The sequence below is a fragment of the Gossypium raimondii genome, chromosome 2, assembly GCF_025698545.1.
Source record: "Gossypium raimondii isolate GPD5lz chromosome 2, ASM2569854v1, whole genome shotgun sequence".
In the NCBI taxonomy this organism is placed as follows: domain Eukaryota; kingdom Viridiplantae; phylum Streptophyta; class Magnoliopsida; order Malvales; family Malvaceae; genus Gossypium; species Gossypium raimondii.
In genome coordinates, this window is record NC_068566.1 from 43,542,408 (window position 1) to 43,604,470 (window position 62,063).

The following is a 62,063-nucleotide window of genomic DNA, read 5'->3' on the forward strand; positions in this document are numbered from 1 at the left end:
AAATTCTACAATTGGTCCCCATATTTTTTCATTTTGAGCAATTTATTTTTTTATGTTCTTTTAAATTTTTTTTTCATTCTCTCCTGAGTCTCTCTCTATTTTCCTCCTTTCTTCATTTTTTAACGTAGTTTTTCTATGTTTTCTATTTGTTAAAACTAGTCCACAAGCTCGCCTCACTCGAAAAAATTAAATTGCTCAAAAAAACAAAAAGTATAGGGCCTAGTTTTAACAAATGGAAAACATAGAAAAACTAAGTCAAAAGAAATGGTGAAGGGAGGAAAACTTAAGGAGAATCAGAAGAAAATGGGAAAAAAATGAAAGTTAAAAAAACATAAAAATAAATAAATTAAATTGCTCAAAACGAAAAGATATGGGGACCGATTGTATAAATTAAACTAAATTTTTTGTTTTAAATGATGATTTAACTTGCCACATGAGCTTACCGTTATAGCCCGAAATAGGGCCTAATCGGAATAGTAGTTTCATAACCACAAATTCGAAGTAAAATAGTTTAATTTTATAATTTTTTATTAATTACCGATTGATTGAAATATTGTGTGAAAATATGGATAGGAAATTTTAATGATTTAGTGCCTAATTGAATTTTTAAGACTAAATTGAGAAAAATGCAAAGTGTGTCTAATTAGTGATTAAATGACTTAATTGAATTATTGCATGAAATTGGAAGTGTTTATGTGGAAAATAGACCATAAATTAGTTTTATGGACACATAAGGGTAACTCTAGAAAAAAATATTTAAGTAAATGGGTCAAAGGCATTTTTGTCAATATTGAATAAAAGACAAAATAAGATGAAAATAAGTGTTCATCTTCTTCAAAATTGGAGCTTGCTGCCAAAAATTCCATGTTACCATAGCTAGGATTCTTGATTTTTCTAAGCTCAATTGTAAGTGATTTCTTGCCCCATTTTTAATTATTTTCGTATTTTTATGCTTATTGAGGCTTGAATTTCATGTTTCTACCATTTATTTTAAATGGAATTAAAGTTTAAAAATTCACTCATTCATGATATAGTTGTAATTTGATGAGTGATGTTAGATAATGAATGTTTGAAGTGTTAATTACGAGTTTTACTAGATAAATTTCGATAAAAATGTTGAAAAAGGACTAAATTGTGAAAGATAGTAAAGTGTGCATAAGTTGTGATTTTGTGAAATTGAGGGCTGATATGAGCATGAAATATGATTTAGTGAGGTTTGAAATTTAAGAAATTTAGTGAATTTTATTTTTACGAGCTTAGGGACGAAAGTGTAATTTTTGAAAAGTTATGAGAAAAATGTAAATTTGCCAAAATGTTGTGTATGAATTGTATTTGAATGGAATGTTGATAAAATATATTAAATTGTGTTAATATAGATCAAGAAAGAAGAAATAGTGGAAGTGATCGGGGAAAAGAGAAGGTTATCGACTAATTTACGAAAATAGTCGTTTTGCATCCGAGGTAAGTTACGTGTAAATAATAGCAATATATTTTTATAAATTGTGAATTATATTTGATATGTGAATTAACATTGAATGTGGAAGGAAAATTGTTCATGAATTGTTCAAGTGATAAAGTGTTTAAAATAAAGTATTAAGTGTAAATTCCCGGTTGAACTTAGGAATAGAAGTGGATGTAAGTGGCATGTCACTAGAGACCAGTGTTACAGTGTTACAGTGAGTCTCGAGGAATTTCTAGTGTTATTGATCAGTGGTAGCTTCGGCTACAATTCAGTGGTAGCTACGGCTACAATTCAGTGGTAGCTTCGGCTACATTTCAGTGGTAGCTACGGCTACATATCAGTGGTAGCTTCGACTACATATCAGTGTGGCACTTATGTGCTAATTCTCTACGTATCCGTGTATATTCCGAGTATTCAACGGGATTAATAATGAGTTAAAGTGAACATGAAATAAAGTGTGTATGCAGGTACATTTGAAAGAATGAGCATATGTGATAAATGTTAAGTGTATAAATGTATGTGCAAGTAAATTGGTAAGATTGTGCATGTGTAAGTGATTGAAATTGCTAACAAATGTATTGATTAGTTATATGTTAAAAATGTTAATTATTAAATGAGTACTTATTGTTTACATGTAACTTACTAAGCTATTAGTAGCTTACACCTTTCTTCCTTTCCTTTGTTTTATAGTGTTTTGAGCTTGCTTGAATTGGGGATCGTTGGAGCCTCGTATCACACTATCAATAGACATTTCGGTATTATGTGATTTCAAAACGTTTAAAGTTATGGCATGTATAGAGACTTATTCATTTTGAGTATGTTCATATGATATGGCTAAAGATTAGCTATTGAAATGGTTAGTAAAGAATATGTTTTGGTGTTATGTATGCTTAAATGGTAATGAAAACAAATAAACTATAAAAAGTAAAAAATTGCAAAGAAGTAGTTTTTGGGACAGCAGCAGTGACATGAATATGAAATATCACCAAAATAGTAGAAATAGAATTAGAGAGTGAATGATATATAGGATTAAATCTTATCAAGTCTATTTTACATGAAAAAAAACAGTGTAGGCAAAGGAATTTTATATTTTGAGATGTTTGAATTTTAGTGAAACAGGGTTAGAATGGTTTTAAAGTCCTCTATTCTGACTTTAGAAATTCATTAAAAATTTTACAGAAATAATTATGAGTCATAATTTATATGTATAGATTCCTTAGTGAGTCTATTTTCTATAGAAACAAGCGGAAACACTATATGAAATCTGTACATTGTGATAATTGATTTTTAGTGAGTGGTGGTCAGAATCATCGGACAGTGAAACAGGGGAGTTTTCAATGAATAAACTGTACTAATTGGCTAAACCAAAAATTCTAAAAATTTTATGGTAAGAAGATATATGAGTCTAGTTTCAGGGAAAATTTACGGATTTAAATTTTGAGTTTCGTAACTCGAGTTATAATTAAATTAGTGACAGTCGCGCAGGTGGACAGTTTTGTTGTGAATAGTGAAATTAATTCTAAAAGTAAATTTTTATGCTCCGAACTAGTAAGTTAAGTTAGATAACGCGTCATGCTTGACTCCGGCAACGGTCTTGGGTAAGGGGTAGACCTGTCCATGGGCCGGGCGGCCCGGCCCGGACCGACGGCCCGCCCGAAATATGGGAGTGTTCGGGTAAAAATATAGGCCCGAAATATGGGCTTGGGCAAAAATACGAGGTCCGTTTAAAAAATGGGTCGGGCTCGGGCTCAACTTTTTTGGACCGGGCCCGGCCCGGCCGAATATAATAAATATATATTTTTTATTTTTATTTTTAAATTTTAAAATACTTTTAAAATATTTTTTTTATTTTTTTATTTTTAAAATATTTTTTTGTGTTTATTAAAAATCGGGCCCGGCCGGGCCGGGCCCGGGCCTAAGAGTCGGGCCAAAAATTTTTTCCGAGCCCGGCCCGGCCCGGCCCATGGACAACTCTAGTAAGGGGTGTTACAATTAACGGCTCAGTGACTAAAATGTTACAACGCAATAACGTAAGTTACTAAAACGTAACATTTCAAACATAAGTGACTAAAATATAACATGAGATAAACAAAAGTGACTATTTTAATGGTTTACCCTTTTAAAATTATTAAGAAATTATTATATTGTAATATTTAGATAATTTCAAGTTTAGAGTTTGACATTCAGTTTGTTTTTATTATTATTATAGGTTTAAGTTCCATTATACGTAGGTCATACATAAATTTATTTTAGTCTAAGTTCAAATGCATTCAGATGATGAATTTGTTATACTTTTGTTGAGTTGATATTTGATTTTAGTTGATTGCATAGATATTATTTATGAATTGCATTATACTTATTGTTGTAATTTCCTTAAAAGAAAACTATTCTTTGTAGATTTTTTTATGCAATTTCTAAATTATTTATAAATTTTTCAAACTTTTAATTTAAAATATATTATATGCTCAAGCACACTCAAATATGGGTGAGTAAAATTCAATTCAACTCAAAAAATCGAAAAAATTGAATTTCAAGTTAATTGAATTGAGTTATTCGATCCTTTCAAGTCAACTCGAATAAGTAATTCAGTTTTTCGAGTTCGATTCGAGTTAAATTTTACAATTTGAATAATTTGAATAACTCAAATGACATATTGATGTAAATAATCTTTTGGTCCTTATCAATTTGAAAATGAATAAATTAGTTTCTTTCAACAAAAAAACAATTCCAAATAATTTTAAAATTCAAAAATTCATAAATTTTAATAATTTTAAAGTTATAAAAATTAAAAATCTAATGAGTATATAAAAAATTTAAAACTTTAAAAAATTCCAATTCAAGTTTAGCATATTTCTCCTTTTATATATATATATTACTTTGAAAAGGTTTTCAAAATATATAATTTTAAATTTATGTATTCTAACATAAAATTAATTAAATTGTAACAAAATTTTATTTCAAGTATTTAATTTTTTAATTTAACTGAATAATTTTACTTATTTCGAGAAAAATTTAAATTGAATTAAAATTATAAAATAAGTGACTAAATATTTGTTTTAGTGGATTCAATTTACACTCATCTCTAGACTCGAACCAATAACCTATATATTATGGAAACGACAACGGTATTAATTGTATTCAATCCACACCGTTGGTAGTGAACTTTAATTTAGAGGGGTCACAACAACCATGGGCGGTTAATAATTAATAAATTATATGTATTACTTTAAGATAAGATTAGTTAAAGTCGTTAACGTAAAAGCCAAAAACAACGGGCATTGAGATTCTCCCAAAGTCACAATCACAAAATGAATACTTTATTAATCCAAGTGCGTCCCCCAAAGTACTGTTCAAACTGTAAGAAAAAGATGTCTATTTCTCCTCCATAAAATTTAATATTTCAGTAGGATTCAAATTAAAAATATTTTTTAAGGGTGAAATAGGGATTTAATTATATATTTTTATTATTCTTTAAAAAGATTAAATATAATTTTTATTTTTGAGGAGTTAAAAGCAAATTTATAATTTAATCATTTTATAAAGGATTAAAATGATATTTTTTTAATTTTGGGAGAATTAGGGCCCTATCTGTCCTGGGGTGAGCATTCGGTCGAATCGAATCGAAAATTTTCGAGTTAATCGATTTTTTGAATCTCATTTTATCATCCTAACTTTATTTGAAGTTTTCTCGAATCGAGTCGAGTGAGATGGAATTCGAATCGAATCGAATCGAATATATTTGTTCGAGTTAAATTTTAAAAAATAATTTTGGGTCCTTGTAACCGTTGTCACCCATCGTAATAAAATTTGTCCACCTTAATCAAAATTTTTTTTAACTTTCATCACCTTATAATTTATTTATTAATTTTTTATATACTGGTTAGCTTATTTGTTTGCTTAGTTGTTTCAATTATCTTCAGATTCTTGTCACTATGTATTTTGAAATTAAAAATATATTCAATATAAAAATATGATTTTTAATAAAATTTATTTTAAAAATAAAATGTGAAATTGATACCAATATAAAATTTTAACACGAATATTTTATGGTATAATTAAGAATTCAATTTTAATATAAATATTCAATATGACTAAACAATTCAATAATATAAATAATATAAAATGTTTAATTTAATAATATAAATAGTATATATAAATAAAATTATTACTATTTATGTTTAGTGATTTTTTGGATAATTTTGATTTTTTATTTGAGAGTAAAGGGTGAGAAGTAAAAGTTTAGGGGAAAATAAAAGTTTTGGGGAATAAAAGTTTGAGGAAAGTAAATAGAGGAGTAAAATTTTGGAGGAAAATATTTAAAAAAATTGGAGGGGAGGGTTTGGGGTAGATGGGAGATGGGATGGGAAGAGAATAAAAGTTTTAGGGGAAAAGTGGGAGGAAGTAAAAATTTTGGGGGAAAATAAAAGGTTTTGAGGGTTTTGAGAGTAAAATTTTGAGAAAAGTAAATGGAAGAGTAAAATTTTGGTGGAAATGGATTTTGGGTAGATTGGGGGTTGGGAGGAGGAGTAAAAGTTTTGGGGAAAGTGGGAAGGAGTAAAAGTTTTGAGGGAAAAGTAAAAAAGTTTAGGAGTTTAGGGTAAAAATGTAAAATATTATAGTTTGATATTCGAATTATTCGAATTATTCGAGTTATTCAAATTCGAAAACTCAACTCGATTCGAACTCGAAATTCGAAAAAAAAATTCGAGTTGATTCGAATAACTCGATTCGTTTAACTCGAAATTCGAATTTTTTTTCGATTTTTTCGAGTCAAATCGAGTTTTGCTCACCCCTAAATTCCCCTTGTATCCACCCCTGATTTGAGCTAAAAGCTTTATCATTGTAATTAATTTATTCTAGTTTAGTTTTATGTTATAATTTTTTTTAAAAATTGTTCTCATGATGTTAATACGAGTTGCAACTTGTCACTAGTTAAATTAAATTTCTTAAAAATTGCTTTTGGATAAATAATTTTATAAAATTTTAAAATATTAATATTTTATAGAACTTATAATTGCTTTGTTTGGATAAATAGTTGGTTTAGAAAAAATTAAGTTATTCAAATTTTACAAATTTAAAAATAAGAATTATTATATATAAATATTTTTGAAATTTTATAAATAGTTTTAGTAAAATAAAATTTAAAATATATATTATAATTAAAAATAATTTTTAAAGTCGAGTTTTTTTACCTTATAGTGGAATAATATGTAGTAAATCAAATAAAATTATGAGAAATTTTGAAAGACCACGGAGAATAAAAGGAAACTAAGCTATTAAAATCTCTAGGAATTACTTACAAATTTTAACTTCTCTAATATATTTACTTAAATAAGTAAATTCATTTTAGAATTTTGAAAACTTTGATATAAATGAAATCTCTTCTATGAATTTATCACCCAAACACACATTTACTGTTAAAATAAGTAATTTTAAGTAACCCTTAAAATAATTAATTTTTAATAAGTTATTGATAACTTAATTTCTTAAAATTGTTAATGTTTTAAGTAAGTCTTAAGAAATTAAGTAATTTACCCAATATTTAGGAATTACTTAAGTAATTTTTCATGATTTAAGAGCTACTTAATTTCTTAAAAGCACATTAATTTTTTTAAGTGACCTTTAATAAACCAAGTTATTTACCGAAGATTTAGTAATTACTTAGTTTAAAAAAAACTCTTAAATGTTTTAAATAACTTCTTAAAAGCTTTTTAATGTTTTAAGTAACATTTAAGAAATTAAGTAAGTAATTCACGCAAGATTTAAGAATTACATAATTTCCTTAAAGTAGTTTCTTGTTTTAAGTAAAACTTAAGTAATTTCTTTAAATTCTTTTAATAAATATAGTCGATTCCGCACTAATTCCAGTCGCATTGGTCAGTGCGCACTATTCTAATAACAAACTAGAATGATTATTTCTCGTTTTCGCACTAGTGTAAAATTCGATCTGTACTGGTTGCACCGGCTCGTTCCGCCTAATTCGACTACACAAATTAGAGCATGAATAATGTTAAAAAATAGATAAATTTACTATTTTTAAACTAACTTTAATATTTTATTAATCAAATTTAAATTTTAAACTTTAACCAGGTTAAAGAGGCAACTTTAAATTTTTAAGTAGAAAATTAATGAATAATAAAAAAAAAAATAACTTATATAATAAACAAACTAAAGAGGAAAAAAAACAAATTCTAAAAGCTTCATGAACACAATATTTTATGTATGTTTTTGAAACTTTCATTTTATATATTTAGTATGAGATGATCTTATTGTAGATTTTTAAAATAATTTTGTTGTTTAATGTATGAGATATTTTTTCTTTCTTTACTTTAGATTTGTTAAATGATTAATTTTTTGTGAAGTTTATTGATGAGTATTTATATAATCAATTAATAATTTTATATTTGAAATTATTTTTTGGTAAAAAATAAAATAAAATTACATCATATCAATTGTTCAAAAGCACCACAAGCTTTATCTTGTTGAAGGGCCCCCATCACCTCACAATGAGGCACATCAAAAATTTATAAACTCGAATTCCATGTAAGGAAGACCTTAGCCAAACAGTCTGCAATTAAGTTTGTTTCCCTATGTACAACTCTGAATCTTCTAACCCCTTATCGGGCAATGCCTTAGCCACACCTAAATTGTCTGTTTGAATTGTGGCCCATTTGTATCCTTTGTTTAAGAGAATTAGTATCCCATCTAGAATACCCCAAAGTTCTGCCTCAAAAGGAGTACAACTTCCCAAGTATCGATTATATCCCAAGATCCAATTACTGGCTTGATCGCATATCACTCCTCCGATAGAAGCATTCCCAGTGACTTGCTCTATTGCACCATCAGAGAAAAGATGGACCCACATTCCTTTCGAATGCTTTTGGAATCCCAATTTTGAGGTACTGGTCTTATAAATGTTCTAACATGATTCGAACCGTTGTGCCCAACTAAGAGAAGTTTTAACAATTTAAACAGTTGACCAAGTAACATTCTAAAGGATGGATAGATTTTTATTCTTCCAAATTTGCCAAGTGATAAGACCAAAAAGATACGACCAGATAACTCCACGTTCCTGCAATCTCATGTGGCAACAAAGATTAGAAGCTAACCAAATATGAAAATGATCAGAAAAGAACTTGTTTTGTTGATAAATTGGGACCACATGCTTCCACACTTCCTTTGTAGTCAAACAATCTCGAAGTACATGAAGAATGTTTTCTATTTCGTGACCGCATAAAGAGTAAGAGTTGTTATGACCCAGTCCTTTCCTGGTACATTCCGAATTAGTTAGCAATCTTTGTTTCTGAACTAACCAAAGGAAAATCCGAACTCGCTGATGTCATTGATACTTATAGATATTATTCGAAAAGATATTTGTGATATTTCAGGAATCTTGTTTGAAAGACCAAAATGCACTATGAATAGAAAAGCAACCAGATGTCGATAATTCCCAAATCACCCTATCCAAACCCAATAAAGGTTGTGGAGGAGGAATACTTACAATTCATTGGATCACCTCTTAAAGCAGCCACGTACGAAATAGATCAAGATCCAAATTCCATCGGAAGTAACCAAATCACTAAAGATGCAGTCCAAGTCTAAATTAACATGTTCAGGAATATGCAAAAGTAAAGGGCCAACTCTCGGAATCCACGAATCCTTCCAGCATCGAATACTTGTATCATTCCTCACTAACCAAGCTAAGTTTTTACATGAAATGGGGCATATTTGTAACACCCCCAACCCGTATCCCTCGCCGGAACCGGGTTACAAAGCATTACTGGAGTTTACAGATCAAACAAACAGAAATTTCAAACATTTCATATCATCAAAACAATTCATCAAAGCGTCATTGTAATCTAAATTATAAACATACCAAATCCAAATCAATTTGCCTAGTTCATGAGCACTTAAACATAGAATTAAATTCACATGCACCTATCTAGATTTAGTTTAATTTATCATGCCATAATATGGCTTAAAAAAAACACATATTTATATGTATAAAACCAACCAAAATTAAACTTATAACCTCATTTACAATCAAACCACAAAATAACTATTATTTAGACACCCTAGGTACATGCCGACACAAAGGATAAACATCACCACATTTGAGTTCGGGATCGTTGTTGGATGCTGAATCGGTGATCAAAAGTTAAGTACCTAACCTGCGCACGGGAAACAAAACCATACGCTGAGTATAAACTCAGTGGTATTTCTATAATCTGAATATTTAAAGATAAGAAATCACAAATATACAATTGAAATATAAACGCATATTAATAATTAATTATTACAACAACCATATCATATTTCATTTGTTTTACAAATATCTCAATTCTCATACTTGCTATATAAATAGCTTTTCACAATTTATTTCATATTTCATTATACAATTGCAATATCCATTCCATAGTCATTTCATGAGTATATAACTCATATATTCCATATATTTGCAACATATTGCACATTCTATTTTCAATTCACTATTTCACTTTCATTTCTCATACCATACCATTTCAATATCAATTATAAAACTTTATTATTCATTTAACCCTATTAACACGACTCGGACTCGGATAGATACACAGATCTAACCAAAACACACCAGTTTGGCACCCAATGCCTCATCGGATAATTCGAAGTAATAATTTGACACCCAGTATCTCATCGGTTAAACCGAAGTAAATTGGCACCCAGTGCCTCATCGAATTAATATGAAGTAGTAAATTGACACCCAGTGTCTCATCGACTCGAAGTCGAAGAAAACCCTGAACTCTTTCAATCCTATGGCATGTCATTTATATCTGACTCAGCCCGATACAGTTAATAGGATTTCAATTCACTTTTCAAATACAACCAATATTCATTTCAATTAAAATAATCAATATATTCAATATATATCAATTAAATCAATATAAATTCAATAAATTCATTACACACTAAATCAATCCATTTCAATTGCAAAACACAATAATTCTCACCTCTACACTTACCATATACATTAAATTGAATTATAACAATTAACAACTAAATTCAGATTATAGAAATACAAACAAAAAATTTCAAGCTATTCCTCGTCGACTTTATCTTTCCCGTTTTTAGTCGAGGATTCCGGTACGACATTAGCTACAGAATTAAAACAATTAAAATTCATCAATACAATTCAATTCAATTTCATATTGCATATTTCAAATTTTACTCAACATTTGTCTAAATTCTAATTTAGTCCCTAAACCGATACTAATTTTATATCTTCACAATCAATTCTATATTTCCATTCAATTTCTACTTTAAACTAGATTTAGCTATCTAATTTCATTAAAATCCTAAATTTCAAATTTTTAGAATTTACTCCTATTACTCAAAATTTACAATTTGTTCTACAATTTAATCTTTTTTATTTATAGCTTAAAATCTATCAATTTAATCCCCAATACTAAAATTATTCAACATTAACAACATTTAAAAACTCAATAATTTCTAAAATTTTGACATTGGTCGGGTAGTATTTAACACCGGAATTCTAAAAACATAAATATTACAAGAAAAAGGGACTAATTTGACTAACCAATTGAACTTGAACAATTTAAGCCCCTAAGGCCATGGATTTCTCCTTCATTTCTTTCCTTTTTCTTTTTTTTTCTTTTTTTTTTTCTGTTTCGTTTCTATCTTTCTTTCTTTTATTTGTTTTATTATACATTATTATATTATTATTTTGTTTTATTATAATATAATATAATATACATACTTAATACTTAAAGTATTAAGTAAATATTATAATATATACTAAATTAAAGTTTTATAATGATTTCACAAAAAATCTACCTTATGCCTCATAAAGAAACAATGGCATAATTGCTTTTTAGTCCTTTTAGTTTTTATTTAATCTATAATTCAACTTTCACCCTATATGCAATTTAGTCCTTATACATAATTTACTTTTAATTCAAGTAAATTCACTTAATGAAACCTAATTAACTACATAACTAGCTTTGTAAATAAAGTATTAAGTAAATATTATGAATACTTACGAGTTTGATTTATGGGAATAGAATCTCGGAATGCACTTTTTTAATTTGGTCATTTTAATTAATTAACCATCAAAACATTAAAATTTCTTAACGAAACTTTAATACCACCTTAATGACACTCGTAAATATTTATAAAAATATTTACAACTTAGTTTATAAAAATAAGGTCCCAATACCTTATTTTCTAAAACCACTTGAACTTAATAAATCACCTATATAACATAAATTATCAAATCAAAAAACCTTTTTAAAAAATCACATTTGACTTGTAAATATTAAATAATAACATTTACGAACTTACTCATCAGATTTGGTGGCCTCGAAACCACTGTTTCCGACACCGCTGAAAAACAGGCTGTCACAATATCTTAGAAAGGGACCGCTACAGGTGTGAACATTGGCTTCTGGAAATGGATTCCTGAAGCTGATCCTTCAGTACGTATTTTTTTACGAAGGACTCGTACCCATAAGGTATTATCATTAGTGACTAAGTTAAAACCAATCTTCATAAGAAAAGAATTGTTATGGTCATGTAAATTTAGAAGTCCCATCCCACCTCGAGATCTAGGTTGACAAATGGAATCCTACCCAACCAAAGTAAGTTTTGGATGACCATTGACACACCCCCAAATAAATTGTCTTACGAGTCTCTCGATCTCTTCACAAACTACTTTCAGAATCATCATGGTCTGTATAAAGTAATTTGGAATGGTAAGGATAACAAATTGGGCCAGAGTGACTTTTCCGGCAATGGATAATTTCTTAGCTTCTCAACTTTGCAATTTACGCCTTACATTTTCCACAACAAAACTCAAGGTACTCTTTGTAACACCTCTAACCCGTATCCATTGCTAAAACAGAGTTACGGAGTATTACCAAACAAATAGAACAATAATTCATTCAATTCATAAATCTATGTGAACATAGCCTAATTCCATTCAAATACATTCATAGCATCCCTTAATCGAGCCTTCGAGGTCTTAAAAAGTCATAAAATCAATCTGGGACCAAATCGAAAACATTTGGAATGTTTAAGAAAAAGTTAAAAATTTTGGATTGCAGGGGTCACATGGCCGTGTGACTCATACGGTTGAGGTACACACCTGTGTCTCAGATCATGTGGACATTTGAAATAGGGACACATGGTTGTGTCCCCACCCTTGTAACTCACTGACTTGGGTCACACGGTCAAGCCACACACCCGTGTGCCAGACCGTGTGCTAGGCCGTGTAACTGTTTGACTTGTATGACTTTTGACCTACAAGGGACACACGACTGAGACACATGCCCGTGTCTTAGGCTGTGTGGACCCAAAATGAACCTTAAAACCCAAGTTTACCATTTCAAGTTTGCTTGAACCTTAAGAAACTCAAATACCAATTCAAAATGATATTAATTGAGCCAAAAACACATCAAAACCAACCTAATAAGTGCCTAACCAATGTACCCTCATTGGTACCGCAAATATATAAAATTATACATCAAAATAAACATAAATTCAATTAATCAATTCATTCAAGCAATACCTAACCAAAATGCTTATCAATTGTACCACAATTACAACATTTCCTTAATATATACCATTCATACTAGCATAAAAACTATACTTCATTCTCATGTGATATATAAGTTGGTTATTTACACAAAAGATCATCCAAAATATTTACATAAACCAAATATTAACAATAGCCACACAAGAGCCTATACATGCCACATAATCTGAATTAAACGTTCCAAAAACTACCGAGATGAGCTAGATAGTGTGACTTGAGTGCTGATCCAATTGTCAAACCTTCCAAAAATCTGCAATGACATTAAACAACACAAGTAAGCTTAGTGAAGCTTAGTAAGTTCGACATATTAAATGATAAATCTTACCGAAATAAGTATAATACTTCAATACGTAATAACAACCAAGAAAGTATCATGTCATCCACAATTCCAATTGGTAAATCATAAACGATCATTTCAGTGCTCAAATGAATATAGAAATTTCATTAAAATTACTCAACAAGTTACCTTACCGAGAAATTCGATCCACCGAAAGTCTTATGGATAAGAGTACATCGCCAGTCCAACCATAACACGCCGATGCTCATAAAAGCTAATCCACCCGAAACACGCTATGTAATGACTCAAAATTCACGGGCATCGAAAAAGTACATTATAGGGCCTCCATCTTAGCAAAGTGGGTTCGTAAATAATTATTAGTTATTTTTTTAGTCTAATAGTATGTTTAATTAGGCTTTAATTAAGTGAAACCAGCTCAACTTAGAGAAAATAGTAAAAAGGACTAAATTGAAATAGGGTAAAAGTTAAATTATAGATTAATAGAAAATAAAATGATTAAAATGGCAATTAAGCCATTAACAAGAAATGAGGCGGCATATATGTAATAAAAATCTAAGATTTTAAATTGGAAAATAGATATTTATTAATTAAATAATTAAATTATAAGATTTTGTTTAATGAACAAATTAAATAATGATAATTGTAATAAAATTATTAGTACAAATGTATAATAAATATATAATTACTTGTGATTTAAGCTAAAAGATATTTGTTATTAAAATAAACAAATAATTAAAATAAATAAATATTATATATTATATTATTATAATATAAAGTAAATAAACAAATAAAAACAAATAAAAGGCAAAAGCAAAACAAAGAAGAAAGAAACAAAGGCATTTGAAACAGAGCAGGAAAAAGAAAGAAAGAAAAGAAAAAAATAAAAACTAAGGGTTTAAGGTTTAAAACTTTGATTGGTAAGTCAATTAAGCCATTTTTATTTAGTTTTGATGATTTAGAAGCTTTAAAACAAAGTTTTGTTGAAAATAAGTTGAGGTTTTGAAAGTTTATAAGTTTTAATCATGGTTTATGTTGGACAAATTGTTGAATTAGAGATTTAATTGAATGAATTTCAAGTTAGAATTGATAAAATAATTAAATTGTGAAGTAAGTTATAAGTTATATGTTTTAGGGACTAAATTGAGGGAAATTGAAATTTTAATAGTTAAATTTGAGTTTGGATGAAATTTGAATAGAAATAGAGTGTGAATTGAATTAGAAAAGTAAGAAAACTTAGTTAGGATTAAATTGAGAACAAGGTAGGAATCAATTAGAAATTCAATTATTTATCATAATTAGTGATGTAATTAATAGTGTAAATTATTATTATTTTCGTAGCTAGCAAAGAACCAGAAGCATTGGCACGGAAGGGAAAAGAGAAGATTATCGATGAGTAAACTCGAGAAAAACACGGTTTGTATTACTATAATTCAAATTATTTATTATTTTAATGTTAAATTTAAATTATGTGTATGGTAAGCAAATAATAAGGTAAGTGAAATATAAGTTAAGTGTTATTATTAAGTTGAAAGAAATTCAATTGAATAATGGATATATGTGTGGAATTGGAATGAATATTGACTTGAAAATGGAAAAGTAAATTTGAATTGAATTGTGATTGAAAGTGAAAAAGTGAAATTGAATTGAAATGTGAATTTGAGAAGTATGTGTTGGTATTGAATTGTGTTTTGATTAGTGAATGGAAAACTATAATTGATATTGAAAATTAATTCTTGAAATAAAGGTGAAAATTGAATTGTGAAATTGAAATACCCTATTAATTAGTCGGAATGAGTCGGATATAGTTAGCATGCCATAGGATTTAGAAGAGTACGATATTTATCGGCTTTGCCAATCAGGCACTTTATGTGTCGTACATCAGGCACTTTATGTGTCGTATCTCAGGCACTGTATGTGTCGTATCAGGCACCTCGTGTGTCGTTTCAGGCACTTATGTGTCGTATATTGATTAGGTACTATGTACCGTTTTAGGCACGATGTGTCGTACTAGTGTGTTTGGGTTGGAATCCGTGTATCTGTCAAAGTCCAGATTGTTAATAGGTTGAATAATTGAAATAAGAAAATCAAATGAATTTGATCGATTGTAGTATTGAATATGAGAAAATTTAAAATTTGTAGATTGAAATTGAAATTGAAAATGAAAGGCATGAACTTAATGTTCATGTAGTGATTGAAATTGTTACATGTGATATGTGAAGAATAACTAAAAATTGTATTGTTATTGTTAATTAATGAATGTTTATGAATTAATTAATATTTAAGAAATTGGATAGTTACATGCTTGGTAATTATAATTCTTTATTGCTATTATAATTTAAATTCTGGTAATACCACTAAGTATAAAATACTCAGCGTACGGTTGTTTTCGTGCGTAGGTTGAAAGGAGTTCAGAGTCTCGGTTCAACATCTAGAACAATCCCAACTTTGGCATAAAGATTTTGGTGATATTTTCTTCCTTTAAGTGAAAGTGGCATGTACATGGGATTATAATGGTTATTTTGGTATGTTATATAATTTTGTTGTAAAGAAAGGTATTTGGTGTTTTGATGATTAAATTAGTAAAATGGTAGAAATTGTTTATGGCATTGGTATTGAATTGAAATGGCTTGATTAGTTTTACAAACTAATTAGAAATGATAACAGGGTTTTCATTAATCAAGTTGTTAAGTCAATATGTCAAGTATGATTTAAGTATATTTGAGTATATAAATGCATTAGTTGAATTAATGGAATTGGTTTGGTTACGATTTGAAATTTGCATGGAAGGTTCAATATTTATAAATGGGTTATATTGATTTTTTATTATTAAATGAATGAAGTCAATTAGTAAGAATTTATATGAATTTATGATTATATTATTTATGCTTGTTATTTATTTAAGAATTATTTGTAAATTGTCTGAGATGTCCTGTAATGCCTCGTAACCCTGTTCTGGAGACAGTTTGGGGTTAGGGGGTGTTACACGCTAGTGCTCATAAGAGCTAATCCCCCGAAATACGTTAATAGAGAGTACAACTCGAGAATTTGCAACGAATGCTGAACCTCGATTTACTCAAGAAATAACATATATAACCCTCCAAATAATCTCCACTCTGATCCAATTACAACATACCATGTCACGACTGTACTCTATACTACGTTCTTTCCAATCAAAGCTATCAAATTCATTTACGTATCTCAATTAACAATTTATTTTCAAAAATGGAATTTATATATATTTTATATCATGTATTACCATTCATCAAATCAAATAAATGTTAAATTTAAACCGTACGAACTTACCTGGACTGAATTGTAGTAATTGAAGAAGTTTAGAGACTATTATGCTATTTTTCCTTTTTCACGAGTATCTACGTGGTCTAGATCTAGAATGTAAAATTACTTATTTACTAGCACATATTTAATTTTCAATCCATTTTTCAATTAATACCCTTTTATTTTTAAATTTACACAATTACCCTAAAATATTTTAATTTTTGCAATTTAGTCACTTAACTCAAATTCATCAAATTAACCATTTTTCTCATGTCAATATTTTATCCAAATATACTAGACCCTTAAATAGTCCCTAATAATCATTAAATTCACTATTAAACCCTAAAATTTTGACATTTTCACAATTTAATCCTAAAATTAAAATATAACAAAAATCACTTTACAAATCTATCAAATAGCATAATCAAAGCTCCAAATATATGGTATCCATAAAAAAAATCCATATTCATCAATATATTAAAACTTCCAAAATTTTTAACAGAATAAAAAACGAAGGTACGGGCTAGCTGAACCTAATTGCAACGATCTCAAAATCATAAAAATTACAAGAAACAGAATTAAAACGGACTTACATGCAAGCTTCCTATGCTAGCCGAATGTAAAGCTTCCAAATTGGTGAAAAATGCCTAAGGTTTTTGGCAAGAAGATGAAAAATATGATGATTTTGGCTTTTGTTTTATTAAACTTTAATTTATTTACTAAATTACCTAATTACCCTTAATTAAAACCTTTTACAACCACAATTTAAAAACCCATTATAGTCCATTAATAATCAAATGGGCTAATTATTATTTTAGCCCCTTTTTATTCTATAATTAAGTTATTAAAATTACGGAATTCAAGATTTACTAAATTTTGCACCTGTTTCAATTTAGTCATTTTCTCTTAATTAACTATCTAAAATTTAATATTTCTAAACCAAATTTTAATACGACTCTAATGACTCTATATATATTCTAAAAATAATATTTATGAATCGAAACGAAGGAAATTTATGGTCCCGAAACTACTGTTCCGTCACCACTAAAAATCGGGCTGTTACACTCTTAGTGACCCTATAATGAAGAAGAGGCATACCTAGATAAATTCCAAGGTTTTGAACAACCTGAAAGCCAAATAATTGACTGATCCGATAGCAAATACCACCTTCAACTCATTTGGAGAAATAATTATTGCTCTTCTGAGTACTGACCTTGTGCTTAGAGAAAGCACAAAAGTGATTCAATATGTCCGTTAATAATTGAGCTTGATCCAACTCTGCTTTACAAAAAATGATCAAATCATTCGTGAAAAAAATATGAGATAAAGTAGGGCCCGATCTTGAAAGACGAATTGGGCACCACTTACCTTCATCAATTTTCATGTGAGTAATGTGCCCTAACCATTCCATACATAGCACAAAAAGGTAAGGTGATAATGGACAACCTTGTCTGATCCCTCTAGATGGTTTGAATTTGCATAATCGAAGAAGAGGTGGTCGTCATGATTACCGAAATAAGAAAAATTGGGATCTCTGTAGCCTGTAACTAAGCATCGATAAATTTCCAACTCACTCTGTCATAACCCTTCTTTAAATCTAACTTGATCGCCATCCATTTTTTACCATATCGTTTTTTCCTCATAGAATGTATGACTTCTTGTGCTATAATAGCATTACATTATCCGAAATATTACTCCCTGCAATGAAACCGACTTGTTTCTGCGAGATAAAGTTAGGAAAAAAACAATTTAAATCTATTAGCAATAACTTTCATCACCAATTTATACATTACTGAGCACAAACTAATAGGGTGAAATTGGCTGAAGTATTTGTGGTTGTTATTATTTGAGATAAGCACTATCGGTGAGTTATTCAGCTCTGGGTCAATACTGTTACCAGCGAAGACTCCTCGAACCTGTTTACAAACTGTATTACTTACAATATCCCACTGACTCTAGAAAAAATGTGTATGAAAACCATCATTTCTCAAATCTTTTAATAAGGATCCATATCAAATAAAGCTTTCTTAATTTCTTCATCAGACACCGACTTTTCCAAAAACTCAATGTCCTGGGTCTTGAGGTGAGGGAAAATGTTGGAAGGGAGATCCTTCATGGGCATTGGCATTTCCCCCATAAAGCTTCTCGAAAAAACCAACTGCCCCAGTTTTAAGGATGTTCTGATTGAAACACCACTCACCATTATCAATGCATAAGGCCGTGATATGGTTAAATTTCCTTCTTTGAACCGTTTGACTATGAATGAATTTGGTGTTATGGTCCCCAAGCTGGAGCCAGTCACATCTAGATTTTTACTTCCACAGAAGCTCCTCACGATTCATCAAGTTTTCCAAATCATCACGCACATTAACCTCTAATTGAAGTAACCGGCTAGAGGCAGAATGATCCAGGGCCTTTTGGATATTAGAAAGCAACCTCGTAAGACATCTTTTTCAAGAACTTATAAAGTCATAAACGTACCTGTTCCATTTTTTGACCTGTGACGTAAATTCATAAAGAGAACTAACCATATTACACGAAAACTTCCACTTATCTTTCACAAATAAGGGAAAGTTAGCATGCTTCATCCACCTTGCTAAGAACTTAAAAAGTCTCTTTGTAGCCACGCTAATATCTAGTTTGGTCCTCAAGACAATGGGCCTATGATCAGACTTAGTCTTCAGCAAGTTATGTACTGTATTATTGTACGGATAAGAGTAATAGGTAGACTTGTGTCTTGCAATGTGTCTTCTAAAAAATCCCATCGAACTCTATCATACGCTTTCTCTAAATCCACCTTAACCGCCAACTATCCCTTCTTACTCTTAGTGGTTTTCATAGTATGAATTACTTCCTGTGTGATAATAATATTATTGGAAATATTATGTAAATGTATAAAGCTTGATTAATTTTGCTTTACTAGAGTTTGCATCACTTGTCAAAGACTGATGATGATTGTTTTTGTAATCACCTTGTACAAGACACCGCGTAAGTTGATTGGTCTGAATTGTTGGATGGACTGACTCTACATCAAATTTCTTTGGAATAAGTACCAAGAGAGTAAGATTAATATTGAACTCTACATTTAACAATTTCTACTTATAGTAATTATACTAAATCATATAATATATACTCTATAGCAAAATTTTAACATAACTTATGGTAATTATAAAAATTATATAATATATATTCTAGATTAAAATTTTAACATAAACAAAGAACTACATAAATGAAGTTGTTTAATTTTGACAATTGACATACTAGATTTTTTAAATTTCCTTATTAGCTGGAAAACAGTGAAGCCCAATTAAATTTAAATTAAAAAAATTAGTGTTTCATTGTGAAAGTTCATTTATATTAAATCACAATAAGTAAATATTAATTAAGTTGTTTTAAAATTTTATTTTCATAATCACTTAAACAAAATATTTTAATTGAAGTTGAAAAAATCTTTATTCCATCTACTCACATTATTATTTTTATACTTTTAAACATTTTGGGTTTAAAATTTATATTAATTCCTTTATATTTTCTTTTTCACTAATTAAATAATTCATTTACTTTTTAATCAAGAATTTTAAAATGAAGTGAAGTTAAAATATTTTAAATCATTATTTTAATATCAAAATATAAATACAGTTTATTTATTTGAATTTTATAATATTTCAAAAAATTCTAATATATTATTAATTAAATAATATATACAATTATACTGTGCATGGCATTAAAAAATTATAGTAAAATCAGTTATACTCGATAGCAGTGCGAGTTTGCTGGCAAAAACATGTGGTAGCCACAAACCGAGACATGTGTCCGATAGTAAAGAGTGTTCTCTAGTTTTATGTCTCCAGCTATATTTTACTCTTATCTTTACTTTCGTTGCAGTCCAAGGCTGTTCCATTGTAAATTAGATCCGTCGGTGAGGGGAAATTATAAAAAATAAAGTAAATGAGATTTTACTTGGAATAATATGTATGTTTTATTTTAAATTATTTTGGATTTAAATATCAAATGGATATGTATTATTTGTGTAAATTTTTATTAAAAACAAAAAATTATCAATTTTACAAGAAAAGTAAGAATATCCAATTTATAATATCTTTAAGATTGAAACTTTGATTTAAATCATGTTTTAATTTATTGATTAAAAGTGTTGATCATATCCCAAAATCGTGAACTCGATTTGTAGATCAGTATAAAGAAAATATTTTGGTTATTAATTAATTTTCATTTAATTGCGAATTAAAAGTCAACTATGTAATTAAAGAGACTAATTATCGTGTTTTACTTTTTTTAAATCGCGAGTTAAAAAGTCAATTATTTACGTAATTAAAGAGATTAATTATTAATAATAATGTTTTTCTTATATATCTTAACTTTAAATTTTACGAGTCGGTGCGTAATACTTTTCTTTAATGGCTGTAGTTAGGTGTTAATTTGGTTAACACCAAATTGAACAATGAACTAAAATTCCGTTTATTTTAACCATTAACTTAATAATAGAATTACTGAATATTAATACACTGCTAAAAAGTTACCCAAAAGTTTTTCTTATTTAAAATTTAAAATAAACTAACTAAATAATAACTTACTTAAAACAAATTATTTAAAAATATTTTCTCACCTGTATAGTCGTTGATAAATTAAAGGAATTGAAACATAAATAAACCAATAAAAAGGGTATTCTGCGTCAAGTCCTTTTCTCTAAGCCTCCTTTCCCTTCTTTTCCTTAATTACACATCAAGGACAAAACGGGATTTTTCACTGCTTTCATTCTTTTACCCTCTTCTTTTTCCTAAAATTGCCTCAATTGCCATACCTTGATGATCGTGCCAGTAGAACGGGCCCCACACACTAATTCATCTAAATACCCTTCCCCTTTCCCTTAAACCAAAACAGAGACGTACTGTACTTACGCACTGATATCGAGGGTATTTCGGTCTTTTACAAAACCCGCGCAATTCAGAAAAGGGGGGAAAAAAAAGGAGAAAAAGTAAAAACACAAAAAAGGACTCGTGTAAGCTCTGCTTGCGTGATGCGTGGTATAGTGTAAGTGATGACACGGCCAAAGAGCTTAAAAAACCCTTTCACTCGCTTCGAAAATGGCGGTTTCTTGGATTTCATTCATGATTTATGGAGAAAATCCAACATTCAAACCCTAGCGATCTTTGTTTTTGGTTGATTTAGCTGTAAATTTATTCAGGTAAGATTCTTTTTGTCTTCTTCGTTGATTCTTCTACATTGCGTTATTTCAGAAGGTTGACGTTTTGATTCTTCTTTTTTTGATGATCACAGATAGCGCGCGCGAGTGAGAGAGAGAGAAGAGATGGGAGAGATTCCGAAGGTATTGTACATAATGGTAGTGGACGAAGGCGAGAAGAAGGAGAAGGAGAAGGAGATGTCGTCGTTTCGGTACACGCGTCCCGTTCTTCAGAGTACTCTTCAGCTCATGGGATGCAAAGCTCGTCATGCTTTCAAGGTTTTCTCTCTTTCTTTCTTTTTTGAAATTTGATTTTCTTTTAAAGAAAACTTCAAGCAATCAGGCTGATTTCGCTTATTTATGGATTTTCATTTTATCCTCGATTTCTTTCTATTCGCAAAATATTATTACGAATTTACGATATAATAGAGTAAACTCTGGATGATTAGTTGATAGATCTGGATTGCTTATCACGTGTTCTATGAAATTTCTTTCCGAATTTACATGTTTTTTTTTTAAAATTCGGATCTAATGCTGAGCCTAAACAGTTTCATAGTCGCGCTTTTTTTTTGTTTTTGTTTTGGCTTCTCTATTTATCCAGAAAAAGAAAAACCAGCATCCTGCCGTTGTCATGGAATGGTAACGGAATATTTATCTCCTTGATAGATTTTTAACTTCCTATTTGTGTCTGCGCCTTTCAGATCTTTGCAAATGATCGAAATCCATATAGATGAAATCAGTTTGGATCAGTTTTATCTTTTCTGTTGGCACCTCTCTGTTGTGGATCTTGTACCACCGTGTGGTCCCATCATCGTTTTCTGTATTCATTGTATTAGTGCATGTTATAGGTTTGGTTTTCAGTTTGTATTTAATATCTGCTTCCTAGTGGGTGATAGAAATCTTCGCTTTCGTGTCCAGTGAGAGGTTGAGGCGAGAATTAACTTGGAGGCTTTTGCTAAATTAGATATATTTATAAAATTCTTGTATAATGTGGACTGCCCAGATTCTCTGTCGTGCTGTCACTTTTGGCATTATTATTCGTTTAGCGTCAATAATTTTATCGTTTGGAGTTGTTGCATGTCATTCCATATTTAATTCTCTAATCTGACATGATTGGTTTTTCTCTCATGTTTCTTTGATTGTTATGGCAAGTGGATTCTTTTGCTAAATGTATTCTTTGTATTTCTTACCAGATTAGCCAGAGTGTTTTTGAATTGATAAGAAGTGATCCATTTTACAAGTCTCTACATTATGAGGGAAACGAGATCTTAAATTCTGATAGTTTCAAAGGGAACTCTGAAAGGGAAGACGTTCGTCCCACCAATGGTAACTTTGGCGGAGCAGAGGCAGGCAGCTGCTTAGTCTCAGATAAAGATGATGGAAATAAGACCATACCATTTGAGCTGTACAAAAGACGTACCACGGTTGTTGTTAGAAGGGAAACTTTCTTGGATGTTGTCTGTGAAGCTCTGGCTGAATATAAGTATGTGGGTCCAAACCAGAGAGCTGACTTGATTTTGGCAAGCAGGTATTGTGCAACTGTGACATCTTATACCTACCAGAAACTTCTGCAATTATAATGGCCTGTAATTAATTGTTTGCATGTTGAATCTGCAAATATTCCTTCATTTTTTTTCTGGTAATTTCATGGGGAGTTGTGGTAGCTTGTAGATTGGTAATTCACATTTCTCTTGGATTCTCTTTGTTTAACGTGACAAACTTTTCATAGAATTTATTTCAAGAGACTATCGAGACTTGAGTTTCTCCATCAAATTTTCAATTGTCTGTCAACTTTCTTCTTTTCCCTCCTTTTGGTGGTTTTGCCAACAAGATAGAGTTCATAATCCCAAGTATTCCATAAATTTCTAATGTAAGGTGTATGCATATTTTTATCTTTAATGCCTAGTGCAGGAAATTTGCATGTATGGTTTGGCATGGGTTTGTGATGGTTTTAGAACGGTCTTGTTCTATGTCCTTTGCTTGGGGGCTTCAAATTAGATGCAAAAACCTTCTTGTCTCCCCTTGTAACTGTATTTGGTCTTCACTGCAGAATACGAGAGAGGAAGGAATCTGTAACTGTGCTGTTGTGTGGCACTAGTGGTTGTGGCAAATCTACTTTGTCTGCTTTGCTGGTAGGTTGTGCTTTTCATTTTAATGTTGTGGCACTAGTGGTTGTAACTGCAATTACAAAATAGCTAATCTTTGGTCATGTCGTGCAGGGTGGTAGGTTGGGAATTACAACTGTGATTTCTACGGACTCTATTCGCCACATGATGAGGAGTTTTGCGGATGAGAAGGAAAATCCTCTACTGTGGGCTTCAACCTATCATGCTGGGGAGTGTTTGGATCCTGTGGCAGTTGCAGAAGCGAAGGCTAGAAAACAGGCAAAAAAGTTGGCAGGCATTGCTCAATCACTTCCCAAGGGTGAGGTAGCTGATGGTTCTTCAGCCAAGGGGTCCCATCCAATGGAGGGTAGTTCTGCTAGTACTGAATTGATCAGTTCCAAACAGATGGCAGTTGAAGGATTCAAGGCACAAAGTGAGATGGTAATAGACAGTCTAGACAGGTTGATTACTGCGTGGGAAGAGAGGAAAGAGTCTGTAGTTGTCGAGGGTGTTCACTTGAGCCTTAATTTTGTTGTAAGTATACTTTTTTTGGGGGGTTTCCTACAGCAAAATGTTTTTGTCCCAAACTTACTTTATTCTCGTCTTAAATTGTGATCGTGTCCAGATGGGGCTTATGAAGAAACATCCCTCAATTATACCATTCATGATATATATTACAAATGAAGACAAACACTTGGAAAGATTTGCAGTTCGTGCGAAGTACATGACATTGGACCCTGCAAAAAATAAGTATGTAAAGTATATAAGGAATATTAGGACGATACAAGATTATCTATGTAAACGAGCTGACAAGCACTTGGTCCCCAAAATAAACAACACAAATGTCGACAGAAGTGTGGCAGCCATACATGCAACAGTTTTCAGTTGCCTCCGCAGGCGTGAAGCTGGGGAGTCACTTTATGATCCTATAACAAACACAGTTGCTGTGGTTGATGAGGAATACCGGAACCAGTGTGCTGCCAATTCACTGAGCTCCAAGGGTATGTTTCAGTTGATCCAGAGGAAGGGTTCTTGTAGGCAACTGATGGCCCTTCTTAACACTGATGGATCTGTAGCTAAAGCTTGGCCAGTAGAATCAATTGATAGCAATGGAAGGCCCATCTCTGGCTATGGAACTGAGGGTGGAATAGGCATTCCTTTATATGGACCTTTAAAAATTGGCAAAGCCGAACCTGTTAATCTTCAATTTGGTCACTTTGGAATTAGTGCCTGGCCTAGTGATGGTGGCACAAGTCGTGCTGGAAGTGTGGATGAGTCGAGATATGATGGGACTGAAAATAGCAGTAGATACCAATCTTCTTGCTGTAGCTCACCGAGGATGTCCGATGGTCCAGCAAAAGAGGTAGCCTGTTGCAATGTGATTTTCTTTTTCCAAGCACTCTTTATCTATGCTTTGGGTTATATTTTTAACAACTATACTTCAAAGTAGATGAAATGATTAGAAAAATGTAAGTCACCGTTAGTTTAGTACTAATAGTGTGGATTTTTTTTTAATGTATATAGTTGTTCTGTGCTTGTTTTGCTTTTGGTTTATCTATTTTTCATCTTACAGCTTAAGGAGGAAAACTCAGTCTATGGCAGCGATGAAGAAGTTGATGATCAACCTGAGGTGGACACTGATGAGGATTTTAGTGATGATGGTGATAAAGAGGTCCATGAAGAGGTATGAACTTGTGTTAGACCCTACAATAGGTGTGTGTATATATATATAATTATCGCATTAGTTTAGAGATTGAGTTGCAAACTACCATGCAATTATACCAAGAGTCCATATGTGTTATGTGGAAGAAGTTTATGACATTGCTTTTTGTTCGATTATCGTATCATAAGCTTCGTTCATTAATTTTTTTATGAACGCTAGATGATCGAAATGGCATGAGATTCTGCTTTACAATTTGAATAGATTTTTGTTCCAAACCCGACTCTTTCATGCTTTATTTTGTGTAGATTTTGCTCTAAATCTTCTTCATTTTCTGTTCCAACAGGTAGGTTCAGTTGATGAAGGCTCAACAAAGTCGGACGAAGAGTACGATGATTTGGCATTGCAAGATGGAATGAAGAATGGCTACAGCCCTGATGACGACGACGACTACAATCGCGATAACGTGGTGATGTTTTCCGGGGACCAACAAGCAACTTCCTCAGAAGGGGATAAATATAACAAGAACTTGGACCTCTTCCTTAGAAGTATAAGAAAGCAGTTTTCTGAGCCGCTATGCTCCTACTCTTCACTTCTCACGGAGAAGATTGAGAAGGGCAACGTTAAAATGCGAAAACGGTCTCTGAGTATTTCAGCCTTGGGGAATCGTGGATCAATAATAGGGGATCCCATACTTTCACGGGCACCTGAGAGATGGCAAAATAGTCTAGTTCATGGCATTTAGTTAGTTTTTTTTTTTTGGTTTTATAAAGATGTGGCTTTGTCGTTAATTACCGGGTAATCTATGCCAAGTTCCTCCCCTGCTCACTTTCTTCTCTCGTGCATGGTGGGCAAATGGCAATGAGCTTTGATGTTTTGGTTTTCTGATCAAATTTTGGGTCTAAATTTCAAAGCTTGAGTTGGCCTGAGTAAATTAGTGTCAATAATTTGAATTATTCAATAATTTATAACCTGAATTACCAATAATTTGAATTAGAAAAGTACTCGAATCAGACATGATTTGAATTTAATTTAATTTGAGCAAGTAAATCGAAGTGAGATAATACCAAATACTCGTTGAATAAACTTGACTAGGAAAATGACTGAATTTAAAATTTGAATTTGTCTTCAAACTTTTCAGAACTATCACTTTTATTTTAAATTTTGGTTAAAAAGGTATTGGCTGGTATTTTATAAAAAAAATTGTTTTAATTTTTTAATTTTTGAATTCGTGTTATATGTAAAAATTAATTTTGTGTTATATGTAAAAAAAATATTTTTATTGAGATGGAAAAGTTAATATCTATTAATTTTGTTGACTGCATGTTACCTCAATGATTTAAAAATTTTAAAAATATAAAATTTCAAAAATGTTCAAAATAAAATTATCAGAAAGATAAATAAATTCAAATTATTAAAAAGCATAAGTTATTAGGAATTCTAGAATTTATTTAATAGTAAAAATCATTCTATAATATTTAAATTTTTTCATAAAGTTGTAATTAATTGTTGATGTGGTATACATGTGAACTGTTATGTTAGTAAAGTTAATTTTTTTATTTCAAGATGTTTTGACAAAATATTAGTTTAAGAGTTAAAAAGACAAAAAATTAAATGGAAAATTAAAATAAATTTTTTCAGAAGTTTAAGAGTTAAATAAATTAGTATGCCAAAATACTAATGGCGTTAAAAAAGTGGCACCCATCAATGAAAACGTATCTTGTGGTATTCATTTGCACAAAGTAATTAATAACGTATCAGTAATTAATGACATGATATTTATTAAAGAATTTTAAAATTTAAATAAAATATAAATGTTTAAAAGATCTATTAAATTAAAAAGAATAAAAGAAATTTACAGTATATAAATTATGTAAAAGGCACAAAACATTATATAAAATATAAAATTCAGAACTCTAAAATATAAAAATATATTAAATTCATAAAATTAAGAAAAAATTGTAATATATAAATTATATATTAAAAATCATAAAATATATAAAATGTAAATAATTCAAAATGAAGAAAAAAATTCTAAAAGTTAAAAAGCCATATATTAAAACTTCAAAAATTAGTCAAACTTTTAAAAAATACAAAAAGTGTAAAAAATTAAAATACATATTTAAAAAAACTCAAAAATATTATTATATTTAATTTTTAAAAATCTTTAAAATAAAAAAAAATATATAATCCTTTCAAACTCAAATAAGTCTCCTTCCAACTCAAAATTAACCCTAAACTCAATACAATGCAGAAAAAATAATTGTAATTTAAACTAAGCCCACCCAAAAATCAATCCAATTCCATGTGCAAGGGTGTTTAATTAGTTGGTCACCATTTTTGCTCTCGCGTCATCTGAAATCATGAAATGGCATCACTGTTTTGCGAATTGAGTGGATTCTAAATATAATTAACATAAAAAAAATGTATGGAATAGAGATATTATACCTTTTTAATAATGTAATGTTATATCAGTATTTTTATTTTGAATTTTAAAATTTTATTTGAATTTGATTTTTTTCAGGATGAAAATGTGATGAAAATATTGATACAGCAGTAAACTATTGAAAAATAAATACAAATAACATGACGTTCTTGTTTCATATAATTCTTTTTCAGCTACGATAACTCGCCCCAAAATTAATGGATCCGATGATTTGTTAAAAAGCTAAATATATTTTTTGGTACTTATAATTATTTTTAAAAAAATTAGTATCTATATGTTTCGCTTTCATTACACAAAATGATATATATCAATGTTAACTTTTCATATTGGTGAGTCCCATATTTGACGTGTGATGATGAAGACATTACAATGATATCACATTAAAAATTCAAAAAAAAATGGAAATTAAAAATATTTTTATAATGTTTCCTTAAAAATAAAAATAAATATAAAACATTATAATTTTCACAAGATTTTATTAGAAAAGTATAATTTTTTAAATAAAACAAATTTATAGAAATAAAATGTTTTTATAAAAATAAGAATTTTATAATTTTATAAAAGATTAAATGAAAATCATGAAAATATTCATGGGGTGAGTTACTTTTATACAATTTATTATGCAAATAAAATTATAATTTTTATATAAAATATTTTTAATTATTATACTTTTTAATTTTCGGATGATCATTATATGTCAAATATTCATTGCACCATATAAAAAAGTTAACACTGCTCTAGGTACCATTTTATGTAAAAGAATTCAAACATAGGGATGAATTTGAATAAAAAACATAGGTATACCTAGAAATGAACATAGAAATCAAACATAGGTACCAAAAAGTACATTTACCCTTCTTTAAAAATACAATAATAAATTTAGCTCTTAACCATTATCTAGTTTATTGTTTTTGGTATTAGTTTTTTTTTATCATTTTGGTACTCAAACCTGCAATTTTGTCAAATTGCCTCTTTTTTTTAATGTAAAAGTTGATTGAACTGTAAAAAAAAAATAGTACTAATATGAAAACTTTTCCATCTAAAAAGCAATTTAACTAAAATTTAAAAGTTAAAAGACCAAATAACAAAAGTAACAAAAATTAAGGGTTAAATTTATTATTATACCAAAGTTTCATATTTGATCTCCTGTGATTGTAAAGTGACCAGTTAAATATCAGTACTAAACGACCATAACTGCACCCTTCAAATGCGTTCTTATTGATTTACTGACCAATTACATGATGAAACATATCATGTCGGAGACCAATTGCAGGTCCTTCACTTTGCATGTCTGCCACGTGAACACCCATAGGTTATATCAGATGAAACTACAATTACAACATTAGGGGACCATTATTTATCTTTTTGTCTTTTGGGTCCACTCAAACCAAAGCCTTGGTTTGTATCGCATTCATTTCACCAAAAAGAAAAATATTTGCAGGGGGAATCCATTTTTTGCTTTAATTGTATAATTTTGGTTTTTCGTATGCTTGACATTTATACCATAGCAGCTTCTTCGCCCTTACAAATACAATAATTTTGGTGATAACTCAATTTTGGGGTGCCTTTTGATATTTAAAACAAAAAAATAGAGAAACAGGAGCGGATGAGGATCTTTCTAGAATATTTATACCTATTGTTTGAGTTGTCCGGTGTATGACCATTGGTTGCTTGATTGATCATGCAAGTGAGCTTGTTTAAGCATGTTTCAACGATGTTACAATGGCATCATATCAACTGAACTAATGCATATGTTAGCAGTGGTTAACACATCAAATTCCATTACCATGTGATAACTATATAGGTTTTTGTCTTTGACAGCCCAAACATAATACTCATGTAGGACAGTACACAAATAAATATATATATATATATGTGTGTGTGTTGATACCAGGGAGTAGTTGAAGACGGTTGACACAGTTGTGCTGGAAGTTGTAGAAAGTTGAAATCTGAGGGAAATTCGGTAGAGTAACAACAACTGAAGTCTCTTGTCAGTGGTTCTTAGCTAAGGGGAAGTTATAGGTTTGATGTGGTGGTGGAGGAGCCAGATGTCAAGGTTCTTGCAGTAAGCTGCTAAGTCATGACGGATCTTCAGCACGTGTGCTTAGAGTTTATGGAAGGTCTTGTCTTCATAGACTATATTGTGAAATTAAATTGGAAAAAACTAATAGTTCTAGTTCACGTTCTAGTAATTGGTAAGTTGGCGAGGTTCCTTCATGATGGGTGAACCTAACTGCAAAAACGTAATGTCCAGCAATTCATTATTAAGACTAAAGGATCAAAGCAGTGTATATCAGTATATATGTATAGGTGCATAAGTTTAGGAGAAACAAGTGGATACGTGTACAACTGCACAAGTGTGTACTAGGTGGAACCAGTACATATTCATGCATCCATGGCTAGCTATCTTTTGAAGTAACGGAGAAAATCTTGAATGGGAACCGTCAATCTCAATGATGCAGAGACTTCAATTTTCTAATATCCATTCATCTATTTATACTTCACTTTTTTAACACTAAAGGATCAAGCAATTACTAAATACATCAATCAACCCCCTTTGCAGATATTTTGTAAACTAGTCTGCTAGTGCATGAAATATTCAACAATATATAAGAAGGCCTATAAGCAAACTGAAGAGAAGAACCCCATACATACATACGTACATACATACATACATACATACATACCTTCTCTTCCACATTGAAGTTTCCAATATTCAACGATATCTACTAATTTCCAGAACCAAAGAACTTGCAGTAACCTAGTCATCTGAATATCATCAAAATCCCATAAGCAAATCTAAAAAAACCCCATTTCTCTCACCTCCAACTCCAAAGCACTCTCATGGGATGGAAACATCAGCAAACCATCTTGTTGGCTTTAGTAAAAGCTCATTACATCTGCAATGTAGCAACAAAGGGATCTAATTTATTTTTAATAGCATCTACAAATATAACACAACAAAGCACTTTTTTTAAGACACAGTTACCTTACCCTGCAATGTAAAAAAAAACAAATAAAACATTACTTATGGAGATATTCAGATACCCTTTTTTATCATTATGAAAGAATAATACCCCCAAACATTAACATTGAAGTATGAATATATGCATCAAATATATTTATATATATACACATACCACCTGACAACAACAAAGAGTCTTCTCTCATCTTGTCCTTGCTGATGCTGTGAAGTGCAAAGTGGGTAACTTTAAACTGAGAAAAAAAGGGGAAAAGATTAAAGGGTCTTTTTTTTCCCTCTCTTTTCTGTAGTCGTTTATTGCCGGTGCAGCATCACCAAGATTCTCAATTTCAAAGTACTTTTGCAACAAAAATGATCAAATTTCAACTTTTTTACCTAAGTTATTTGAGTTCGGGTGCGAGTATTGAATATGTATATTGAGTTTTGGTGTGAGTATTGAAAATGTATACGTGTTTAATATAGATATGATTAGTTTTTCTATATTTTTTTCTATACATTTGAAGGACTTTTGGAGGTCTTATTCTCATATCGGTGTATCGTACACCAGCATCAAACACGAAAAAACGAAGAGGCTGAGCAAGATAATTATTCATCACCTCCATGCATTTGCATGTTAAGCTTGATGATGCTACACCCGGAAAAGAATACCTATTATTTTCTTTTCCTTTTATGAACTAAGAGAAAAACCCTTAATGCATGTAGCAGAGAATATAAGTATAAAAGCTTAGAAAGCGATTGAGGGCTCATATATATATATCCATAAATTTCTAGAGTGGATTATCATTTTCATGACTGAAGGAAGCAAATTTTAGGAACTATGAACTGAATAGAGACAGATAAAATGTTTTAAGGGTCCACTAACAATATTAAAAGAAAAAAATGGCCAATGGCAGTGTCCCATAATTCCTAGTTCCTACATCATTTATGATCTTGAAAGCTTCCAATATTCAACAATATCTACTAATTCTTTAATACAAAAATCCACTTGGAAGAATCCCCTTAAAATTTCTATTTGAAGACAAAGATATGGAGGAAAGAACCAATTTGCAGTAACCTATTTATTTGATATCATCAAATTCCATAAAGAAACAAAACCTAAAACTACTCATTTCTCTGTAAGAGTGCTTCTTTGCCTATCTGCAATGCAAAAACCATTAATGAAATAATAGGAATAAAATAATCAAAGATCTACAAAATACCAACAAATGGATCTAATTTCCTTCAATATAGCATCAACATACATAAACACAACAAAGTCTCTCAATATAGCTTCATATGTTAAAGTACCCAATATTTCCACTACAGCAATATATTTGGCTCTGAAGAATAATTACAGATCTGGATCTGCAACTAGTCCTTTAAAAACAGCTAACTAGATACCCTTTATTTGTTAAAGATTAATACCCCATAAACTAACATTGAAGTATGTCCACTTGTCTACATGTATCATATATATGTAACGTATATGTATATACTCACCTGACAACAACAGAAAAAAAGTGCCTTTTTTCTCATCTTGTTCTTGTTGATGTTGTGAAGTGGCGAAAACTGTATCCTTTGAAACTGAGGAGAAATAAAACAGGAATTAAAGGGTTCTTTTCTTTTAATCTCTTTTGTGTAGTCGTTTATTGCCGATGCAGCATCATCAAGATTCTCAGTTTCAAAGAACTTTTAGCAATGTAATTTGCATGTGAATCTTGATGATGCTACTCCTGCAAACAACGACTGTCAATCTATCTACTTATCCAAATATCCCCATGCACACACACATATTATATACAAATTTGGGATTTATATAAAAGGGGAGGAAATAAAAGAAAAAGAAGATTAAAAGTTTGAGTATGACCCCAAAGAGCCTAAAATCATGGAAAAGCTTCAGCAAGAAAAAAAAAAGAAAATTAAACAGGAAAAAGATTTTTTGTATATAATTTCTTGGAAGAAAATATGTTCGTACTCTTAGCATCAAAGAGGGGGCAGCTGGCTAGGACCAGCTGATCTGGCTTATTACCAGTGGCTGAAACATAAAGTTGATTACGTGAGATCTACCCAACAAGAATCTAACCAGTTGAGACTATTCATCTTTATAACAAAAACAACCACAAAAACCCTACTAATTTCCTTCCTTTTATGAACTTAAAAAAAAAAAAAAAAAAGAGTTCCTATGAATTAAACTGGCAAAAATATGATGAGAAGCTAAGCTGATTGTATAAAAGATCTTATGAAACTCTGATTTCTCTTTCATAATGGAAAAAACCCCATGTTGAAAAGTAGATTTATTGACATAGAGCTTGAACAAAAAGAACCAAATCCCTAGGGTGAAAAAAGAACATTAAAACTAGCAAGAAAGATATGAAAAAAAAGCTAACTAGAGAAGAAAGGAAACGATATGAATATTATATGTATATTTATGTGTATATATATACATATATATATAGCAACGATGAGATCTAAATCCAACCGTAGGAAAGGGTTTGGAGATTTATAAAGTGAAGAAAAAGAAATAAGATAAAGGACAAAGAGAGAGGGTTTGGATTTCATTTTCAAAGGAGGGATTGTAAGTAGTGACACAGAGATAGGTTAATTTATATTGCAGGTCTCCAATTTTAATTAGGGCTTGGAGTGTCACTTCATGTGTGATTTTGAAAAATTTATTTTAGCAATCATTACTTAATTTACTTGAGATTAATTGTTGATGAGTTAATTTATTAGAATGATTGCTTTTAATTAGATTTTTTATATAATAAAAAAATAATTAGGGATTTAAATGAATTTTATTTGGGTTTCTTTCACAAATTTGTGGGTTTTTTATTGGTTGATGCTTAGCTGTATAGTACGCAGCACTCATGTTTGCTGCAGTTACACATCGCCATCTTCCTCAAGAGTCTGTCTAGCCCTAGTTTTTATCTGCTGCACAAATAATAGCAATTTTTTTAAATAAAAATAAAAATATGCTAACTTAAAAAAAAAAAGAAAAGGTAAATGGTTATAAAAATTAAATTTATTATTTTTTATCGAGAAAAAGTTTAAGTGAGTGAAGGCTACTCATTTCAAGATTTGGATATATCATCCATCAAATGAGATTATTGATAAAACTCGAACCCTACTACTTACCAAAGCGCTAAATGAGACTAGTAGTAAAACTTGAACTTTGATGTTCGTCAAAGTATCAATGAGTACCTGATCAACTACATTAACATGAACCCTTCTCGATCACCTACTAACTCGATACTTAATAAAGTAGTAAATATTACTCAATAAATTAAATTAACAAATCTATTAAAAATATTTAAAAATAAAGAAACAATAATAATAATAAAAACAAAATGAAGTATGATAGTCTTTTAGAACTGTAATGGATGAAAAAAAAAACCCAAAACAGGGTGGCCATTGACTTGGAAATAGAAGATGATCAGAATGATCATTGCCTCCTCCATTCATTTTCTTGAAAACCAAACTCAAGAATTTGATTCCAAAATGGCTCACCAATGGAAACAAAAAAACAATGAATACAGACCCATTGATGAATCAAAAGACTTTATCAATCAAGCTATTTTTGAGAGTTTAATTTATGAGCCCTTCAAATTTATGGGTATGATTTGCATGTTGAATTATTTGTTCGTATTAAATTATAGAATAAAGTTTCTATATATTTTATACGCTTGAAATTTAACCTTCCAACTTTTATATTTAAGAATTTAGTCTCTTTAGATATTTGTACCTTGTCGAAGTAAGGAACCATGGCATATATGTTTGGAATAGATTCCGTTTTGAGAGAGTTGAAAAAGCACTATCTCGTTGAAAGGTTCTATACATCCACCCTTTCTCAACGCATTTCTTTAGACAAAGACTCTGTTTTTCTGCTTTTCGGATGGTAAATATTTCTCAGAACATGGAGTGTGAATCAAACCCATGTTTGAATTGAAATTGAGATACTGATGCAAGTTCTTCTCTTCTGAATCAGATGGATTCATATCTGAAAGAGGTTGACAATAAGTTCTTTCAAAATTGACTATTTGTCCCTTTTTACTTTTTAAATTTAAAAATTCAGGTTCAGATACCACCACTATTAAATTTTTTTGTTAAGTTCATTATCATAACATTTAAAAAAACCAAAAAAAAAAACATTTTACTTGGTAGTGATGTAGCATAAAATAACGTTGAAAATATTGATATGGCCTTTTTGAAAGAAAAAATACTCATTTTAAACCATCATCATAAAAGAAGTTTTTCTGTTGGAATAGTCTTCTTAAAGAAAAAATGATGTCATTATTGTAATCAAATTAGTTAACAGTATTGATTATTTAAACTAACTAATGATATTATAAAAGTAGAGGACTAAATTATCTAAACAATTAAAATGTATGGTTTAAATCTAAGTTTTAGCATAGTATAAAGACAAAATTAAAATTTAACCATTGTCTTACAAGGTAAAAGAAAAACTAAGGCAAACTCAAAAGATGCGTGAATTTATAAGACTTAAGGTATTTAAATTATATATAGCCACTTTAAATATAATAGAATAAACAAAACAAAAAATGAATATTTTCTAATAATGTAAAGAAAGGAAAAGAAGCATTCATGTAGCAACAAAAGGAAATCCTAATAGTAAAGCGGTTAACGTAACTCGAACCCAAATTACATTTGAGGTGTTAAAAATTTTGATCATCAGGCCAACACGAGTTTCTCTTAAATTAAGCTTTTAACCTTTTACTTATACTAATTATTCCATAAAAACACTTTTTACTTATACTTAAATAAATCAATATTTGGCTTAATATAAGACCATAAATGGTGTTGTATAAATCCAAGAAATTCAACATAATAATAAAACTTTTGGCTGAGAAAATTTGGAAGCAAAAATTACAAAAATGATGTCACCTGACAGGTTTGCAGCCAACAAATTACATGGTACCTAACGCATCCACATAACATGCACGATATGTAAGAAAATTATAGACTTTATTTACTAGTTGGTCCGTAAATTATATTTATTTTCCATTTTAGTATTTAAATTTTTTTGTTCTAGATATTTGAAATATTAATTTTATTTTATTTAACTTCAAAAATTATCCGTGTCTAATAAGAATTGAAAAACTTCTTGTTTTGAGTAAATTGAAATGAAAATGATTATTGTTTATCAAAGTGGAAAAAATGCCGAAATGAAAATTTTGGTACAGTTGAAGGCGAAAACATGAATTAAAAGGGATTAATTTATAGAAGCTTGATGCAGATAAAGGAGTAGTACAAGTTGAACCGACGAGGATGACAACAACAATATCATTCAATTGCTTGCTAGCTAGAGTACCACAACAGAGACTTAGCAACACATTCCACCTACTAGACAAGCACATCAGAAATTAAAGACACAGCCATAAAGGACCCATAGAAGCAGCACTACAAGAAAAATGATTTTTGACAACTAAATTTTGTGTGGTTGTGTAATAGGTTGTACAAATTGGAGTATTATTTGCAATGATTTTGAAATGTTGCTGTTGAATTTCACTTTTAAGATGCTAATTTGATTAGTTTGTGGATTCTTAATAAATTATGTAATGAGAAAACAAGTTGTTGTCAAATGTTAATATATTAAAAACAACCTTAAAACCTCCTTACATAATTTAACTCTTTACTTATTAATTACAATAATACGATTTGTTAATAAAATGCATAGCACCAAAATAAGTTGCTGGTAAATAGTTTTTTTCTTTATTAGCAACAAATTTAAAATGCGTTTTGGAACCTATAATTGCTTAAAAACAATTGTTTGAATGAACACACAATGCCTGTAGTGTCTAGCTTAGAGAGTAATTCCATTACCTTTAATCCACATTAAAACAAGTAAATTAAACTCTATCACTCTTCGAGTATAGAGACCCCACTTTTGTACCTGAATACTAGAACACTCACTTCTAAATTCTCATGCTGTAAAAATAGTCGATTTATTCTTCAAATGCGCTCACAAAATAAGTTCCTCAATGAACACTAAAGTACTCTCATATGCTCTCATACAAAACCTTTAAAAGTCTCTCAATATATAAGTTTTCAAGACTTTCTAACATACTAGTAATTAATCACAATACTACCCTTTAATAATAGCAAAAATAATATACTAAAAAATCCAATATAAAGTGAACTAATGAAGATTCATTCTTCAAAAAGTTCTCAATGTGATCCTAATTGGTTCTCCACAATTCAAGGGGTTCAATTGTTTGATCCAAACCAACCCAATCTTCAAGGATAATTAATTTAAATGGTTATCCACATTCATTCAAGACAATTTTCTAAATTATAAAAGTTAAAAAATATTAAAATATTTTAATTCTATTGGTACCTTTTAGGCTATATAAAAGTAAACAATATTTTAGAAATTAAATATATATAAATAAATTTTAATTTTATTAATCGTATATGTAAAGTTTTTTTAGAGTGTGAATATATCCTACTATTTGAACCTGAGGTTACACACGTGAGAAAATAATTGATACACCTTTTAGATTATACATGTAAGAAAATAATTGATGCACATATTTTATTGGTTACATTCACATTTTAAAACAACTTTACACGTATGATTAATAAAATTATATTTTATTTATATATTTATTTTATATATTCTGAAAGGTATCAATAGAATTAAAACATTGATACATATCTCATATTTTTAAAGAAAAATATTTTTAAATTTTATATAAATTAGAAAAATTATCTTGAATGATAAATTTGATAACCATATGTCCGATTTTGTCGGACTTTAACTTTAAATGATTTTTATAGTTTTTGAATTTTTAAGTTTTATTTAATATTTCTTTGAAGTTTAATATTGTTTTAAAATTTATAAAATTTGAGTGACTAGAATTAAAAAAATTGAAGAACATGTGAGAAAATGGGGAGAATTTTTGTTCATGAGAATAGCAAAGCTATGGTAAAAATGAGACTATTTTTAATCGTTCCTTCCTATGAGTTTTTGCTTATCGATCTATTTGCTATCATGCCTTTAGGCTATTATCCTTTTATAGATGTCCTCTTAGTTCCAATTCTAATCCCTACCTCTTAAACATTCACCCCACTAGTTTTCTTTTCCTTACAAAATAGTGCATACTTCAAAATTCTAATTTCCTAGTTCTATTCAATTTAATAAATACAATTCAATTATATCGGGTCATAAAAAAACTCGACACCCATTCTTAAAAACCTCTTAGTTTAACTTCTTGAAACGATTCTGATTTCTGATTATGGCACACTTATGAATTTTTCCAACCCCAAAAAGTTTTAATTCGTTACACCATTTCCAATACTGAGCGCTTGCAAGGTATGGTGTAGTTTACCCCTCGCAAAAAGGGAAGCAACAAATAATAAGTATCACGGTGAGCAATTTCGACCTTGACAAGCACATGTACACCTTTATTAAGAAAAGTTCAAAAGAGAGGTTAATTTCCCAATTAGATGGTATACCCCAAGTAGCAAGTGTTTAGGCAAGATTCCGAACCTAGAGAACATGTTCAAGAAAGCCTAGTATACTCGTTATAAATGGGGTCACCCATTGAAAATAGAAGGATTGATGATTGCGGAGAAGGTTTGGAAATATTATTTAGAAGAAAAGAGCCCTAATGGCCTTAAGACAAATAACCTCAGGTGAGGTATTGATATCAGTGAGCTGGTGACATGAGAGGGCGCATGATTGTGAGGTGCTGGGTATGAGTTGGGAATTTTGTTTGGAAAAATAGAAAGGCCTAAGAATTTTCTTTACACATATTGTAAGTGTCATAAGTGAATGGCGCCATAGAAATTTTTCCAATGAATATGCTTCATTGTTGACATTGATGGTATTGCTCATGCAGGCCTTGCCGGAGCTCATGGTGTTGTGATAGAAGTAGTTGAACACGAGGTCCCTTTTTTTAAAAAAATTATAGAACATCCTTGGGATATACTTAATTGTCTTGAATGGTGAAGAGGTTTTGGACATTCATGATTTTAATAACACTTTGGATTTCTATGAACTTAGAAGAAACTAAGGTCTTGACACAAATAGTTCTAGTGTGTGTCAAAATTTAATGGTTTACAAGTTCTTCATTCTTTGGCTAACCAAGTTTATACTTTGTTGTTGGAGGAAGTTCATCAGTAGAGGCCCTTTAGAAGACCTTGAATCAAAAGGCAACTTGGATATTCTTACTCTAGCAAAAAGAATTTTAAGAGAGAAATGATCTAAGAATGCTACCCCAAGTGCTGGAGAAGACCCTCCAAAGAAACAAAAGGTCATTGTAAGTATAGGGAGCCATGCATGCTCTAGGAAAGACCCTACTTGCAAGAGTAGAGGGTTTTCTCAAGAACCCAATGAGTCTCTTCAGTAAGACAAGAGGGATTCTCACCAAAAAAGGATGAGGCTCACAAATCAAACGAGGAGCCTCACTAGAGAAAGGAGGAGGCTTGCCAAAAACAAGATGACCTTTGTGGAAGTCATTGTTGAGGGATTTTTGACTCCTTCAGGAGAAGTCTTTAAAGTCTCGTCTGTTTGGAGCCAGTGGATCCTTTAACATGTTTGCTATTGTCCTCGGTAGGGGTTTTGCCTCCTAAATTTGTCAAGAGCCCTAGTGCCTTAAGAGACTGCTCAAAGAGGCAACGAGTTCAATAGAGTGAGAACACCTAATCGGGTGCTTAAGAAGGTAGAACGTATGTGTGCGTACAACCACCTACCAAGGAATTCTCAACATTTTCACTTGGTATAATTTGATCCCATGCCTTACTACATATAGGGCACTTATGGTTAACTGTGTTACAACTTGAGCGAGCTCTCACTAAAATGGGCTTTGCCAGTCTCACCTCACCTACTGGCAACACCTCTCCAACTTTGGTCCTCACTAACACATGCATAATCGACACATGAATTGCTTCCAACCTATCTTGCCAAAGCTTCGTGTTGAGCCTCCTCATCACATGAAGCACATACAAAGCTTCATTAAGTCCACATTAGTCTAATCACAATGAGATGTCAAATCCACCAGTCCTATTGCCACTTAACTAGGAAGGCTATCATGTTCCTTAGGAGGCCGACCACGACATGACAAACATGAACACATGTCAAGACCTAGTACTAAGGTGAGTAATCAACCTTGCCTATAAATACCTTTCATTGGCCTTAAAAAAGGGCTTTTTTTGAAACCTCTTCTCTTACTCTCCTATCTTGCTCAACCTCCGTCTCGCGGCTCTCAACACACCATAACTATATGAACCATCATCTTCTTCCTTCTTTCTCTCTTCATCCCCATCAAACTTATCTTTGAAATCATTCCCATGAATTCTTTGTATCATTAGTTTTTTTTTTGTCCAATTAGTTTCAAATTTTAATTTTTTTTAATCTAATATCAGACTTTGATAAGGTGGGACAATAAATTTATGAAGAGATCCATAAAGAAAACCAAAAGTAAAAACAATAGCTAATAGGTTTTTTTTTTATGCTAAACTGAATTAAGGAAAATAATACATATAGATTAATGTATTTTAAAATATTGATCATTGAAAAATTGTCATTGCATTTTATGAGTCTTATTCCACCTGTTTTGCACAATGATTTTTAAATGGAAAAATAAAATTGAACTGGTAGATTCCTTACATCAAGCTTCCACCTGAAGCATGACCCATGTCCGTACAATTTGATGCGGCTAATTTCAGATATTGGTGTTCATTTTGTTGGCCACTTCGCCGCCCCCCCTCTCTTTTCTTTTCAATCATCATCACTCACAACATATAATACTCCAATACAAAATTAATATTCAAAGTTTCAAATGATCACATAAATAAATAATGACATCCATCCAATTTTTTTCCCATGTTTAAAAAATGTTAAAATATGATATTAGCACGATACTTTTACAAAATTTAAAATTTAGTTCATATACTTCAAATGTTAAAATTAAGTTTTTCTAATTCTTTTATTAAAATTTTGTCCAATTATTAAAATTGTAAGTATTTTTGTCAAAATTTGATAACTTAAAATTTTGATTAGGTTGTCATCATATGATGTGACATATGATTGGTAGAAAATAAACATGTTAACATGACAAAATTGGACAAGAACTAACAACGACGATAATGATTGGACTAGAAATTGCAAATTAAAAAAGTAGGATGATTGAATTTTTAACTTTTAAAATATAGAAATCAAATCTCAAACTCTATACAAGTTCATGGACTAACAACACATTTTAACAAAAAAAAATTTAAAAGATTTATTTTCTTAATGATTTTCCAGTTTCATGAGCGAATCTAAAAAATTGTGTTCTATAGAGGCAGGGGATGTGGTCATACGGATTGAACACATGTCAAATGAGTATCTGATATTGTACGTAATTTTATGTATTTATTTTTTAATTCATTAAATAATATATTTTACAATATTTAACGATATATTTTTGTTAATTAAATGATCATTTAATTTAGAAAAATAATTGAGAGAGAGAACAACATTTGAAAAGGTAGAAAATAATTTATAGTAAAATATAAAGTAATTTGATAAAATAACTTGTCATTTGAATATTAGTTAAAATTTCATCTACAAATAACCATACTTTAAAACCCGTTACTTTTGAGATAATATTTCAAAACATCGTAAAAAATTCATAATTGTGTAAGTATTATTAGAATCATATAATATTAAATATATCAAATAATAATAACTAAACATATTAAATAATAATGAAAATCATATATTTTTTATGAAAACAAAACCTATTAAATAATACTAAAATATATTAATTTTTGTATTTTTAAAATGCTAGTTGATTAAAAATGTCTTGTAGTGCTAAATATTAATTTTAAATGAGATATAATTGCAACATTGATTAAGTGATACTTAATTTAAAATAATAAGTGTAATTTGATATGGATCCAAGGTCTAATTAAGTAATAATAGTTGCAATACTAATAATTTAAGCCAGGTTTTGTATCCATCAATTTGGCTTTGATTAGATGAAATTAGTATTTATCAAAAGTTAAATTTTAATTTAATTATTAAATACATTTATTTTCTTTTATGTTTTGACATATAGATTAAGAATAAATAAATTTATACAGTTTAGATTACCAATATATTGATATTATCTTTTAAATATATATAATATTAATCTCATGCATTTAATTTCTATTAATTTAAAAAATGATTTTAACATAATTTAATTATTATAATATTTAAAATAAAATCATAGTTATAGAAAAATATTTATTTAACTAAAATATTTAATTATAAAAGAACTTAAATTTTATTATTTTTAATCTATGATTTTATAAATTAAAATTTTATCAATTAATAATATAATATATTATTTTTAAGTAAAACTTTTAAAAGGCATGATAAAATTATTTAATTTAACATTAATATATTATTACATTAGTTAATATTATTTTTGTTATTATCACATAATTATTAATATACTAATAATTTAATTTTAATGTCAACTTAATAGTATAATGAACAATAAAAGATATTCTCATTAGTTCAACCATTCCTCTAAATTTGTACTTATATATATATCTTATATTATAGATATAGCAATCCTTTGTAATTATTTCAAATATTTTTTAATTTTATGTATAGGTCAAATATTTATGGATTTATAACTCTAATTAATTCTTGAAACATTTAAAACGTTTTATTTTAAATTGGGCTATACCACAAAATCCCTATATTATATCATGGATTGTATTTTAGTCCTTTTATTAAAAAAAGTGGGCAAATTAATCATTGTGCTTTAGGTTAGTGAACAAAACAACCCTTAATGTTTACATATTTATTTAACATCTACTCTTTTATTAGAAGTAAATTAGAAAATTTTATACTAATAAGGCTAAATGATCAAAAAGACCTTGTGACAAATTAAAAATAAAATAAAATAAGCCCTTTTAAAATTTTAAAATTATAAGCAAAATTTATAACAATAGTTAATAAAATTTTAAAATTTTATTAAAAAAGAACAATACCAACCCATCAAAATCTAACGGTTTTAAGATTTTTAAAAAATTGACCTTTGCTCTTTTATTAGGTCAAGATTGTTATTTTTAATAAATTTTATTACTTTTATCAATTTTGTTTATAATTTTATGATTTTAAAATAACTTTTCATTTTAAAAGGGCTTAAATGATTTTTTTTTAAAAATTGTTACTAAGGCCTTTTGACCCTTTAGCCTTATTAGTTTTAAAATTTCTAATTTACTTCCAATAAAAGAGTATGGGTCAAATTGAACAAATATGTAAAAGTTGAGGGCTAAATTTGTTATTATACATTATATATAAACACCAAAACAAACATTTAGGGGTGTAATTTTAACGAATGGGCGTTTACTCACTCATCTAACGTACATAGACTAATTTATCCATTTTTCAATAAAATGGATAAAATGCAATCTAAAGTATAGTATAGGGGATTTTGTGGTACTTTTACCTACTTTTAGTATATATTAGTTTGTTATCCTTGGTTCACTACTTCGCTTCCAGTAAACATACAATCATTTATACCAATTAAATTAAATTAAAACAATCTTTTAATAACAATAAAAATAAAATAAAAATAATTTTTATTAAATCAAATGAGCAATGGTTATGTTGGGAATATGATTATGATTCATCTATTATGTTTAAATTTTGGAGTTAGTATCTATACTTAATTTGATATAATTTAGTTTCTCTACATAATATCAATAGTTAGTTGAAATAGTTTATATAATTATTTTAGTGAAAATGTTAAGGTAAATTTTTCTTAAAATACGTCTTCCAACTTCATGAAGAAATATATATTGTGTTAGAAAGGTATTTTAAGAGAAATTCACGTAATTATTTTAATCGAATAGTTAAGGATGCTAATTATTTAGACTAACTAATGTCATTACAAAAAGTAAAAAATCAACTTATGTCAAATTAAAATATAAAACTAAACCTCAAATGCAAGCATAGTAGTAAGATCGAACTGCAAGTTTACCATTATCTTATAATGACTTAAAAAGAGCTATGTCGTTAGTTAGTCCAAATAATTAATATTATTAATAATTTCACTAGTGTGAAATTTTAAAAATTAATATACCTTCAAATAATATAATTTATTTTAATTTTTGTAATCGAATTATTGTTGAATTGAGTCGTGAACTCAATTCAATTAAAATTTTAATTTATAATATAGATTGTATAGTATTTTCGCCAAAAGCGTTGACTGATGAACAGACAAACATGAAATATTCATTGAATCAAACTATAGCGTAGCTTAGTAACGTCCATAGTATATGTCGCATCATTTAATTTAAAGAAAAACTGTCGGTTGAAGTTTAATGAATGAACACGAAGCTCCGACTGTTTCATAATGCTCTCTATTTGATTTTTCGGCTTTTTTAGTCATTAAATTTGAAATTTTGTTAAACCATTCTCAAAATTGATAAAAAAAAGTTAAAGTTTATTAATTTAACTGATATGAGATATACGTGGATGGTACATCAGCATTTAATTATTTTTAAATTTAAAAATATTAAAAAATATACTTTTATATGTTTTAATATGATTTTAAAGATTTTTTAATTCTTATAATATTTTAAAATTTTAAATTTTAAAAATTAATTAAAAATTAATTAAATGATGATGCATCACCCACATCAACTAAATTAAAAACATTACCATTTCCATTTGTTTTGAGATGATTTAATAAAAACATAAATTTAAGGGTTAAAAAGATGAAAATTTTTACGATACTACTTCCAATTTTATTATCTATCTAAATTCATATTACTCATAATTATTTATGATTTGAATGTTTCGAGTTTATGTATTTTTGGATTCGAATCATTCGAATTTTCAAGGTCGAGTCATTTCAAATTTTGTTATTTGAATTTTGAGTCATTTCAGATTGCTTATTTAGATATTTTTAATCTAAATTATTTTCACATTTGAATTATCAAATCAAACAAAATTATATGGGGATTCAGATTAAATCAAGTCAAAATTTACAGATTGTGAGAAACTATTAGAGATGCTTGGCCTCGTTGCAGTTGAGGCAGGCAAGCAGCCTTCATGGCTTGTGGGGGTGCATGCAGTTCATTTAGACGAATAAATCAGTGGTTTCAAGTGAGAAAAACAGGGACTTGGGAATAGGAATCGATGAGGACTAATAAAAGGCAGTTCCAGGGTGGTTTTTCAAGGGCACCAACTTTATATATAATTCTTGCTTGCTATTTCTATAATAGCCACTTGCACAGTGAAAATTTATTTATTTCAATAATGTCTTATGGACAATAATGTGCTGGGTGATAGGGAAAGGATTGTATGAAACTGTGACTCACGTCATCCTTATCCCTTTCCAATAGTAGCATGAGAAATCAGATTTTTCCTCCTGATTTTCAGCTTTTTCTTCTTGAAAAAATTTAAATCCAACTAAAAATGCTAAAAATTGGGAGGAAAAATATAATTTGTCATGCTCATATTGAAAAGAAATAGAGATGACATGGAATCACAATTTCATACAATCCCTTCTCGAGGTGATAATAGTGAAGTGTTTGTTTCTTTACAATACAACCAATCAATTTCAAGGCCTTAGAAGGTAACCAATCGTTCTTCATGATAGAAATGAATTCCACCATTCAAAATGAATGGTGCGAGACTGAAACAATGGATCCGAATGGGAATGGTGATTGTATTATTCACTTCTGCTTTCCTTTCACATCTACTCGTATTCTAGATTTATTCATTTTAACTTCAACTCTAATTGATTAATTCAAATTTAAACTCGATTTAATTAAATTTGACTTTAAAAAGCTAAGGATTGGACATATGTTCAATAGTATCAAAATACAAGTTCATTACCATTACACTATATTCATTATTGAATAAATTTTAAAAGAAAATATTTTATATTTTCCTTCACTCATATCGTGGGTGTGAAAAATTTAGTATTGATAATGTCGTTGATTGAGCTAGTGTTGCAAGTAAACTCAATACCATGATAAACAATTTGAATGCATTTAATATTCTTATTTACCTATTTAAATTTCCTTATGTTATTTTTAAACATACACTTGTGTTCTAAATACATAATTTCCACATGCATAAACGTGTGATAGAATTTTAATAGTTTACTTATGAATATAATTTTGAAATGTATAATTTCTTAGTATATATATGCATTATATAAATATATATGATTTTAGTATATTCATCCATTAGGTAATAAATTTTCACATGTATAAGGACCAGGGGATATTAATCCCTAAAGATACCATAATTCACATTCCCCACGAGACACTATTCTACCTCTCTTAGGGATAATATCTTAAGTCCCTTAAGAGATTATTAGTGCATTCGTCACCCATGAGATAATACCCAAAAACTCTCAGAAAATTATTTATTCATCAAATCCAAACTTTGGAACGAGAGGCCAATTCCAAAATTCTCTAGTAGACATAGTTTCATCCATTACTACCTTAAAACACAAAGTGAAGACATTTCCAAAGTTGTTCCATGATTAATAATCATGACAATGTATGTCTCTAATCCAAGAGCCACTAATCACATTTCCTGCACAACAACAAGTCATCACCCCAAAGGAAAAGTCATTGCCTAATCTCTTCTTCAGCTATAAGAATTAGTTCTTATAGACAAAATCATCTTCTCACAAGTTACATCCATATATAGAGGAAATACAACCAACAACTTCGCTCTAGTTTCATGGCTTCATCCTACACATATCAAAGAATACCAACAAGGTAAATGACTTCACCATAATCTTTTTATAATTTCTTGCATAACACAGTATAATATCGCTCTAAAATTTGCTCAGTGCCAAATAAATATGACTGTCTCTCGCAAATTGTTATTCCAAATAATATCCATTTAGTCCTAGACAAACTTTATGCAATCATCGATACAAACAAGGCATGAGAATTCACTCTTTTTGGTCATCGCTAAGTCACTTTTTAAAACTTGAGGGGCATTATTATACAGTAGATTATAAACACAAAGAATGAGTACAAGGCCCAAAATACTTGTATATTGTTTTAATAAAATATTCATTGATCACATTAATATTCTTTGTATATTATCCTCAACGGTTTTTGCATGCAAAGTAAAATAGAAGTAAAAATTGGCTCACTGGTTATTTAACGTTTAACTAATACTAAACAGTATTAAGTGGTCGGATCTTAATACGGAAAGACAACTTGTATTAGTACATGAACCTAAACATATCTTTAGACAACTTGTATTACTAATATGTCACCTATCAAGTCCAATTGGGGAGATGCTTTGTCTTGAGTATCGGAGCGGATGATTCCCACAAGATAGAGACATAGATGTGACTGACTAGAATGACAATACATCGTACAAGACCCAACTAGAATAGATCCTAGATCAGTTTATGAATTTGTTCACTTGTGACGTTCATAGTGTGGCATACCTTAACCCTGAGTGAATGATGAACTATGTATGCATGACTCAAATACTTTTATATAAATAAAAGTCTGAGTTCAAATAGATAAAGAACCAAAAGCTAGTGTGTTGGGTATACAACTTCTGCAGTATGTAGCGTTATTCATAATAGTGAAATTCATAGCTCAACTAATGGATAAATGATATCCTCTCATCAACATTACATGATAGATGAAAAGTAAACATGGTCAAGGGTCGTTTATTTTTGTGATAAATGATTTGATTACTATTTGATAGTAATTGACTATTCATAAAGGAAGATGTAATGGTTACCATGAGATAAAATAATATCATATTTGGAGAAAAACTTATCCCAAATAGATTAAGGATATTCTATGAGGGTAACACACTTATGACAAGGTTATTGGATGAGCACTTATCAAGAAGCTTTCGTAATGATATATAATTAGGAAGAGCTCAATTACGATACTATAGTGGAATGACTTTATGACTAAATAGATTTATAATTAATAGCTGAAAAGTTGGAACTTAATTATAAATTATTTGAGCTCTAATTATATATGACCAATTGATCCTCCGTTAGCTCATTGAAACTAGAAATAAATTGCATATAAAACCAAATGAACATGAATGAATGAAAATGATGGAGTTAAAGAAATGGAGCGTATTCACAAATGAATGTGTTTTTCACTTAGTATAGAAATGGCTTGAGAATTAATTTAAGGTTTTAAATTATTATTTAATTAATTATATTTAAGTAACTTAAGTTCGAAAATGAAATTAAATTAATCAATCATTATGGATTCGTTGAATATGAAAATTGAATATATTTCCTCATAGATTCTTTTACAAGAAAGTTTCCATGACTTTAACAAATTAGAATTGGGTTGAGAAAATTATTCAATTAGGAAATAATTTAATTAATTTAAATAAATAATTCAATTAGGTCAAAATGTAACAGCCTATTTTTCAATGGTGACGGAAAAGTGGTTTCGAGACCACAAATTTTCATCGTGTCAACTTGTAAATATTATTTTTAGAATATTTATGGATTCGTTAGAGTCGTATTAAAATTTGGTTTTAACGTTTAGATAGTTAATTAAAGAAAAGAGACCAAATTGTAAAAGGTGAAAATTTTAATAATTATTACATTTAGATGATTTAATAGCTTAAATATCATAAGAGGGAGGACCTATGTAGCAATTAAACCCTAGTTAATAATGTTGGACATCAATGGATGTAAAAATAGTAGAATAAGACATGTTTTAATGGCAAAATGATAATTAACCTAAAAATTAAAACAAATTAATTAGAAAAAGACATCATCTTCTTCTTCATTTGTTTTGATGGTTGGTTGAATGTACCATAGGAGAAAAGCTTAAAATGCAACTGGTTTGAGCCTTGCATGAGTAAGTTTTGAGTCCCGTTTTTAATAAATTTTTATGTTTTTGAGATCATTGCAACTAGGTCTAGCTAGCCCGTACCTTCATTTTTTAATTTGTTAAAAATTTTGGAAATTATCATTGATGAATTTTAGTTTTTTGTGATGATAATTATATGTTTGAAGCTTTGGTTATGATTTTGATGGTTTTATAAAGTAATTTTAGTTAATTTTGGTTTAAGGATTTAATTGTTAAAATGCCAAAGTTTCAACAATTAAAGGTGAATATGAGGTCTTTATGGACTATTTAGAAGCATTAGATATTCATTTGTAAGGTTTATTTGAGAAAAAATGGTTAATTTGATAATTTTCGGCTAAAGGACTAAATTGCAAAAGTTATAAAAGTTAGGGGTAATTGTATAATTTCAAAAATAAAATGGTATAAATGTAAAATGAATTGGAATATGAAATGTAAGTTGATAATTGCAAAAGTTATAAAAGACCCGGTTGATTACTTGTGGAAAAGGAAAAATTGTGGAATAGTCCCTGAACTGTTTAAAATTCGATCCAAGTAAGTTCATATGGTTTAAAATTTAACATCTATATGAATTGTTAGATGATTAAAAAGGATATATTAGATATATTGAATTATTGTTGATGAAAAGTTACTTGGAAGATGTTATTGAATTTGATTTTTGGATTGGGTCGAACGCGGGGTAGAGTACAATCGAGATTTGGTGTGTTATGGGGGATTGAGTGGAGATTTTTGTGGAGACTATTTCCCGAGTGGATCGAGGTTCAGAATTTTTTGTGAACTTTCGTGTTTTACTATCTATTTTGGTGTATTTCGGATGGATTAGCTCTTATGAGCGTTTCAGATGGTTTAGCTCGTATGAGCATTAGTGTGTTTCAGAGGGATAAGCTCTTATGAGTATTTGGTGTGTTTTGGTTGGATTGTCAATGTACTCTTATCCATAAGTCGTTCATCGAAATGAAAATCTTGGTAAGATAACTTGTTTAGTGATTTTGATGGATTTGCTATATATTTGAATTTTGAATTGAACTTTTATGATTTACCAGTTGAGATTGTGGATGACAGGGAACATTCATGGTTGTAATGTTATTGTTTGATTTATTGTACTTACTTTGGTAAGGTTTATCGTTTTAATACGTTGAACTTACTAAGCTTCTTTAAGCTTACTTGTGTTATTATTTATTATTGTAGATACTCGAAAGGTTGGACGATCGGATCGGCACTCGAGTCACACTATCCATATATTTTGGTAGTTTTTGGAATGTTCATTTCAGATTATATGGCATGTAATAGGCTTGTATGTCATTATTAATGTTTCGGATGTGTAAAATGATAAGTAAAATCTTATGTATTTATTACTAACTTACATTATATATGTGAATGAGGTAAGATATTCTATTGCAAATATGAATGATATGTGTTAATTATTTGTTGTATTTGAGGTACCTATGATGGGTACATTGGTTAGGTGTTAGATTTGATGAATTAATAAGTTGTGTTTGATGTTTTTATTTGGATGTACAGTTGTATATACTTGTGGTATCAATGAGGATGCATTGGTTAAGCACTTAGGATGTTGATTTGGTATGCTTTTAGCTTGATTAATGTCACTTTGAATAGATGTTTTAATTGGTAAATGGTCTACTTAGGGTCCAAGTAATCTTGAAATGGTAAACTTGTTGTATAAGGTTCATTTTGGGTGCACACAACTTGAGACATGGACGTGTGATTCAGCTGTGTGTGATACACGGCCTGGCACAAAGGAGTGTGGGGCTATTTCGAGAGTTACACGGCTTGGCACACAGGCGTGTGATACGACCGTATGACCCTACTTAGTAAGTTACAATGGTGAGGACACTGGTTGGGACACGATCGTGTGTCCCTAGTTCGAAAGTTACACGGCCTGAGACACGGGCACGTGTCTCAGCCGTGTGAGGCACACGCCGTGTGATCCCTGTTTCTATAATTTTGTAACTTTTTCATAAACTTTCCAAATGATTTCAAATTAGTCTTGAATTGTTTCTAAGGTAATTTTTAGGCCTCGAATGATCGATTTAGGGACGATATGTATATGAATTATTGATTTATAATTTGTATTGGATAATGTATGAAATGTATGTTTAAATGTTTTGTTTGTACGGTAGTACTCCGTAACCCTAATCTGACGACGGATACGGGTTAGGGATGTTACACAAAAGTTTAGGAAGCACATATAATTGGACCCAATACATGAGAGATCTAATTTGCCTCACATAAATATGTAATGGGAGATAACCCTAAGAGAATTGAGAGGGTGTAGACTAGAAGATTATTTTTCTATTAAATAAACATTATTTGTGTTATTCTTATTCAATCAAGATTCTCCTATCTCTCCCTATAAATAGATGATATTGGTAGAGCTATTAATAGACAAGTTTCATATATTGTTATTCAATCAAGATTCTCTTATCTCTCCCTATAAATAGATGATATTGGTAGAGCTAGTAATAGACAAGTTTCATATATTGTTTTCTGCCAGAAAGTAGTGAGAATTTATTTTCTAAGAATAAATTCTATTTTCTGAGAATTACAATTTCTACCGGTTTTTACTTGAGAGAATTACTTTCCTACTGAAAGTGATTAAATCATTTCTAGTTCTCTGTTTGGTTCGTGTTGCTCAAGCCCACACTCGAAACAATTCAGGGTATGAGGATAGCGAAGAAGATCATTTGATTGAAATTTGAGAAAGATACAAATTTGTCTCGCACAAAACTTTTTAGGAAAAGTTTATGCTAAAAATATCACAAACTGGTTTGATTTTCAATATTTTAAATTTCCGTTATGATTGAAAATTGTTTGCTCAACCGAATTTTTCTAACATCGACTCCCTCAGGAATGGTTGTCATATGCCAAATTGGTGCAGCATCCAATCGCTATGTTTCCATTGAAAAATATGGACACATATAACAACCATGTAGGCCCTCCCCAATCTGTTCGCCTCCTCGACCACATCCCTTGGGAGCACAACCTAAATTTCCTAGGCCCAATACAATTTCCATGAAAAGTACAAATAATTGTTTACGGTTAACAAAATAAAAATTGATGATAATATTCAATTTATTAAATACTAAAACAAAATAACAACTAATCTCTTGAGTTGCATATTTATCAATGTCATTTCGGATGTGTAAGCTCTCGATAATAAGTGGTGTGATTCAAATTTATTCGAAATCTACAAATATATTAAAGATTTCCAAGACAAGTTATAAAAACTTTTAACCTAAAATATGTTTTAAATGTTAAATACAAATATCTTTTTTACCTTTTTATCGATGGAAATGATAATAGATGAGAAATGATCGACACTTTAAATGACATCCACATCAAGGTCCATACTTGAAAGAAGGTGTAACAAACATTTAATTCTTTAGGTTTTCAATCAGACACAATATTAAAGGCCCGGTATCGGAATGTCAATATCTCAATTTTATATGCAGGCACAAGTAAAGTCCTCCAGCAATGACAAATAAATTAAGTGGCCAAGATTCTCAAACTTATCTTACATAAGCAATCCATCGATGGCATAAAATATATATGCTCTAACATACTAATTGAACTCTTCATTGCTCACATCACCAGCTAGTGGATGCTTGACCAATGTATCCAATCAAGTGAACTTCACTTGGTCGCCCTTAAAATCTCCTTGTTGACCGGATCATGACCAATTAACCTTTTTGTTTTTGGCTTAATTTCAAATTTATCCACATCAGTAACAAGAACTCCTTCAATTTGAAGGCCCATGATTAGGGCTACATCTTCGAACGTGATTGTCACTTCTCCATAAGGGAAGTGGAAGGTAAGAGTCTCCAATCTTCACATTTCCATCTAGATTGTAAGCGGCGACGACCGCATTGAAGTACTAGGTACTTTAGCCACAACTAAGGCATTTATTCTAATTAGATTTATGGTAAATGGTGTAAGTTTAAATAAATATAAACTTGACGGCCGCTCAATAGAATGCATTCATTGGGACTAGGTTTAAGAGATAGATAAAATATTTATTAAATAGGACTTCAACAAGCACCGATGTTAAGACCCTTTTGTATTTATTAGAGTTTAATTTCCAACGGTAAAAATTAATTTCATAAATTAACACGAACATGTGCTAATATCATTGTATATTGATTATAATTAAAAAATCTAAAGGTAATTTATAATCAACTCAAGGGTGTTAAGATTAGTTAATCATTATATAATAATTACTTTAATTCTATTTTACGATGTAAATTTAACAACGGAACTCGATATCTATAAACGTCGAGATATTTCTTAAAATTAACTTGTTTTAAGAATAATTCTACATTAATATATATATTGAAGTAAAAAAAGCTGTAGAAAACGTGGAAAATATGAAAATGATTTTCCTTATTATTTACAGAATAGGAAAAATGCTTATATACATGAACCAAACAGCTAACTAAGCTAACAGAAAATTACAGCTAGATAACAACTATATAACAGCTACATGATGGTTAAGTTTGTTATAAACTAACTAACAAACTTATAACTTAATTAGCTAATACACCCCCTCAAGCTGGAGAGTGGATATTCTTCATTCCCAGCTTGACCAAATTTGCCTCAAAAGGAACTGCTGCAAGGGCCTTGGTAAAGATATCTGCAAGTTGATCTTTGGATGAACAAGGAAGCAATTTGATAACACCTTGAGTAGTCTTTTCTCTAATGAGATGACAATCTATCTCTATATGTTTTGTCCTCTCATGAAAAACAGGATTCGCAGCCAATTGTAAAGTAGAAGCATTATCACAATACAATAAAGTTGGACGAGAAACAGGCTGATGAAGATCAGTCATTAAAAAATGTAGCCACTGGATTTCACATGTTGTGGATGCAAGTGCTATATACTCCGCTTCTGTGGAAGAACGAGAAACAATAGTTTGTTTCTTTGCCTTCCAGCTAATCAATGATTCACCATAGAACATACAATATCCAGTGATTGATCGTCGCGTATCCGGACAACCCGCCCAATCTGAATCACTAAAGGCTTTGAGAACTGGTTGAATTTTTGAAATAGAAAAGAACAAACCAGATCCAGGAGATCCTTTCAAATATCGAAGCACTCTATGAGCTGCCTGCAAGTGTGAGAGTGTAGGCTTATCCAAATGCTGACTCAGTTGTTGTACTGCAAATGATATATCAGGGCGAGAAGACTGCAAATAAATCAATCGTCCAACAAGTCGTCTATATGCAGCAACATCAAAAAGATACTCATGAGAAGTATCCTTTGACAGTTTGGTTGCAATAGGTGTCTTAGCAGGTTTGCACTCCAAGAAACCAAAATTAGAAAGAATGTCCAAGACATATTTTCTTTGGGACAAATGAATACCAGATGAACTTCGAGCTACCTCTAACCCCAAAAAATACTTTAAATCTGTAAGATCTTTGATCCGAAAAGAGGTATCCAAGAAGGCTTTGACTTTGTTAATCTCATCCATGTTGTCACCAGTTAGAATCACATCATCAACATAGATTAACAAAGCAGTAAATGAAGTAGCTTCCTTTTTCACAAACAAGGAATAATCAGCCATGGATTGCACATATCCAATAGATAACAAAGCTGATGTAAGCTTTGAAAACCATTGCCTACTGGCCTGTTTAAGTCCATAAAGTGACTTTTGAAGTTTGCAAACCTTATTCATACCCAAATCAAATCCAGGATGAGGCAACATATAAACTTCCTCATCAAGGTCTCCATGTAAAAAGGTATTATTAACATCTAACTGCTGGAGAAACCATTTCTTTGAAGCAGCCATAGCAAGTAACAATCTGACAGTTGTAATCTTTGCTACAGGAGAGAAAGTATCAAAGTAGTCAATACCTTCAGTTTGCGTGTAACCCTTAGCAACCAAACGAGCCTTATAACGCTCAATAGAACCGTCTGCTTTGTGTTTAATACGGTACACCCATTTGTAACCAATGGCTAGTTTCCCAGGTGGTAAATCAACAAGAACCCAATTGTTATTTTGTTCAAGAACTAAAAGTTCAGCCTGCATTGCTTCTCTCCATTGGGACTGTTTGTTGGCTTGATTAAAAGTTTGAGGGTCAATGGCAGCAGTGATGGCTGAGGTAAAATGTAAATGATAAGTGGAGAGGTTGGCATAGGTAAGATAATTAGCTAATGGATAAAGAGTGGAGTGAGGTTGGCTTGGCGGACATAAATGGCATTGATAGTCCTGGAGGTAAGAAGGTGGTTTTCGAGTGCGAGATGGCCGAGAGGATTGAGTTGATAAGTCAGATTGAGGTGAGGGAATAGGTTCAGGAGGTGGTATATCAGTATCATAAGACATTGAAGGATCAAAAGTAATATGTGGGATAGTGTCAAAGGAAGGTGTGACAGTTGGAAAGGTGGTTTCATGAAACATGACATTTCGAGAGATGAAAATGTCATGAGAAGCAAGATCAAACAAAATATAGCCTTTGACATTAGGTGGGTAACCAAGGAAAATACATTCTCTGGCACGAGGATCAAATTTATGTCTATTGGATTGTAAGGTGGTGGCAAAGCTTAGGCAACCAAAAACTTTTAAGGCTTGATAATCTGGTGGAGTAGAGTTTAGTTTTTCAAAAGGGGTAAGGTTGTTTAATAAGGGTGTTGGTGTACGGTTAATAAGAAATACAGAGTGTAAAATGGCATGACCCCAGAAAAGCTCAGGTAATTTGGAATGAAACAACAAGGCACGAGACACATTAAGGATATGTTGATGTTTACGCTCCAGTAAACCATTTTGCTGTGGAGTTTCAACACAAGAGTTTTGATGAATGATACCACGAGAAGCATAAAAAGGTGGGATATTAAACTCAGGACCATTATCACTTCGAATAGTCTTAATTTTACAACCAAATTGTGTGTCAATCAAGAGACAAAAATTTTGAAGATGAACACGAGCTTCAGATTTTGTTTTCATAAGGATAACCCAAGTAAAACGACTAAAATCATCCACAATTGTTAAAAAATAACGATGACCAGTAATGGAAACAACACCATTAGGCCCCCAAATATCAACATGAATCAAATTAAAAAATTTATTTGATAGTGAATGGCTTACAGGAAAAGAAAGTTTCTTTTACTTTGCCAAATGGCAGGTTTTACAAGGAGAATCACTCGAAAAAGACAAGTTGGGAATAGACGATGATAGCAACTTGAGCCTTGAATTTGAAAGATGGCCAAGTCGATGATGCCACAATGTGGATGATGAAGAAACTTGTAATGCAGTAGGGGTTGACACTGAAAAAGAAGCAACAGGGCAGTCCAACAAATAAAGACCAGACAACACTCTAGCTGTACCAATCATCTTCATAGAGGAAAGCTCAGATTTCACAAGAAGATTTGTGAAACACAAAAGAACAAGATAAGGTGGATGTAAGTTTAGTGACGATAATGATTAAAGGCAAATTCAGAATGTATAGAACATTGGTAAGGTAAAGATGTGCAGAAAATATAACAGTGCCAGAGAAACGAGCAGTGACTTTAGTACCATTAGGTAATGTAATATAGATAGGTTTTATTTCAGTGTAGGATGCAAAAGAGGTTAATGTGTGTGTGATATGGTCAGTAGCACTAGTATCAACTATCCAATAGGGTGAATAAAAAGATATAGGTGTAGAAGATATACCTTCAGTAGAAGCAAGGGTGAGAGATGGAGTAGCCAGGACTTGGTTGGTGAGGTGTGGTGTAGGTTGTGATTGAGTGTGATTGGTTGATTGGTTCGAGGAAGAAGGAAGCAATGCCAACAGCTGAGTTATCTGCTCCTGAGTCAGAGTAACACCAGAACCTTGTGATGTAACAGGCAGAGAATATCTAGTAACAAAATCAACCGTGTTTGTATCAATTTCCTCAAACACATTATGAACACGAGAGGTTGAATTACGAGACGTCTAGCCAGGTGGAAATCCATTCTTATGATAACAAGTATCCACTGTGTGCCGTAAACCACCACAAAAGGTACATTTCTGAGTATCAGTCTTGGAATTAGAAGATCGAGAAGAAACCTGAGAAGAAGCCTGAGATGGCCTCTTGGAAGGTTGACGAACAACATTGCTCACAAAAACAGTAGAAGAGGGAGCAAGAAGTTGTCGCTCTTGTTGAATCACCATAGAAAAAGCTTTATTGATAGTCGGAAGAGGATCCAGAAGCATGATTTGAGATCGAACAGAAGCATATTGCTCATTCAATCCTTTGAGAAAACGAATGACATAGTCATTATTGTGATACTTTCGAATGGTGGTAAAAGCACCACACGAGCACTGAACACGTCACGAACACGATGGAAGTGGACGAAAATTTAACAACTCGTCCCAAAGAACCTTCAACTCAGTGAAGTAATCAGTCACAGAGCGTTCTTCCTGTTTGAAAACATAAATTTCATCGTGAAGATCAGATATACGGAAGACATCACCTTGCGAAAACCTCTCATGAAGATCGCGCCAAATCTCATGCGCAATATCAATCCAAAGAATACTGTTAACAATGGATTGTGAAATAGAATGATGCAGCCATGAAATCACCATGTTGTTGCACCGTTCCCACGCCGGATAGATCGAATCTGTGGTCGCCGAAGGAAGAATAGAACCATCAACAAACTTCAATTTGTTTTTAGAAAGAAGAGCCATTCGCATCGCTCTCGACCAAGAATTGTAATTAAGGCTGGTTAATGTTGGAGTAACAAGAACAAGCGATGGATTTTCATTTGGATGAAGAAAATACGGACTGGAAGGAAGCGATGGATCGGAAGTTGCCATTGAAAGAGCAAATCAAGAAAAACAGAGTGTTTGGCAGAAAAGAAAAATGAAAGAAAAAGAGAATTTTACATCTGATACCATGTAGAAAACGTGGAAAATATGAAAATGATTTTCCTTATTATTTACAGAATAGGAAAAATGCTTATTTACATGAAGCAAACAGCTAACTAAGCTAACAGAAAAATACAGCTAGATAACAACTATATAATAGCTAGATGATGGTTAAGTTTGTTATAAACTAACTAACAAACTTATAACTTAATTAGCTAATAAAAACCCCGCCACCTTCCTTGGAAAAAACATTCTAAATAAATTGATGTGGAATCTATGAAGATGATTGGGCTGTTGTTTAAGCCATTTCTGGATATTAGATAATCAGAATTAAGTTCTTCGTCCGTCGATCATCCTACATAATAACACACATCTGCTTGCAGTATTCATTAAAATTTTACTTTATATACTATTATTTGAAGAAATTATTTTATGGATTTTTTTCACCACATCATTTATAGTTTTGCCTATTAAAATATGACACGTCATTTTTTTTCATGTCATATGTATATTTAGACTAAACTTTCAAATAAAAATGATATATTTTTTTTAATTGAATGAGATCGTAAATAATATAGTGAAAATGTTCTATAAAATAATTTCTCATCTATGCCTACACGTCAGCACGTGTTACGTCAACTTGCAGGCGGCTAGCTTTGCCATTGCAATTTGCCATTTCAGCTTCGTGAAACAAAAACTTAAAGATTAACGGTGTAATTTTGATCTCACGGGGTTAGGAGCGAATTCAAAATTTTTTTAAAAGGGTAAGAATTGAATATAATTTTTTAAAGGAATTAAATATAATATAATATATTTATTTATTATTTATTATTTTTAAAGGATTAATTTTTTTTTTAATTTTAGAGGTTAAAATAAAGTTTTATCATAAAATAATTTTTAATTTTATTATTTTATAAGAGATTTAAATCTTATTTTTAGAGTGCCAAGACTCTCGTCTTCCTCTCATATTAGCCCACATGCGTGGGACATATTTCGTATCTTTAAAATAGATCGAATCTTTTAAGGGTGAAGTAAAAATTGTCTATAAAAATTTGGGGCTAAATTATAAATTTTAGAAAAAAATACAATTTTATGGTGTTTGAAAGAATTAGGAGGATACCAATATTTATTGTTTTGAGTTTTAAGGCGTTTGATTATAATAAAATTGTAAAATTTTAGGAGTTAAAAGTAAAATTTCTATCTAAGAATATATATTATCTATTAACATTGTAAATGCCCAAATTTGCTTGGGCTCATAAAAAAATAATCTAAGAAATAGAATAAAAAATAATAAGTCCAAAAAATTTACAAGCCCAAAAGAAAAACAAAATACAAAATCCTAGCGCAAAAGTTATAAGCTCACAACCTAAACTAATTCAGAAACCCTAAGTTCCCCATGTGCGCCGCACCCCTCCCCTCGATCACGCCTCTCGCGCCTCGTCCCGAGGCCTGACCCCTCCTCTACTGCCTTGCACCAAAACGGCAAAGGCGCCTCTTCATCGCCTCCGTCAACACCTGCAAACAAAGCAAAAAAGGGACAGAAGCAGCGCAAGAAATGGAAAAAAACAGTAGAGAAACAGTAGCAAACAGTGTAATATGGCTATAAAAGCCACAACCAATTTGTAATATGGGACACAAAAAAAATATACAAAAAAGCAGAGAGTTTGAAATAGACTCAAATATCAAAAGGTGTTGTTTTTTATTTTTATTTTTTGAAATAGATAAATAAAAAATAATAATAACTTACCTATCGGTTCGTCTCCCCTCACCGTTGAACATTGTCGGCATCTGATGAGGGTTTAAAAGGCGACGTGGGCCCTTTTTTATTCTCGCATATTATTTTCTTTTATTGATTTCTAAACCAAAAATTTGATTTAAAAGTTTTAAAAAGGGAGGGTGAAAAGCCTGTTTTGTGCAAATCCGACCATTTGGTCATAGCGAGTCATGATGGGAATAATTTTCCATCTAATCCTTATACTTTGCGTGCATTTTATTTGGCCCTTCCTTCTGCCTTTTTTTTTATTATTTTTACAATCTATCCCTAAAATTTGTTTAAATGGCGACTTAATCCTTGGTTATTTAATTTCAACCCTTGATATATTCTTTTATATGTTTTGTTTATTTATTTATCTATTTATTATTTTATATTATTTATATATATTAAAAATTATAATGTTTATATTTTCTTTATTTAAATACTTGTTGTTCGTAATATTTTATCCTTACTACTATTATTTATTTATTAATCCCTTTATATTATTATTATATTTTGTATATATTTAAAGTGAGATTATTACATTTTTCTACTTGTACATTTTACTTATTTATTATTGTTATTATATTACTTTTTTATCTCGTTTTTACTATTTTGTCATTTCTTTTATCATCCTCGCGTTATTTATGCTTATATTCGTCATGAGAAATCTAGTATTTTATTTCTTTTGTTCGTATTACTTTATTTATTTTAATAGTAATGACACGAATTAATATCCTTATTGTGGTTATAATTATATTATTAGTATTATAGTATTCTTTTATTTACCCATTGTTGATCGTCTTACCCATTCAAGCTTTTAAATTATCTCATTATTGTTATATCATACATTCGGCTTAAATATTTATTCATTTGTATATATGCCCAAATAAGTTAAAATGCCCATCTCTATAAGCATCATGTTCGTTTTTTTGCACGATGAATAAAAATAAATTTTTAAATCGAAACCACTTTCATTATTTTTGGAATTAGAAAAGTCGTATTCCTAACTTACGGAGTATGTCTTCTTTCTAAAACCGAGATAATCGAATATATTTTAAAATAAATAAAATGTTTAATGTTTATTCTCGTTTTTGGGGATTTAAGGTATTGTATCCTAACTTACGGGACGTGGTCTTTTTTTCTCGATTAACTTGAAACAAACCCATTTTCGTGAAAATGAACTTAGTTAAGTAATGTTTTAATAAAAGATCGTATTTTAAAATCTCTTCAAGTTTTTAATTTTCGACACTAAAGACACTAAATAATCAACTAGGTACCAATTTTGGGCGTAACGAGGGTGCTAATCCTTCCTCGTGCGTAACCGACTCCCGAACCCATTTTTTGGATTTTTTGTAGACCGAAAAATATTGTTTTAATAAATCAAACATCTTATTAAAACGATCAAATTACGAGGTGACCCGATCACGCCTCATAAAAAAAATGATTGGTGGCAACTCCATTTTCGTTTTTAAATAAAAAGTCGATTTCAAAAAAAGGATTTCGACAAACATTTGTAAGAAGCAATTTGATTAGTATGGATATTATTATTAGAGTAAAAGGGCGTATTATTTTATTATTGAAGAGTTATGGGAAGATTATGAAATTGTTAAAGAAAAAGTATAGCGGTGTTTTGTTTACAGTAATGGATAATCTTTGTTTGAGGTGGTCACCGACTATATATTATCTAAATCATGTTACTTTATTGTTATTGAAAAAATTAATTTGGAAGCACTATAAAACCTGACACCACCCAAGAAAACCAAACCTTTTTTTTAATAGTTGTTGGCTGTAATAAAATAATTAACCTCAATTATGTGTCATCCCATTATGCTAGGTTCCACCTTTTAAGGTTTAGCTTTGAAATGCGAATAAAAATATCGATATTTGGTAGGTTTGTTTAGTTTTAAAGTTGTGTTGGATTGTATCCTTCAATGAAGAGTGAAGTTTTTTTAATATTGTTTTATTCGATCATAATATTTGAATACGTGTTTGGTAATTGGCTGATAATTGATTGTTCATTGCAGTGATTGATTTGATCAACTGATTCCATTAACTGTTTATTTAAAAGTATTTGATAAAACTTAACTCATAGCTAGAAGTTGATATGTGTACAATGACAAATAAGGGCATGTTATAATACTTTAGTCATTATTGGGTTAAATTAATGAAATAAAACATTATTATCAAGGAATTAGAACATCCATTGTGAAAATTAATTAGTGAATATTTTGAAATTTTAAATAAACAAATTTCTTAAGTTCCTTATTTGCAAACATTAATCTTGTGGAAATTGATAAATATTATTGTAAACTATATTCTTAATGATAATTATGTCGTACTCGAATAAATTTGTCAAGTAGCTTTTTTCAATTAATATAAAGTTACATAAGAAATCATTTTACACAAGTAAATTGAAAATAATTTAAGAGTACATAAATATCCAAGAAATAAATACATATCTCATTAGGTTTGAGAGCATGTGGCAAACGGAGTAAGTTTTTAACAAGCATTGTCAGATATGTCATTCCACATATCTCTTTTCCAATCAACTATGAAAAATTGAAGGTTTTAGGTCAACGAGCTCTTACAAACCTCCATTCATCAAACACTACAA

At 30.1% G+C, this 62,063-nt stretch overlaps 1 protein-coding gene and 1 long non-coding RNA gene across 4 annotated transcripts; one reads left to right on the forward strand and one right to left on the reverse strand.

Moving 5' to 3' along the window:
* The first annotated feature begins 21,614 nt into the window (after nt 1-21,614).
* Nucleotides 21,615-26,578, forward strand: LOC105788970 (P-loop NTPase domain-containing protein LPA1 homolog 1). 2 transcript variants are annotated; one of them, XM_012616121.2, is made up of 8 exons: nt 21,615-21,829; nt 21,922-22,105; nt 23,020-23,354; nt 23,877-23,958; nt 24,046-24,465; nt 24,557-25,309; nt 25,505-25,615; nt 25,938-26,578. In XM_012616121.2, the coding sequence occupies exons 2-8, from the start codon at nt 21,953-21,955 to the stop codon at nt 26,334-26,336; spliced, it is 2,253 nt and encodes a 750-aa protein (XP_012471575.1). In that variant the 5' UTR covers nt 21,615-21,829; nt 21,922-21,952; the 3' UTR covers nt 26,337-26,578. The 2 variants fall into 2 exon arrangements, with proteins under 2 accessions (XP_012471575.1, XP_012471576.1); XM_012616122.2 differs by having other exon boundaries at nt 21,616-21,829; nt 24,557-25,294.
* A 3,134-nt stretch (nt 26,579-29,712) lies between these two features.
* On the reverse strand, nt 29,713-33,614 carry LOC105788971 (uncharacterized). 2 transcript variants are annotated; one of them, XR_008193749.1, is made up of 2 exons: nt 32,500-33,614; nt 29,713-31,253 (listed from the first exon to the last, which is right to left on the reverse strand). It is a non-coding gene; the product is annotated as an uncharacterized LOC105788971 (long non-coding RNA). The 2 variants fall into 2 exon arrangements; XR_008193748.1 differs by having other exon boundaries at nt 29,713-32,157.
* Between the last annotated feature and the right edge of the window lie 28,449 nt (nt 33,615-62,063).

Excerpts from the sequence above, each read along its gene's own strand:
- LOC105788970 (XM_012616121.2), top strand. The coding sequence starts at position 21,953 with ATGGGAGAGATTCCGAAGGTATTGTACATAATGGTAGTGGACGAAGGC. Across the intron at positions 22,106-23,019 it reads AAGCTCGTCATGCTTTCAAG|ATTAGCCAGAGTGTTTTTGA; the intron begins GTTTTCTCTCTT and ends ATTTCTTACCAG. Across the intron at positions 24,466-24,556 it reads ACTTGAGCCTTAATTTTGTT|ATGGGGCTTATGAAGAAACA; the intron begins GTAAGTATACTT and ends GATCGTGTCCAG.